This window comes from Convolutriloba macropyga, chromosome 13 (assembly GCF_964194025.1).
Source record: "Convolutriloba macropyga chromosome 13, txConMacr16.3, whole genome shotgun sequence".
Classification (NCBI taxonomy): Eukaryota; Metazoa; Xenacoelomorpha; order Acoela; family Convolutidae; genus Convolutriloba; species Convolutriloba macropyga.
This window is the reverse complement of record NC_134480.1, coordinates 26,890,095-26,962,183: the sequence shown is the minus strand read 5'-3', so window position 1 is coordinate 26,962,183 and position 72,089 is coordinate 26,890,095. Positions and strand designations below refer to the sequence as shown.

The following is a 72,089-nucleotide window of genomic DNA, read 5'->3' as shown; positions in this document are numbered from 1 at the left end:
TGTATGCTACCCATGAATGATCTAAGTTGTTTTAACGTGTGGGGTGGGTCCATTTCTGAGATGGATTTTGTTTTCTTTTCGGTTGGGATTATCCCGTTCGGGCTTATTCTGTAACCGAGCCATGTGATTTCCGTTTGGGCGAATTCGCATTTATGAAGGCTTATGGCTAGATTTTCTTTGTCTAGTCTAGACAGTACTTTCATTATTTCTTTTTCGTGGTTGTCTAGAGATCCTTTAGTGATAATTATAATATCATCTAAAAATGCGTTTGCTGAATTTATATTGTTTAATGTATAGTCTATCGCTTTTTGAAATGTTGCAGGCATGTCAGTGAGTCCGTAAAAGCCATTGATGAATCTGTATGTTCCTGTGGCGTTTCCGCCCAGGATATTAAAGTTGCAGTGTTTTTGTGTGTCTTTGTGTAGTGGGATTTGGCTGTATGCCTATTTTAAGTCAATTTTTGAGAAGTAAAATGTGCCTGGTTTGTTTTTTTGTTCGCTAATTTTTTTGGATATGGTGTCCATTAAGCGGTCAATGCTTTGCATTTGGTATTTGTTTTTGTGTATCGCTTCGGTTAGTTCTTTTGAATCGAGTGCTATTTTGATAGAGTTGTCACTTTTGACAAAGATCACTACCGGGCTTATGAAATACTCGTCTGAGCATTTTTCTAATTTAATTATTTGTTTGTCTTCTATTAGTTTTCTTAGTTCTTTTTCGACTTTGTCAATTAGGTGGATGGGTACCCTTCTTCCTTTTTGTTGTGTTGGTTTGAAATATTGCTTAAATGTTGATTTGGCTATGTGGTTTTTTGATTTTCCCAAACGGGTGCATAGGTGTGGGAAGTTTTTGAAAATTTTCTGTGTTATTTGTTTTTGGTCCGGGTTGATGAAATTAATTGTTTTCTCACCTTGTTTTGTTTGTGTCAGGTGGATCCCCAATTTTTGTAGTATGTCCCTGCCCAGTAGGTTCACGGTGTTGTGTGGCACTACCAGTATTTCACAATCTTTTGCTACTGAGTTTCCTGACGAGAGGTGTAACTTGAGCGTACTGGTTATTTTAATTTTATTGTTGTTGAAGCATCGAAATTCTCCTAGTTTGGGTGTGTTGTTTTGTATTTCCTTTCCAAGTTTGTTTATCAAATTATTTGCTGTTTGTTGTGATATGAAGCTTCTTGGACTTCCTGTTAAGACGTGTGCTGAGGTAGGGTTACCTAGGGAGGTTACTCTAACTCTGTCTTATGGAGTCTCAAGAATATAGTATATCTTAAGGCTTACCTGACTAACTAAAGTTCTATTCCTCTAGTCTGTTACTCTTCTATCTGAGCTTCAGCAGACAGTGCACCGGCCGCAATGCTAAAGTCTAACGTATATCTCAATACAAAACAAGAGCGGAGTAGAGAGAGAGAAATATACTTTATTATTATATCAGGTCTGACTGGTACCGACTAAAGGGTAGAGTTGTCTTGTTGTCTCTGGGAATAACAAATAAACATTTAAGGGAAAGGTATTTCCATAATTTCAACCAATCAGGATTGAGTATTTCAGTATTTATTTATTAAATAAAATAAGTTTATAAATCCTTTTGTTGGAAGTCAACACTGACTCCATCTTTCCGGGTTTTAGAGTTTTTGTTTTTTGAAAGTCTTCTTTACTGTATATCAAAATTAATTTCTCTTCATTCTCTCTGAAAGGTTTTTCTTCTTTTTAGGCTGAAGGTGTTGCCTTGTAGTCGTGGTTTTCAGATAATAGATCCCTGGATACAGGTTGCCCACATAACAAGGATGAACATCAACAACCACAAAAGTATCTATTCCACCACCACACTTCCAGTGGGTGAAGATCCTTCTGTGTCGCTCCAGTGTTGATGGATGTGGTGCTCCTGTTGTCCAGTGACTTACCTGACTTACCTGATTTGTATGTGTTAGCTGTTAAAGTGTTTATTATTTTTCTCTATGTAAATGTTCTTTGTTATTACGTAGTATCCCTTCCGGTGGGAAAAAGATAAAGAATGTATTCTATTCCGTTCATAATTAGAAATCGTTTGATTTCAATGGCGTAGTTTTCCTGGTTAACTCCTGTGTTTTAATGTTTTTTGTTATGGAATTCCATGGAGAAATTGAGGGTAGTAGACTTTTTGTGGCTTTCTTGGCCATGTTGGATTTTGTAATTGAGATGAACATGTATTACTTCTTGAATCTATTCGAGATCAAGAGTCATTCTGATGTCTGTCTGTTTACAATGGTTTTGTTATACTTCTACAACGTCAAATTATATGACTGCGCTTTTCGTATCTGTATATTTTGTTATAATGCCTAAAAGGTGCTTAGTATTTTAAAGATTGTAATGGGTATGACCCAATTTCCCAATTGTTTGATTTCCATTAACGGGTACTTTAAATGATGTAAAATGTTGCCTGTCCGCGCGCTTATATTCAATAACCGAATTTTCCTTTTTGAGGAAAAAGTACTTAGTAATTTGTTACAAATAAGATGTTAGTTGTTACGAATGGCTACATGTGTCTATATGTTCTGGTATACATATGTATTATTTTGTTTAAGGTACATATTTGTTTTGTCCAGAATTGTTACATTGCATATTTCGAGTGTTAAATTTGGATTGTGAAATTTTCGAATTTCAAAATATTTGAGAAATTCTTTCATTCTGTTTGATACAAGTGTAATACTGAGTGCTATGTATTTTGTTATATGTTATTACAAAATCATTTTTGTACAATGAATTAAGGTTTGCATGTATAAATGTACATATTACCCTAAAGTATGTGTTTTGTTTGTAAATTAAATGATCATGTCTGAACTCGTTATGAGTAATATGTATATGTAAAGTGTTGTGAAAATTTTGCATGTCCGGCTTATACATTGTGTTATTTTTGCATGTATTAGTGTTACTCATAAAACTATTGTGTTCCTTTTTATTGTCTTTTCCATTCTATTTACAAAATTGCATACATCTAACTTTGGAAAGGCTTTGCATATTTACATGTATACATATGACTAATTTCGGGGTAAAGTAGAAAAGTATTTTTTGGAATTTATCATATTGTATTTCACTTTCAGTGTTATACCAAAGGGTAGAACTAGTCGTATAAATGGGGGATATTAAAAGTGAAAGGCTATCTAAAAGGGTTAAAGAATAAACAAATATGCACTGAGTCATCCATGGTTGGATGTATTGTTACCAAATACATTCATTACATTTATGTGTTACGACATAGAGGAAAGTTGTTACATATATATCTGTTATAGCTCCTTGTTATAACTTTTCAGTTTGTTTCGGATGATTCGTTCGAGAATTATATTGTTCATATTCTTTGACGAAGTGGTCGTCGTTTGCCAAATAGAATGAGATCAGATTTGATAGTTCGTCCAGCGAGACTTCCGTTATAGAAGCTTTAACCGATTTTCGTATTTGTTTTTCTAAGTCTGTAATTTTACGTTCGTTATTGAATTGGATGCGATTTATGACAGCTCTATTTGTTACGCTGCCTTCAAGATGGTACGTGTGGTACTCTTCGCACGGTTCGAGTGCTTCAATAGGTACTATCAGTGGCCGTTCGGGGGATTCGTTCGGTTGAAATATATAATAGTTCTTTACGGGATCGAAGTTTCGGAGTGTTCCTACAGTGTATTCCCATTTTAATTTATATCCGTAATTCAGGAAGTATGGCGACGTAAGTTGGTCGTTAATATGAATATAACTTTTTGTTGTGTTTTTATTTTTGTCTCGTAAAAATGTGTAGTAAATGAGGTTATGAACAAGTTTAGTCTCGTGAACTCTGTAGTTATTGTTCTGTACATCTTTAGCCGTTGGATGTAAAAAGTTAAAACTAAGCTGAAAAATTTGGTGGTCAAAAACGCTGTAGGCGGAAAGATCTTGGGATGCCTTTGCAACGAGAAGGTCAAATGTGCATACGGTTGGCAATTTGAACTCATAATCATAGTCGTACAGAAATCGTTCTGTAAGACTATAGAATTGTTTAAGTACTGGGTAGCATGTTTGATGTAGTTTATCTCGTCCCATGTTTTTGATACTGCGTTTGACAGTATTCGTATTTTCGGAGGGTAGTGGGGGAAAATATTCCGATATGCGGTCCTTTAAGTTATGTAATGGAGCCATTATAAAACAATAATCGCGGGAGTCAAATGGCATATTGGACCAATTTCTGTAACTAAGTAGGGGGTTATAGTTACTACTGTGAGGGTTTGTTAATAATCTAGGATCGTTATCCTGGAACCAAATGGTTTCCATCACTGTGGCTGTTGGGGATTGTTCGTTCGTTGATTGATGAAAGAATGATTTATGATTGTTACTTCGTGGTGTTATCGCATAAGGAAATCTCAAATTATGTGGTCGTATAAAAGATTTATTAGATGTAAACTGTTGAGTGTTATATATTGTTCGTTCATATACACGATCTGTAGGAGGGGGTGGTCGCACTGGTGGAGGATAGTTAGGAAGTGGTGGCGATTGAAACTCTGTATTCGGTTGGTATACCGTTTGTATGTTTCTATTACCATTGTTACTAGGTCTAGTATGTTGATAACTATGTACGTGTGTACTAGTTCCTTGTTCATTCGGATTGTTCGGTGTTCTATTCGAAAACGCTTCCTGATTGTTATTTTTACTTGTTAATCGCTTATGAGTTACCTTTTCCTTGATCATTTGTGCAATTTCTTTTGGCGTTGGTTGCAGTGAGGTCTGTGTCTGTTGATCGTTGGTGTCTCCATCGATCTCAACTCGCATGGTTGTTATACGATCGTCAGTTTGTGTACTACATGTAGAGGCGTTATCGCGAACTGTTCCTGGTGAGGAACGTCCAGATCCAGAGCTGAGTTCGCCCTCCTCAACGTCGTAGCTGAGGGGCGAATCTGCTCTGTATGCAGATTCGTACTCAAAGTCCATCTTATGTGCCATTATTAATGGTTAGCTAAAATTGCAATTAATATGTTACCCATTTACATTTGTTATTACTAAAGAGTGTTCCATTGTTATTACTGAAGAGTGTTACTATACAATAGTATAAATTGTTACTGATTTACAATGTTATAGGTGTGTTATTGTTACGAATTTGTTTGCTATCTAATATCGTTACTATTGTCAACAATTCAGTGTTACTTTTCTATTTGTCGTTGGACATACTCGGTAAGTGTGAAGTTTCGTATTAAATAGAATAGTATTAAAATGTTTTAGCTAAAAGTGTGTTAGTTGTTCTTAGCAAGATGCACGGTTACACTTCATATGTATTTGCTGAATGAGTGTCGAAATATGTGACCTCATTCGTGTGTGGTTGATCGTCATCGTTCAATATATCTAAACTATGGCTGCGGTTATTCATTTTATTTGCTGCTAGTTTCAATTGGGTGAAATCAATTGGCGGTGGATTTTGTATTTCTATAAGCTTCACTGATGGGATGAGATTATTTTGAGTTTTTATTTGTGATGGTTGTGGTATTTCATACGGTGTTGTCTTATTGATTCCTAATTGTGGTTCATAGGATGTTCCGTGAAATGTTGAAGTTTGTTGTATATTGGGTGCACTTGGGGTTGGTGACACGTGGGGGGGTGAATTGTGTGTTGTACTCACTGATATGTTATTTCCTAAACATTGATATGCTGGTGGAGGGGTAATGAGTTGTGGAGGCAAGGTAGTCATTTTGTTTTCAGTTATTGTTTCAAGGGGCTCGATTTTTAATGGTTCGGGTTGTTTGTATTTCCGTTCTGGTAGTGGTGGTTTTTGTTTCTCAGGTGGGGATTCTAGTGTTCTCAATTCTAGTCCTTGATCTGTTCTACGAATAGTTGTGTTATAATGTTTGTAGTTTGTGTCAATATATGTTTGTTCTGGTGGGTTGTTTTCATTACGCGTTAAATGAGTAGCGTCGGATGAATGACGGCGGAAAGTGTGTTTCCTATTTTTATTGTGTTTATTGTGTTTAGTATAGTGTGAGTAGTTGTTATCACTATCATGGCTATCATAACTAGTGTCATCTTCTTGTATCTGTGCAACTAGCTGTGTTAAAGTTTGTGAGAATATACCAAATATTCCTGTTAGTAGTATTTTAGTAATACTTGCTTGTTTACCAATGGCTTTATGGATTGCAAATGCGTTGTAAAACTTAATTACTAGGTTAGTTGTAAATAATATCATACTGATCATTGCGTATATAATTGCCATCTTTTCAAGAATATACCATGGCCAACCAAATATTGATAATATTTGGTCTTTGAGCCATTCTCCATCAAAAATTTCTTTCCAGTTTACGCTTGGTTGATCTATTTGGAAGTTATATCCATTTATGTTAAGATCTTTTAACCATTTTAAGGATTGTTCATAATTTTTGTATGTTTGTAAAAGTCCAAGTTGTTCGAGTTCTAATAGTTTTTGTGCATTTGCTGATGTAGCTTCTTGTAGTGGTTTTTCACGATCTCTCATATATTCGTGGAGTAGATCTCTTTTGCGTTCTTGTATTAATTGTTCTTTACTATAAATGCCACTTTCTATTAAACTTGCTTTACTAAACATGTTATCTAAAACTATTTCCTCGGGTGATATAGTGTTCAATATCGTTTCTACTTTTACTGGGTAGGGTGTTACTCTATATCGTGCTGTTCCTTCAGTGTCTATTGAGATGAGTTGATCAAAGTTACTGTGTGAACAGGGTACTGTTTTTGCCCATAAGTATGTTTGTCTTGTTAGTTGGTGTACATATTGTACTCTGTTCTTGTATAGAATAGGAATTTTATCGTAACATTCGCGTGTTTGTGGTACATAAAGAGGTGATGATTTCTTCGCACATTTATACATTTTCATGACGTTTACGCCTTCTTGTTTCACAAAAATGGATCTGTCTCCAGTAAGAATGTATCCTAAGAGTGGAGTGTTCTTTTGTACTTGAGTCAATGTTAATTGTCTGAGGTTTCGAGTTTGTTCGCAAATTTGTGAATAGAATTCTATTGCTTGTAAGCTAATTCGAGAGTAAATGTTACTCATATATAGGTCCATTTTCATATTAAGGTGAGTTTCTTCGTTTACAAAACCATAATAGTATTGTTGGTTTTCTTTGTCTTCGTATCGTGTTCGTTCTGATATTATTTGTTCTGGTTTTATTTTAATAAATTTTTCATCGTCAAATTTGTCTTTTTTCTTTGTTACTTTTTGTCCTGTGTGCATGTCAAATCCATATTCATATATTATGTATATATCGTCGTATTCTGTTTTGTGTAGTGGTTGTGGTGAACCGCATTCACGTTCGACTAGTGGGTATACTTCGAATCGTGTTGCTATTGTGTCTGTTTGATTTAATTTTATTTTCTTTGTAATGTCTGGTTGTTGGACTGTGGTCCATTCTGCATTTGTTTCTATCCAATATCTATCTTGATATTTTACCATATATGCGTCAAATCGTATTAGTTCGAATAGTTGACAGTGTGTCTGTGGTTCCCACACAATTGTTGCTTTTGTTAGTGGGGTGGGTAAACATTCTCCCTTGCGGAGATCGCATGGTAATTTTGTTCCCATGTATGATATTTCTTCGGTATCTAAATTTAATATTAATGAGACTTCTCGTATCTCGAGTGTCCAATCTAAGATGTCTATTCTGTTCTGTTTACGTGGTCCTTTTATACAGTTGGACTGTGCGTTTTTAATTGCGCTAGGTATCCAAAGTGGGTTTGTGTAATCGTATACAATTCGTCCGTATGGTGGTACGAGTGGAATGTTCATATCGAATTGTATTCTGCCTTGCAGATCTTCAATCTTTTTCTGTAATGGTGGATTTGCAATAAAGTTGAATGATATATTGTATCTTGTGGGTTTATATTGTGTGTTCTTTAGTAAGTTTATTCTAGCGAGTTCGTTACGAACTTCGTCTGCATCTAGTATTTTTGTTCGTTGTGCGTCGGAAACGTAATAGCTAGGTCTATTTGCTCTTAAGTAGTTGGTGTGTTGTGAACACCATTCTACACGTTCTTTGATTGTTCCTGCAACTGCGTATGCTTTGATTTCTACTGCCTGTGCTTTTGATAAAAGTTGTACTTCTGTCTTTGTCATGTCAAGATCTAGTGGTTTGAATTTACATGTGCCAATTTTATTTAATTCGTAGTATTTTACATTTGTGATTTCTTCTGCATCACAGTCGTAATGCTCTATGAATATATCCTGTGGTCCTGTTGCGGAACCATTAATGTTCTGTCCTGTTAATTCAATAAAGTCTATATTTGTTTGTCGTTTCTGTCGTTTGGTATTCAAGTTAAATTTATTTAGAATGCTATCTGTTAGTCTTTCTGTGTAGAAATTCCAGTTTCTTGTCCATTGGTCTATAGTTGTTTCCCACATCGCTTCATAATCTGTATCGTTTATATTTGTTATATTGTCGATATTAATATAATGTTTATATTTATTAATGTGTTTAAACTTGTTTGTGAAAGTGTTTGTTCCATTTCGTGTTCTGTTTTTCTGTTTAAGTTGTTCAATGTGTATATTCATTCGTTCATTAATTAAGTCTTTTATTCTGTGTTTTGCGTTGGCTTTAAGTCTTTGTTCAAGTTGAAGTTTTGTTTCTATTTTCATACATATATAGAATATTAATAATAATAATATACATATAATTGCTTTTAATTGAAGCGACATGTGTATGTCAAACCTGTATGTGGATTATAGAATGTGGCGAATCCAAGTGTTTGTTTTGTGTATCTGTCAAATTTATATACGAAGTCTATACAAATGAAGGGTGCTGGTATTGTGGTTGTTACAATTGAAGGTGTTGTTGCATGAAATGGGTGGTTAAATATGGTGTTATATTCGATTGTAGTGTTAAATTTCAATTCGAGAGATGGTGTTGCTAGAACTTCGAGTGCTGAATTGCGTTGTCGTGCTGTGAGATTGAGTGTGTTAGTAAGTCTATTTCTTGCCCAATTTGTAAGTGTATCTCCAAGATTTGTAGGTCCGTATAAAGGAGGATGTGGATTCCAAGTTTTATGGTCTAATGGGAATAAATAGGTATGTTCATTGGTTCTGCTCTTGGTTGGGGGGTTAGGATTGAGTATGGGGGTTGATCTAGTTCTTCCGGGATGACTGGATGGTAATCTAATTTCGGGTATGAATGATGCTGGAGATAGCGCTGTGTTTCTAGGTGGTTGTAGGGAGTTCGGGATGTCAACTCTGGGTATACTTATAGATGTGTTGGATGATGTCTGGCTTGTTCGTAATGGTGTTGTACTTGTACTAGCTGATTGGGGGGATGTTGCTGACCAAAGTGAACTGTTGGGTGATTGCAATGGTTGTGCACGGAAATGTTCTTGCACAAAGTTAAAATCTTGTCTTTGTTGAAATGTTGGGGGTAGGAAAGGGTTTGCTCGTAATTCAGAAGGTGTTGGTGTATGATCTGTGTTTACACTTGAGTGTTCGCTTGGTGAGCTTATACTAAAGTTGTGTAGTGTGGGTGTGCCCGTTCTACTTGGTGGTTCTGAATTTATTGTTTCTATTGGTCTAATGATATTAGATTCTATGTCTGTTGAACCGTAAGAAACTAGTGTAGATTCTTGTGTGGGGAAGGATAGAGATGATCTACGTCTTGCTCTAAGAAATTCTCGTCTATCCGGCCGTTCTCGTCGTACTGTGTAGGGATTTTCAGTATCTATACTTACAGTATCTTCATTTTCTGGTGAGGTTGGTATATTTGTTAGACCTGTAACTTCGTTATGGTGTGGTCTTTCGGAGTTATTGTTACTGTTATTATTACTAGACGACGCAATTTTTGCTGTTTTATGCGTTTATGCGCCGGTCTCAGGTCCGTGTTGTGGTATGTGTATATATGGTGGTGCTAATATTAGTACTGGTATAAATTCTTGTTCAGGTGTGTGTGTTTGTGCTCCTAGGTTTGATATCCAAATTTCTCTATTTGCAATATGTAATTGTAGTTGGTAAATAATGACAGTACCGTATAACGGTGAGTTTTCGGGAAATCCTATTTGTAGGTAGAATCTTTGTGAATGTAATGTGTAATAGATAGATTCTTCTATATCTGGAAGTGGATCAATTTTTATGGGTTAAGAAAATATTCTGCTAAACTTAAACACATTCGTATGAAAAAGTATATTATTAGTGCTATTTTGATGAATTTAAATATTTCGAGTTCAATAATATCGATATTTGATTTACAAATGTGAAATATGTCTGAGTGTAATTCCTGCATATGGTGGTGTGAGTTAAGTGGTGTGATGTATTTGTGGAGTTAAGTGTTGTGATGTATTTGTGTGTGATGTTGTGTATGATTTATTGAACTGGTGGGCTAGCGTATATAACTCTACGGTTACGTATAACTTCAGTAATGGTTACTACTGCTAGGTATGTTGAAACAACTATTATACACGGTATTAAGAAGATTGTTAAGAAAAATAGTACTTTAGATAATAATATATATATTGCAACTAGTGCCTCTGTGAAATCAATGGTTGAAACTTATATTAGTTTGTTCACTGTTTGTTCACTGTGTAAATCAGATACAATGCTACACTGAATAGTGACAGTTATTTACTATTGTAACTGACACTAAACGGTGCCGCACTATCAAATTTCTGTTACTTTTATTTGTATAATACTATAACAATGAGAGGTATCATGTTATTTCTTTGTTCTGTCATCAACGAGATGTATAGCTTCTTGCTTGCAAACTGCGATATAAACTGTTTTTAGTTGATTTAAATCAACACACTGTGTTTGGGTTATCTGTTGTTTTAATGTTTCGAATTCTGTTACTGTTTCAGAACAAGGTAACGTATACTTAAGTATATCAAAATGGTGTTCTCCCCAAAAGAGTTTTATTTCGTGTTTTGTTTTTGTTACTCCTTCAAAGATGAAGAGGTAGTTTTTGGGTGAAACTTTGCAGTTTGTTAGTACAACGTAATCGTCATCAAAATGTAAATGACTACCAGTTGGGTATTCAATATCTGTAAACTCGTCTGTTTGTATTGCAATCTTTATTACGAGTTGGTTTTTGTTAAGAGAATTTAGAAATTCTGATACTGACAACATAGGTGGGGTTTCATTACAATGATAATTGTAATGATGTATCAATCTTTCTGATATGAAATTAAGGTAGTTCAGTTTACCTGTGATTGTAGAACTGTGTTGTTGATAAAAATGTGAAAGATGTTGATATTCTTTCACTGGGAATAGTTATTGAAGTTTTGATTTACAGAGAGATGATTGAGGACAAGGTTTATAAATGATCGAGAAAATTTTTGAAGAATTTATAAAAAGGAATCTGTGAGAATATTTTCAGAGATTTTTACTGAAACTGAGATTGGAATTAGAGTTATTCGTCAACTGGGTTAAATTGTATGAGAATTTTTTAGAGTTATCAGCTTGGCTGATTTTTAGAGAAATTTTTCAATTTTCGGAGAGAAGTTGTTTGTGCAAGACAAAATTGGAATTGTGATTCTAACTTTCTTGTTTTTTGTTCTCTACAATGTTTGTGACATTTGCATATCTTCCGTTTTTCGTTTTTGGTTCTTGAGTTGCCAATTACTGGGTCTTGTTAGCTTTTGGATAGGTCTTTTTCGATTTTTGAGTACTTTCTGAGATTCTTTTAGCTTTGTTGTTACCATTCTTTCTTCTTATAATTAGTTGGTGTTTATGATTATGTTGGTTGGTAATTAGTATCTTTGGTTACGATATTGGTAAGTTTAAGGGTCTCTTTAATGATTTGTTGGTGCCATCAAGTTGGTGCCATTTATCTGTCATTTTGTTATTTGTTAAATTGTTACTTCTTTTCTAGCAATTAGCTTTCAAGTTGATGATTAGTGATGGTGCCATTATTGTCGGTGCCATCTAGTTGGTGCCATCTAGTTGGTCTTCTAATTTGCTTTTATGTTAGTGAGATGTCAATTTCGTAAGATAGTCTAATTGGATGGTGCAAGTTGGGGATGGTATGACGTTAGGTTTTGGTAGTGATTAGTACTGAAGTGTCTACTTCAGTATTTTCTTTGATCTGTGTCAGATCTATTTCGTAATTACCATTTTGTAATGGTTGTAAATGTTAATTGGGTTGGCATTTTCTAATTTGTTACTTATTGAGTCTGCATGGGAGTCATTTGTCTGGTCACTATGTTTCAAGTCTCTTATGTCCGTAATGAACATATCACTTTGTGCCTTTTTTCTTCTGTTAATGATCTCTCTACATATCTGAAGTAATCGATGTATTTCTTTAATGGTGATACTAATGAGGTTGGCATTTTACAAATGCTACTAATTAAGTTTGTTATAATAACGTCCGTATTGTTAACGTCCGTTTTTGTTAATGACGTAGTTTAGTTTATGACGTACAGTCTTGTTTAAATGTCATATTCTATTTAGCCGAAGGTCGTCTGACCGAATGATATTCAAAGTTGAACTAAATTGTTTTAATCCAGTTCAAATCCGAACTAAATGTTGTTGTTTAATGTCTGAATCTGTGTTTTAGATGGGGCGTTGTTTCATCGTGGATTGTTACTGTCTGGAACGTTTACATGTGTATTTGTTACTACGGATTTATTGTTACACGGAGATGAATTCAACATAATGGTTATGCTTCCAGATTGTGTTATCATTACTTCACTTTAATTTTTGCTTTGATGAGGAAAGAGGAAGTTATTCCTTTTCTTATATTTTGTTTGTTATTATCAGTAATGAGTGTGGAAGATGTTATCCTTTGTATTTTGTTTTAACTCCTTATTTTAGTATTTTTACTTCTTTGTATTTCGTATTTTACCTGTTTTAATATTAGTGTTTTGTGTTATCCTGTTATGTGCGTTTTATATATTTTCCATTTTTATATTTTGTATTTACTATTCTGATTTATCAATTTCTACAAGATATCTATTCCATTCCGCGAGTTTATCAATCGTGGATTTTTTATAGTTTGTTATTTGAACTTATTTGTTATTTGAACTTTGGATATTTTGATTGATTGTTTATTGTTTTACTTCAATTGAACTACAATAACGTCTATTCCAGTTCTAAACCTGTGAACATCAATACCTTTTTGTTTTTTGTTTTTGTTGTTATTTGCTTGAATTGTTTATATGAAAATTTACCTTTTTGTTAAACTCAATGTGAGGGGTTCAGGGGCTAGTATCAATATCAGTTTGTTTTATACGATTTGTTATTTGGATTATTTGTTTTATGTATTTTGTGTTATTATTGTTGGTGTATTCACGATGGATGAGAAAATGGAATTGCTGTTTGATGGGATTGCTGTGATTGGATTGCTGTGACGGAATTGCTGTTGATGAGATGGAAGAAGATTTGTGACAATTTTGAGAAGAGTTGTGATGAAGATTTGAAGGAAGAAGTGAAGAAAGTTGTTTATGAAGGAGATGTAGTGGAAGTGTGTATGTGAAGAAGATTGAAGGTTGTGAAGAAGAATGAAGGTTTTTAGTCGTCATGTGTCATTTATTTTATATTGATGTTTGTTTTTAATTCCTTTTGATGTTTTTATATATGTATTTGATGTTTTATTATTTTTTGTTTCTAATTTTAATAGAAATGTCCTTTTGTTAGTTAAAAATGTTTGTTTATTAACGTAAATACATTTCGTTTTGTTTATTCGGAGGAACATATACGGGAAAATACACACAGGTTAGGGTTAGAATGTGTGTTACGGAGAAATACTGGATATATTATTTTTAGCAATACTGGAATTCTAGATCTATAGTTGAAATGTTTGCTTCATTAGTGAATTAGTAGGGTTTAGGTGTAATAGAAATACAGGTTTCATTTTGATATTTTCTAATATTCGTTATAACTTTTGCAATGTCTGTCCATTGAATAGAATAACTTATAAGTTGTCATAGTTAGTTATAGGTATATTATTATTAGCGTGTAATTGGATGATATACTTATTAGTATGTGTTAATGTAATATGTGTTAATGTATATGTGTTAATATGTGTTAATATATTTATTCTTATATGTTGAACTGTATACTTAATATTTATATCACGATTTATAATATGTATAATTTTAATATGTATGTATTTATAATATGTATTTATAATATGTATTTATTTTTATGTATGTTCATATTATTTATTTATTATTATTATTATTATTGTTGTTGTTTCTGATTGATTATTATTTTATCATTGTGACCTTTCTTTTGCGAAGGTTGTATTTGTGTGTATGTTTTGATTCTGAATGGCTATTATTTTTATTTATTTTATTTTCATCTGTATGTGAATTTGGTTGCTTTAACGTTGGTATTTCGTTTGTTAATAAGTAATTTTCTAATTCTAATTTGATATGTTTTTCTTTCGGGTAGTATGGTACAATGTGATTTCTATGTATTGTTATTTGTTCTTTATTATTATCTTTTAAGATGTAGGTTGTATCTGTTGGTTTGTCGATAATGATGTATGGTCCTGTTTTCAGTGGTAGTAGTTTTTTCGATACTCCTTCAAGTTGTTGTTGATTTGTAAGTAATACGAATGTATTCTTTTCAAGTGGTTTCGCTGTGCGAAATCGAATGTTCATCTCGTCTGTTAGTTTCTTTCTGTTCTGTAGAATCTTTGTTATTCTTTGATATGTATCATTATAGTGTTTTTCTTTGTCTAAAAACCATTTTGCGAATGTTCCTTTCTGTAATTTTGCAATTTTTGGGTGATTAAATTGTTTTTCTAAATGTGTATGTGTAGGTTGTTTGTTACATGCACTTGTATCTGATGGGTTACAGTTGCCCATTTCATCTGTTGTTGTTCCGAGTTTAATCTTTGTTGGTTGTCTTGGTTTTTGATTAAAAACAACTTCATATGGTGACATTCCAAGTCGTGTTTGATATTGTGTGTTGTAAGCATAAGGGAAAAATTTTGCTTTTCGTGACCAATTGTTATATTTTTCGTTCAGCAGTGTTCTTATAAATTGTCCAATTATTCTATTTGTTCCTTCTACTAAACCGTTAGTCCAAGGTGCATATGTTGTACTTGGTTTAAATTTGATTTCGAAATAATTACATAAGTGTGTTAGCTCTGTATTGATGTATTCTGATCCATTATCAGATCGTATTTCATCGGGTAGTCCGAATTTCATGAACCAATGTTCGAATAATGCGGTAAATGCATAGTGTGCTGTATTTTTCGGTGCACACATTATTGTTACATAGTGAGAAAATGCGTCAACTATAACGAATATATAGTTGTTTCCTTCTGATGTAGGATAGATTGGTCCTTTTGTGTCTATCATTATCATTTCATTAAAATACTTTTTTGTTGGTGCTAATTGTTCTTGTTTACTTTTTATTTTTGTGTTGGCGAATACCTTGTTTGTTTGGCATGGGATACAGTCTGCAATAAGTATTTTTATCCATGTTGTGAGGTTCGGGAAGTAAAATTTTTCCATTATATTTCGTTTTGTTTTTTCGAGTACTGTGTGACCTACGAGGTCTATGCAATGATTTTCGTAAAATACGCATAGCAATAATGTTAATGGTAAGCAAATTCGTTGTAATGACTTTTTGTGAACATTTATTATAATTTTTATTAATTCTGTTGTTTCGTCAATTATTATTGATTTATATTTCCGAAAGTAAGCAAACAATCCTTTGTTGCCACGGATCTCCAATGTTACTGAGTGTGGTTTGTTATTGTGTTTTTTCCACATTTTTACTCTGTGTAGTACAGGATCTAATATTTGTGTTTCTTTAATAAGTTGTTCTGTTACCTTCGTTTTTTCGTCATAGAAGATATCTGATATTTTTGCATTTTCGTATTCTGAATTTTGTTTTATAACATTAATCAGTCTGAGGTAATCATCGTCGTGATGAATTGTGTACCGTCCTTTTTGGTTCTTGTTAATAATAAGATCGCCTTTTTCTATTGTTGGTGATTGCCAATCTCTTATTTTTGGTTTGTATTTTGGTATTAGGTTTGTTTTTGTTTCTGTATTGTATTTCTCGTATGAGATCGGATTATATGTATTTTTATCTATGTTAATCTCAAAATAGTTGTTATGTATGTTTGCTAATACTGGGTAATGTGTTCGGTCTGTATTCTCATCATTCGAATTATTGCAAACGCTGTATTTGCATTCGAGGTTATTTGTAAACGGTGTTTTTGCGAAGAAGAATTTAATGTTTTCTGGTAATTCTACTGTTATATCTCTTGTTTTTGTAAAATGTTCTTCGTCTATTGTTCTACTTAACAGGTCTGGGAGTGCTAGGTTTTTTCCTTCTGTCCAGATTATGTGTAAGTTTGGGAATTTCATCAGTATTAACTGGAATCTGTAAACTCTGTGATTTGGTTTATTTTTTTGTGTAAATAAGTAGATGATCAGTTTATGATCTGTAAATAGTACAATAGGATGCTTCGACCCTGTTAGTAGGAATTCGTATTCTGTTAATGCAAAAATTATTGCAGAGCATTCTCTTATTAGTGTAGAGAGTCGCATTTCGATAATTGTGAACAATCGAGAATTTGCTGATATTAGTTTCATTTTCCTTTCAGTAGGGTGTTGTTGGAGTAATGCTGCTCCAATTCCTGTATTCGATGCGTCTGTTATAATGTAGAATGGCTGTGTAGTATCTGGCATTGTTAATTCTAAGTTATGTGTTATTGTCTTTTTCATTTGTTCAAAAATCTGTTGATGTTCTTTTGTCCATTTGAAATCTGTTTCTTTGTGTAAAAGAGTATAGAATGGTTGAAGTATTGGCTGCATGCCATAAACATATTTGGCAAGGAAGTTTATTGTTCCTAAATATCTCTGTAAGGCTTTCATACTTTTTGGAGGTTCAAGTTTTTGAAAACCGTCTATTCTTGAACTGAGGGGTTTTATTGTTTTATTTTCAATTATGTGTCCAAGAAATTTAACCTTCTTTAACATGAAGTATGTTTTATCGGGTGCTGCTTTTAAGTTTTCTTTTAACAATACTTTGTGGTATTCAATAAGTGTTTCGTACATGAGTTCGTATGAGTTTGTTTGAATGAAAATATCGTCTACGTATGTAATTACTGTTCCTTTTCGTATTAAAGGATAGAGAAAATGTGTTAGTATAGAAGCAAAAGCTGCTGGTCCAATAGATATTCCGTAAAATAAACGTTTGAAACAATATTGTTCATTGCCTATTGTGAAGTGTGTGTATCTCATAGATTCTTCATCAAGAGGTATTTGGTTGTAGGCGCTATTTAGATCTGCTGTTGTAAATATTGTTCCATTTATGCGTGTTAGTGCCACGTCAACTGGTTCGATCGGCCAATTACATTTTGATTCGTCAATCATACTGTTTAAGTATCTCGCGTCTAGTACTATCTTCAGTGATTCCCCTTTTCGTAATATTATTACTGGATTTGTGAATGTATTTCCTGTTGATAATTGTTCTTTGTTGACTGGTGCAATTATATCGTATTTTTTCAAAACATCGAGTAATTTTTGTATTCTTTCTCGTAAATGTATCGGTACTTTACTTATTCGTTGTTTTTTGAAGATTGCACCTTTCTTTATAGGGAGGTTCAGTTTGACTTTTGTTTTTCCCACATCAAATTTTGTTGTTGCGTAGACTTGTTTGTAGTCTAGTATAATTTTTACTACTTTTTCAAATTCATCTTGTGTTAGATATGAGTGTTGAAAATCAAACATTTGAATGAATTCTTTTTCGGATTCTGTATATTTGTGGATATTAAATTTACATTTGAAGTTCGGTTTTCGTTCGAATGTTGCCACTTGTTCAATTGTTTCGTTTTGTTGTATGTTTAATATCTCATTGATATCATTCTCGTTTTCGTAAGTAAGAAAATATAACGCTGTAAAGAAGTCTATTGAATTGGTTTGGTACATCTCTTCGTTTTGTTTTATGAATGTAATGTTTTGATACATGAAACCAATTAGGCCTTCATTTATTGTTATTTTATGTTGTTGTTTGTTTATTAGAAATATGTCTATAAAATGTTCGGTTTCTGATGTAAGATCTTTAATATCGGTGAATGATATGTTTTGATATTTGTTTATCGGTTCAAAATAGTGTTTGGAACTGTAAAGTTTCTTTCCGTTTGAATTTTCCATTTGTTTAAATATTGGTATTGGAAATGTTATGCATTTATTTTGTTCTCTATCTAGATAGATCGTTTCTTTGTTGAAAATTGGGTAAAGTCTAGAATAATATGGGTATCCTTTTGTACTGTTCATAAAAAATGTTATATCATTTTCTAGAATTGTGCTAGTGTTTATTGTTAGTTTGTTTGTGTTCACGTTTATTGTTTCTATGTACTCTTTGAAAAATGGAGTTCCTAGAATATTGTGGTTACATTTTGTTATGTAGAAATGAATATTGAAATTGTGTTGTAGTTTGTTTCTGTTGTTTGATACTCTATCTGTTGTAAGATTTAATGTTATAGTTCCAAGTGTTTCTATAGTTGTATTATTTGCTGCTGTTAATGTTTTGTTTGCTCTTTCCAGATGTATTTCTGGGTTGTTATATTGTATCTCGTTCCAAGTGTCCTCATTTATGAGATTTAATGTTGCTCCAGAATCAAGTAGGAAATCGATTTCTAGTATTGGTTTTTGTTTTGTGAAATCTTGTTCAAATTTATTACATTGATACATTGGTAGAATCCATGTCGGGTTGTTTTCTAATGCATTCACTATGTTGTTACATGTTTCTTCGTTTGCATTGTAGAATTTATCAAGTATTTCCTGGTCTTCATTCGATGAATCTGATGTGTATTCGTATTCATCTATGCCTGGTGGATCTTCGTTTTGTCTCTCAGCTTCTATGCTATTTATTCTATTTTTGTTGTTATTATTGTTATATTTATATCCATTCGATCTGCGGTCTTGTGATCTATTTCTGTTATTGTATTCTCTATGTGATGAATTTCGTCTGTCTTTTCTAGCATTGTTACTATTAGTATTTGTGCGATAATTGTTTGAATTATGCCTACTATCGCTGATTGATCTATTTCTGTAGTTATCTCTTCGACTTGAATCTCTACTATTGTACCTCTGTCTATCATAATTATTATTATAATTGTTACTTCTGTTATTATTGTTATTATATGGTGATTGTGGTCTTGTTTGACTGTTATATCTTGAATTCGACCTACTGTTGTTTCGACTGTTATAATCATTGCTTCTGTTGTAGCTGTTTGTTCTGCTTCTGTTATAGTTATTTCTATTGTAATTTGAATTTCGATTATTATAATTGTTAGAGTTTTTGTTTCGTTGATCATTCGGTGTATTATAGTTATTTCGTGATTGTGGTCTATATGTTGTTCTGCTTCTAGAACTGTTATAGACTGGTGACGTCGATGGTAATTGACGTCCATTAACATTATTCGAGTCAATTCTCCGATTTGGTAAGTTCTGGTTGTTTCTCATATGACCGTAAAAGGATTTTTCTTTTGGTCTTGGTATGCTTTCTCTTCTTGGTCGTTTAAAGCATCTGCCTTTTGTATGACCATGAGAGCTACAGTAGCTACAAAATAATGCAAATTTTGGTCGTCCTTTAAAGTTTTTTCTGTCGTAAGTATTGTTAATTCCATTAAGGACATTACAAATTGTTCCTTCAAACTGTTCTAAATCGTTTTGGTTTAAATCGTTTATATTGTTACATGCTATATTCATTTGTTTAAGATCGTCATGAATACTATTTGTTGTTTGATTAACTTCATATAATCGTTTGTGATTGTTTGTTATTGTTCTTGTCAAATCCATTTGGTCTATTTTGTCTACTAAGTTTTTGAATGTCATTTCTGGTTCTCTCGGTGTTTGTTTGTGGTTTGCGTGTTTTTTCAGTGCTGCTGTTTTTAATTCGTTATCCAAACACCTAATAAATGTTTGGTTCATTACGCTGTTTCGATAATCTTCTGTATATAATGAATAAGCTGTTTTGACAAGTGTTTCTATTCTTAGTGCAAGTGAGCGTAGTGACTCGTTAGTATGTTTTTGTAATTGTTGTAATACTATTTTTGCTTGTTGTTTTGATTTTTCTGAATCGAACATGTCTGAGAATTCTTTACAGAATATTTCCCAATCTAATTTTGTTTCACTCGGTAGGGTTGAATACCATTTTTGGGCTGGGCCTTGTATTGTATGTAATATTAAGGCTGCTCGTTTTACTTTCCATTGATGGTGACCTGGTTTGTTAACTGGTTCTATGCCGCTGCTAAATATCATCGCTGCGACTATACTGTTCAAATATTCTTCGACAGTATATGCTGGATCTGTGCCATCGAATGGTCTTATTGTTGTTGGTACTGACCCGCTACTTATGTTTTGTTCAATTATTGGCTCTTCGTTTATGCTCATTGATGTCAATTGCTTATAAAATGGGAGTGGAGGTTCTGTAACTGTTGTTTCTCTTTCTTCCGTTGTATTAGAATTAGTAATTTGTGAATTTGATACTCTTGTTCTAGTTTCGAGTCTATGATTTGTTAAATAGTTATTCTCTGTGTTTCTATTTTCTAAGGGTCTATTGTTTTGTGTGTTCATGTCATTTATAGTTTTTTCTAGTTTGTCAAACATAAACTGTAATGCCTCATTTTGTTTTCTTTCCATGTTCTCATTTATTTGTTGAAATCTATTTTCTATGTTATCTATTAATTTATTTGTATGGTTTGTTACTTGTTCCGTTATTTCGTTTTTTAAGTTATTATAGTTTTGTGCTTCTTGTTCCCAATTTAGGTCTTTATTATCCGTTAGAGTATTTATATAATTATTATTTCTATAGTTGTTATTTTCTGTCAATTGAGTTTTCTTTCGTACTCTTTGGTTCACTGTATTTGGCATCCAATTGTGAAATCCAATCTCTTTTTCTCTTTCTTCGGAATCCGAAATAAATGTTTCATCTGTAATTGTTTGTTGATGTCCAAATAAATTTGATGTTAGCAGTTTATCTGGTTTAATTGTTGATTTTTGTTTTGTTTGAAGATTTGTATTCATTTGAATATCTTTCGGTGTCGAAGTTGTTGTTACTGTTTTTGATAGGTTAAATGTGGTAGAACCCGTTTGTCCCTGATCCAATATTTGTATATAATTTTCTAAACCTTGTATGTAATTTATGCTATCTGAGCATACTTTTAATGTGCTTTCAAAATACGGTGAATAATACTCACTGTTCCAAATTTGTTGTAGTTCTTCATTGAGTTTTTCAATTTCTGTTCTGAATGCTATTCCAAATTCTTTTCTTTTTTCGTTAATATGTTCTAAATTATCTAACCAGAATAAGAATGTGAACTCAGAAATTATTTGTACTACATCTAAGGTAGCTGATTTCAGTTCTGTTTTTAACTCAATAATCCTTGTTAACCAATTGTTATAATTTGTTATATCGTTTCGAAGTTTATCGTTAACTGAGTGTATCGGTTTTTGATGTTCATTTAGATACTCACATGTATTTCGTAGTAATTCGTATGTTGAAGTCGGTATCGCTGTTGTTTTTGTTCGATCTTGGGATTCTTCATGTCGTTTTAAAAATGTTTTTAACATGTCTGCTAATATTATGTCGTTCTGGAAACTATAGTACATTCGTTTTTGTTTGTTTTCGTTTGTTAATGAAAATATATAGTTTTTATTTAGTTTGTCTCTTCCTAGTAGTATTACTGGAAGATAATGAGCTAAATGATTTCTATGGATACTTATTTGTTGTATATGTTTTGTTTCTTTGAAGAAGTTATTCTTCAAATTTATTAATATTCTGTGTATTGTTTCACGATTTTCGAAAAGACAATCATCAGAGATTGTAAATGGTATTAAGTAATTGTTATAATTGTTATCATCTATTTGTTGGTGGTAATTACTGGCCATTGTCATCTCTGTAGTGTTCTTAATTTATTCTGTTTTAATTGTTAATTTTTCCGTTACGGATAATGAAAAATAAATGTTCGTTATTTCAAAATTAGTCCGGCACTGGTCGCACCAGATAAGACGTGTGCTGAGGTAGGGTTACCTAGGGAGGTTACTCTAACTCTGTCTTATGGAGTCTCAAGAATATAGTATATCTTAAGGCTTACCTGACTAACTAAAGTTCTATTCCTCTAGTCTGTTACTCTTCTATCTGAGCTTCAGCAGACAGTGCACCGGCCGCAATGCTAAAGTCTAACGTATATCTCAATAAAAAACAAGAGCGGAGTAGAGAGAGAGAAATATACTTTATTAATATATCAGGTCTGACTGGTACCGACTAAAGGGTAGAGTTGTCTTGTTGTCTCTGGGAATAACAAATAAACATTTAAGGGAAAGGTATTTCCATAATTTCAACCAATCAGGATTGAGTATTTCAGTATTTATTTATTAAATAAAATAAGTTTATAAATCCTTTTGTTGGAAGTCAACACTGACTCCACTGTATCGACTAACCAATGTATTTTGCATTTTCCCGATTGGGTCTCTAACCAATATTCTCCCATTTGGGTTTTATTTATCTTGTTTACCTTTGTTTGTTTCCAGTCCCATTTGACTAGATTGATTGTGTTCCAGTCTTCCATCATTTCCCTTATATAGCATGCGCTCTCTGGGTCGATGGATTCATCTTCTTCTGATTTGTTGCTTCCTGCATTTGATAAGTCCTCTGTAGAAGTTGTTTTAATGTTTTTTACTCTTCTTGAATTTGGATTGTAATTATTGTTTTGGTTGGTCGATGCTGTGCTTCTGTTTTGTGTGTTGTTTCTGATTGGTGGTTTTTGTGTTGGTCGGGGTGGCATTTCAGCTTCTCACATTTTGGCATAGTGGCCTATTTTCTTACAAATCCTGCATATCTCGTTCTTTGCTGGGCAATTACTGAGATGCCCGGGTATGAATTTGTATCCGCATTTCCAGCAGTCTGGAATTGGTCCTGATTTTGGAGTTTGTAGTATACCTAAACGTTGTTGTATATTTTGTCTGTATTGTGTATTTTTGCGTCTTATGTATTGTACGTCTGAGGATCCTTGTGTGTTTAATTCGAATTGCGATCTACTTGTGTTTGTCATTTTTTGTTGGTTTTCTTGGCCTCTTTCTCTTGCCAGTGCGTATTGTAGTGTTCCGATCGGGTCTCGGTCTTCCGATAATAAGTCCATTTGAATTTGTGGATTTCTCATGCCTTGAAAGAAGATGCTTTTTTTAGACTATCTTCGAGTGCTTCCCAATTGCAGAGTGCTGCCTTTTGTTTAATTCTTGAATGGATTTTTTCCAGTGATTCGTTTTGTTCTTGTTTGCAGTTAAAGAATTGGAAGCGGTCAAATGTTTCGTTTCGCACTTCTTTGAATGTTTCCTTTAATTGTTCGACAAATGCATCTGTTGTGCATTTTGACATTTCCGTGTGGGGATTTCTTTGGTGGAATATATTTGTAGCCTCTTGGCCTAGGGAAAGGTAAATGAGGCTTTTTATTTTTGTGTCGGCCTCGTCCCACGGGGTGTTGTCTATGTAGGGGCCTTTGTCTTCCACTGCTAAACATTTATTTTGCCAGTCAACTTTTCTTTTGATGTTGCGCTGTTCTCGTTGCCTTTTCTCGGCTGTTGTTTCGTCTGATGTGGGCGGTTCATAACAGGGCTCGTGTGGGTAATCGAGTTCTGCGCTTTGTGGTCTGGGTCTAAGTAGTTTTTCTACTTGTATATTATCCTTGGCTGTTATGGCCAGTTTCACTGTTTCAAACCATTTTTCCCACACTATATTTGGTTGTGGTCCGTTGTCCCAATATAGTGTTACCCCTATTGGGGATTTAGCTATTGCTGACTGCGCCATGTCAAGATGAATAAAAGAGCAGTTCTAAAACTTTCGCAATTCAACTATTTTCTTTCACGATTCAGGCAAAAAGCGGTGAATAAGTTCACGGCGTAGAGAGATAAAGGCGAGACCAGAAAAAACCTGTCATCGCTGTGTACAGATGTTAGAATTTACATAGGTGTTAAGACAAGTGATTGAAAGTTTACTGCGTACAACTGAATTGAGTCATCAAGTGATTGAGACCGGATGAAATGAACTAAAGTTTGAACAGATTCCCGAATGGGTTGATAGTATAATAATATATAGGTGTTAGTAGTGTTTATAATAGTAGGTGAGTCTTTGTTTCAGTTCCTGACGGGTACTTCCGTACCACAGTAATAAAAAAATCCAACCTCCTCTACAGATTAAAAAATAGTAAATGCAGAATTCGAAAATTCAAAACATTAAATATTTTGCAAAATAATTGTCAAAGAATTTCTTAGAACCGAAATTATGAAACAGTTCTAACTGATTTTCGAAGACTTAACGCCAACAATAATTCAACTATCAGCAAAATTATATTGAAATCTCTGATTTGAAGTTGATTGATGTTAAAAAAATTTGTTTCAAGTTATTATTAAAACCAAAACAAACAAAAAAACTGAGAAAAATTGGACAAAAGCTGCAGAAATTTTATTAGTGTGTATAACTTTGAAAAACAAAATCACCTCACGTTATACAGAGGAATTGAACGCACAAATTATCAAAAAGAAGTTGTCACCTGCATTGATTGTTGAAAAAGTCCACTTAAAGATCCAAAAATGAAGAAATTAATGAAAAATCCAAATTTAACAAAGGAATAAAGAAATATGTGCCCATTTTGAACATGAAACGAATTATTGGGCTTTTAAAAACACTGTGGTATTATTTTCTGAGGGCTTAATTTCAAAAAAAAAAAACGTTTCACAAAAAAATGCTAGCAACAAAAATGATCCAATTGGACGAAAAACCGGCTAAAAGCGGATATCTATATGTGCCGTTGTCATAAACAATTTGCAAAGTCCTCATTAATTGAACGCAGCGCATTATCAACTTCTCCCGCTCAAAAAAATAGTGCTCACGACAATTTTACTCACTTTCGCTTTTAGATCAAAACGCCGACTGAACGAATAGTACTTCCGGTAAAAAAAACTCAAGAACACCAATGCTCCATTTCGAGTCGTAGAAAACCAAGAGAAGGCCAATAATAGCCTCAGCTACCGCTTTGCGGGTATTAAACCAAAAAATGTTCTGCCTAATTTTCGTAGAAAAAGTAGGTGTATGACCTGAAAATATCCGCTTTTCGGCTTTTATTTTTAAAAATAGAAATTTTTTCGGGTCAAGGATCAAATTGTTAATTGAACTAATCTTCCTCTGATGATAATTTTGTGCAGATCAGACCATCCCGAGACTGAAGTAACCTCTGCGAAGTAACCACAATTTGGTGGGCCCGAACCAATTTCCCTGCCCTTTAATTTTGTTATGGACACACCGTGTGCGTGCGACTTGGGTCTTATCAGATGTCACTTTCGTCTGGGACCTCAATCTGGGGATTAACAGTAGTTTCTCCGGTCACTGGGATAAAGTGAAATTAAAAACACTACAATTGATAAAAGCGGCAGTTGTGTCTCACTTTTACCACTCAATCTATTTTCCAGTTATTTTGAAAAATTAATTTTGGTGCTTCTAATGGCAATTGGAATTTTGATCTACATGCAAATATTGTTTTCAGATTCGAAAGGGTAATCGATATTGGCTTTCATTTTGATCTATTGGATTTAAATGTTGGAAGCTATTTTCCTTCCATTAACCGGAAGTCTTTCGTGATTGTGTCAATTTAACTAAAATTGATTTATTCAAAACCTACTTCCAATCAGTACCCCTTTATGCTTCTACCGTCTTTTTCAATTTACCTGAGCTGAAGTAAGCTGAGTGAATGAACCGAATAAGTTTCAGAGACGAGCTTTGGGGGCTTTATAGAGGTCTCTTTCGTAGTCTTTTCGCCGGATAACATTGGTAATTAATTCAGTCATATTTTATTTAGGCGAGAAACTAAATTTCCGTCCTGTTAAAACTTGAAAATTTGCTTATTTTCTTTTGTGTTAATTAGTAGTCACTGCGTAAAAGGATTTTTTTCAATATCAGGAAATTATATGCTCAATCAATCTATTTGTCTTTAGAGATATAGCTATGACAGGAATTCCAGGTGGACAATTTTCGCAATTGCGTTAATTTTGAAGACATTGACATGTTAATCTATCATCAATTGAAAACTTGTTTCTTGCAATTTTCTACATTGCATCTTTCGGTAACTTTTGGGTTGTTTATGTTTCGCTTTCATAAGTTCCTTCAAGTCACGTGTGATTTTGAAAAAAATTTAGGTTCTACATTTGCTTTTGAAAATGACATCAACATCAAATAGAGATGTTTTAAGCTCTCTCCAGACTGCCGCGAATAAGCGCTCAATCAAGCAATTTGAATAGTGGTAACGTTCACCTTCCAACGATTTAAAGCAACTCTTCAATTGGGAAATTTGGATCGTTTCCTTTTCGCAGGCAACAATTAGATGCAGGCAACTATCAACTCGGTTCCGCCTCAAAATTGATAACAGCTACGTGAATAATCACAGCCCTTTGAGAAATAATAAGGTCCGGAACTTTCTTGCTCAACCAAATCTCGCTATCCTTATGCATTGTCCTCCTCGTGAAAAACATGCCTCCTCAGTAAATTTCACTTGTAATTTACTCAGCGCGGTAACAGAATATTTCAAAGTTTTGATGCCAAAAACAATTAAACAACACCAAAATATAAATGCCAAAAGCAATTATTAAACAACCACACATAGAAACAAAGGAGTTACGAACAAGTACTGTACTCATTATCATTACTTAATTGACAACGACAAATAGTTCTCTTTCTCGTTTTCATCATCGATCGTAATACTACTGGAGGGGTTTTTCGTCGGAGTTTTAGCAGCTGTTTGCAGCTCATTAATGCCTGACAAATTGGGTGATAGAGATACGGGCTCTTCTTCATCTTCTGACGAGGTGTTGTCTGAATTGATATCAGGAGAGAGCAATTTGTCATTAAAAGATTGATCTGTTGTGTCCATTTGATTGTCATCTACCTCAACCTAAAATTGAACATTTTCAACTATGGAACCATAGATTTACACTGTACATTTACACTAGCAAATATCCATCCAACAGTTTTATACATGGATACCGTTATGGTATGACCAGGACTTCTGGTAGGTCTTCAGCCTTCTATAAACTTATGACGACCATTTAAAGAAGCCGCAGTTTTCTGGAAAAACCCAATGGATATTTCCCTATACAGCCCCTCTCCCAGTTTAGAGCTCATATAACGCAAATCCCACATTACCGTAAATATAACTATGTGGGGTTATAATGGGAAAGACCCGACCCGACCCAATTACCTCCCAAATCTTACATATTTGAGAGGTGACATTCAAAAACCCCCCTCATTACCCCCGCCCGAATGTTACTTCTTTTGGATTGCTTTTAAACGAATTCGGTCTGGGGTGGGGTGGCGTATGTACAGGACATGGGACGCGAAGTGAAGATAAGAATGTTTGGAAAATAGTAAAATTGTACCTCTTCGAATATGACTCCAAACTGTTTGGCCGATTCTGCATTTAAGTACTTCTTTGGTGGCATTAGATTGAAGTTGACAAGCTCACAGAACCCAATTGGAAAAATGTCCTCACTGTACATGTACTTCCACTGATCCATATCAGAGGGCCACGAGTCGAAGTTGAGACGAATCAAATGTCCCGCAACTGCAGTGACAGTCGCAGGCAGAATGGTTGAGGGGCTCATAATGTCAACGGTCTCCACCTGAGCAAAAAAATACAATCTAACATCGCTTGCTTTCTCTGCAGATTTTTTACACCGATCATGGACAAGGATCAGTTTTTGATAGTAATAGGTGTTCCAGCTTCACTTTATTTTGACTATTTGTGATGGTGATTTTGGGATCGGGCGTGATAGAACGAAGCTAAGCAACTTCCTTCACTGACGCCAGTGTTGGTGGTTTTTGCAAAAACCTGGTACAATAGTTGCTCTTGTGATGATATGTCTGGGCTCCTCTTTGACCACTGTTGTTATTCAGCAATAGTTATGGGTCTTTCCCATTATAGCCCCCGTTACGGTATAATTACCATGATTGGGAGGCTATACGTTATCTCACCACAGCTGGGGGGGGGGGGGGGGGGGGGGGGGCTATAATGGGAAATACCATAGTTATTTCACATGCCCAGGTAAAAGTGAAAAATTGATTTTCTCCGCCTCCGGCCCCAAGTCAGTGTAACATTGGAAGCGAAAATGATATATTATTGCGGCATCTGATACAAGTGGGCTGCTTCTAGCTTTTTCTCTGTTAGTGTAGGCTAGTCAATGTTTTTATCAAAAGGCTAGCGGCAGCCCACTTGTACTAGGAGATGCCACAATTATTAACATAGCTGGCAGATTGCCAGAAAATAGCCGCAATAGATTCGTAGATCGACAGTCTAAAAAAAACAGTAAAAAAGACAGACCGAAAAAATTTGTCTTTTCATTGAAGGCTGATATGTTATATTTTGATTAAAAATCTGTATAAGTTTTGCTACCTCTATTAGCTGATCTCACATAACCTTCATTTAGAGTGACACACACCCATTTGACCTTATCTCTGTGAATTAAAGTAAATAAAAGTCAATTTTAAAGTGAGGAAGTCATTTTTGAGAGTGAGGTAAGTCAAGTGTGACCAAAAATTTAATCACGCGCATGAACAAAAAAACTCGCTCCACTAAGAGCGAAAAAGGACGTCACACATGCAATTCAGTTGAAATTGCATGAACGAATGAACAAAAAGTGGCTGTGACGTCATATGGTCGTAACAAAAATCATGACGACGAAATAAAAAAACATAGCAGGACAAGTCCTGACGTACAATTCAAAGAATTTTCATTGACTAAATAGAAAACTAGACCTAGAACGGAATATGAATGGATTGGAAAAACCATTTAGAAAAAAATCTGATCCAAAAAATCGAAAAAACAGTAAAAATCAAAGTGAAATTGCCGCATGTGAACAAAAAACCACCACCGATAAAGCGAATTTTTGTTCAAACACCGTATTCTCACTCTACTTTAAAATTAGAGCGATAAAATTTCACGCCGCAAAACCACTCACTTTTTCGCTCCATTTCCTGTTTCGGCGTGACCAAAATCACTGCTCCAATTTGACTTCAAAAATCATGAAAATGTGTGAACAGATCTTAAAAAAAAAAGACAGCGCCCCAATACAATTCAAATTCTTTGAATTGTAAAAAACCAAGAGAAGGCCAATAATAGCCCCAGCTATCGCTGTGCGGCTATTAATAACAGAGTTGGAAGATGGCCGGAATAGTTGCGAAATAGATTTGCGTGCCGAACAATACAGACAAAAAAGGAGTAGAAAAAAGTTTTCGCCACCCCCTAAAAAGTTTACATATTTAAGGAACATCTCTTAAATCTCTCTAATCGAACAGTCAGATCGAACATCTCTCTAAAGGAACAGTCAGATCTCTTAACTACTGTGATACGACCATCGTAAACATCATTTCATATCACAAAAAAAAACAGAAATAAAGCTTGAAAAAGTCACTCAAAACGTCATGCGGAAGATTGTTCTAAATGTAAACATAACCGACTAACGTCGGCGAATTGCTCTCAAATGACCAGCGAGAGGTTGGCTACGTCAGCAGCTAGGCATGGTTTAGTGAGGCTACCTTTAGTTTGATTTGACACTATCTTTTAGTTTTCTATCCTAATAAATAAAAAAAAAACTAATATTTTAAAAAATTGCATATTGCACAATTTAAAAGAAAAGTTTCCAGATTTCGCAGTGAAAAGGTTCAAAACTGCTTTTGTCTCTGGAGTAATGTCAAGTAAACAACCTGCCAGACTTGAAAGGCTTCGTTGGCCAGTAAAAGTCGTTAAACTCAGAAAAGGACAAAATTATTCAAAAATTTTGAAAACAATCGCAAATTTTAACAAATCTTGCTAACATTTGAGATATTTAAATCTTCAAAACCATTTCCTTGTCTCAAAAGACTATCCAGTATCCCTATTTCACGCTTTAAATAAATTCACTGGGTCATAGAGATCCATAAACTTCCACAATGATAATAATTTACCGAAAATTAAAAAAAAATTACCAAAATTGCTAAAGCTGGAGTCATTAAAATATTGATAACCATTCCATTAACTCTACAAACTATGCGACAGCTTATCATCAAATCTTGGAGGAGGTCCATAGGACCCTGATGCCGGAAGAAATGATAATTTCAAAAAATTTAAAAACTAGAATTTTAAAAAACTTGAAAAAATTGCAAAATATATTTTTTTGAAAACTGCCGATATAAAAATTTTGAAAACATTCCATTACATCTAGAAGCTATGCAGTAACCCATAATCAAACCCTAGAGGACGTTAACTGGCTCTTGAGACTGAAGAATCCTAAAAAATGACCAAAAATTTCAAAAAACTTAAACTAAATTTTAATTTTCTTTGTATCACGATTTTAAAAAAAATGAAGAAAACTGTATTTCTGTTGGCGATATCTTTTAAAAAACGCCATGGTAAAAATTAAACTTATCAGGAGCAAAATGCAGAAAAATGCAAATTCAAACCCAAAATAAAAACAATTGCCAAGATCTAGACCGAAAAATTCCGCAGAATTTCTGCTATTTAAGTCAAAATTTTAAGAAAAATTACACAAATTCAAAAAAGTTCTCATAGCTGCAGGATGCGAAATGAAAACAACTGAAAAATTTATAAAATCTGAGGAAAAAGCTAAAATTTTATGTTTTATTTAACCAATAAAAAAAAGCAGAGCAAAGAGCATTGTAGGTTATGACAACTAAACATAGATAGTTGTGAGAAAAGGTACCAAATTCTATAATGTGGAGGTAACTGAGATTTTATTAAAAAAACAGTAAACTGAACACCAATCTAAAAAATTTAAGTGGAAAAAAGAAGAGCATTGCATTATTCATCATTCAAAGTTCAGTAAAATTATATAGCCATCCTCCTGACAATATAAAACAATGAAAACAAAATTCAAAAATGTGAAAAAACAGTTCAAATCTCATTATGAAAAAGATTGTATTCTCAAAAAATAACCACTGACGGTCAATAGAAAGCCTTATGCTATTAAATCAAACCAAAAGACAAACAAGAAACTTAGAAAAGATGAACAAAAACACCAAAATCGAAATAATATGTATACGGTTTCATAAAACATTCAATTTCATAAAAGAGAAACACCTCCAGTCTAAAACAGAGTCATTTGAGGTACGAATTAGTAGAAGGGCGTTACCATATGCACTAAGTGGCAAAAAAGTTATCGAAGAAAACAAAAAAATTGAGGAAAAAAGCCAAAAATTAAATAAGAAGTTGAAAAAATGAGCAAATTATGAACCCGAAACGCGTGACTGGGCTCTCAAAAACACTCTAATATCAATTACATAGGGTTACATTGATGCGGAATCGGTTAAAAAATATTTCTGCAAAGAACCAAAGTACAAGCAAAAAATGAACCAAATAGAAAGGAACGGCTAAAAACGACTATCTATAAGCGCCATTCTCTCAAAAAAATTTTCGAAGTCAAAAAAATCATTTATTGAGCGCAGTGCATGATCAAAAACTTCTCTCGCTCAGAAAAGAATTATTCACATGGCAATTTTACTTACTTTCGCTTTGAGGACGAAACGCCGTTTGAACAAATATACCTTGCGATAAAAAAAACCTGAAGAAAACCAATACTCCTCCTTGAGTCGTAAAAAAACCAAGAACACCGCAAAATAGCTACACTCAGGATTCAGCGTCGCAGCTATAATAAAGATTTGCTATCAAATTTATCAACGATTTTGAAGCCGAAGAATTGATGATTCATTATTCAAAAACACAATTTAAAATTTTCAATCACAAAACACTAGCGGATTAAATTAGGACAGGCGCGGGCGCAGCGTGGAAGAGGGTGAAATCATTGCGTTTTACTGCACCAATTGTATACGTATCTAAAAAGAGTGATCTGTTCTACCTGAAAACGACTTTCTGATAGATCAATAGAAGAATTAATTTGTCAGTGAGAAAAATATTGAAGTATTTCAGAGAAGTGTACTGTGAAATGCATAACATGATAAATTAACACAAAAAATGAAAATTTACTCATGAATCCAAGATTTGTTCTAAGAAAGTTCCATCAGCTTAATTTTAGAGCTTAGATAATTTCTATCATCATAAAACACAGTATTCTTTTTGCGGTCTTAAATTATGGTACACAGGCTGTTCAATAACGAGTTTTGCTGAAACAATTTAACTTTCTGTTTGAAGGAAAATTTATGAATTCACAACTTCACAGTTCTGCTGAAAGCCTTCCACGCTCGTACGGAAAGGGAATACGAACTAATGAGTACCTTATTTCCGACCATTAGTCGGGCCTTCCCTTCATCCAGGGCCTCAAAGTTAACGAAGCAACTGTCAGGTGCTTCAATAGCACCACAAGAATGCAGATAGTCGGGCCAGAGAAAAGGACCTCTGTAGCTTGGGGGTGGCTTCAATTGAGTTCCATATCTGACACAGAAGCCAAGAGGTAAAAGGAGAGGCGAGTTCACAGGAACACAAAAATGCTCATGCGAAGGAGGTATCTGTCCACCTATTCAAACAAAACATTATTTGCTTAAAGAAAATCATTGCTCATATCTGAAATTCTCAAACTGGTTTTAACCCGATATTTACAACAGAATTCACCTAAACTATAATTTCATCAAATGGATATGAAATATTCTACTATAATAATATCAGTCAAAGCAGGATGACATTTGGGCAACCATTCAATGATTCTTTGAAAAATGACCAACTTAGCCTAATTGTTTAGCATAACTCATTAAATAGCAACTAGTTCATTTCAGTTATACACTTTGGGCCACCATTGGGATTTCACAGATCCGATTAGTGTAACTTTTCCCAAGGTCCTCATTATCGGTGAAAGCTGCGTTAACAGAGCAATATCACGAAGTCCAGACGTTATTCTGTGTTCAATGTTCTTGGCCAAACACATTGGATGCCAGGACTGAGCCCCAATCATCATAGCGACGCCCGCTTACTTCTGCAACGGCATCTTGATAAATCACCCTTGAAATATCTAAGCGATTTAGTTATTTGGCACAATATTCTCAACAACTCGGCGACAGCTCACAAAAGCAATAGAAATAAGCCTTTATCGGTCCAGGAATGAAAATTTATTCTGACAAAATACACTGATCTTATAAAAGCTACCGTTTGTCGCAGGGCAGTCTCCCCAGGGCACCGGATCTATCTTAAACTCTCTTTCGCCTGAAAAAAGCTCCTGCTATTAGGCGGTGTTAGGCGGCATCTAAATTCTCCAAAGGAAGGGATGTGTCAATATCACCGAAATCAAGTTATTACAGATTAATCTGCGTCTCAGATTGAAGTGAATCTGATGATAACCGTTATACACCACTAATTACACAAGCTGATTTTGAAGGAGCGGCTGAAAACAAGGATGTGGAAAAAAAGAGCACAGCCAAAAAAGGAAACAAATCATGAAGTGTCTGTACTTTTTGTGACAGAATTATTAGGTTTGATGTTCTCAAATTTTTTTAAATATAATTGTGCAAAATAGTGTTTGCTTCTTTCTGCTGTGATCTCGTGGACAACTTTTGTGATTTCCGTATCTTGGAGATGCCGCTTGAGTTCACTGCTGGAAGCTTTTCTGTCTATTTATAAAGTTTTCCCACCAAAGTGCTGTACTTCACCACTGTTACTTTCATTAGCCTAGAGTTCAACCCTTCACTAGTCTACTTCAAGTTGTTAAGCAACCTTTGAGAACTTTACTAACTGCAGAGGCGAGAGATTAAAAGTGATATTTATTAAACATATAGACTTATATCCTACATCTTTAGTTCTTCTCATAATTTTGAATTTTGTTGCTCCTATTAATTGTCATTTGAAGATAAACTTAGTTGATTAATTTCACTGAGCAAAAAATCTTGTGATCCAAGATGGGAAAGTGAAAGCGTTGTTTGCAATTTCTCTGACCGTAGAGTCTTTGAAAATGAACAAGTCGAAAACAAAACAAAGGCAATGCCCGCCTTCAAATATTACGCGATACTTTAAAGGTAAAGCTTGTACAGGTATTAAGGGAAGGATGATTCTCAAAAAGCTATCGCTTAAGGTAATAAAAGTAATTGCACTGTCCTCATTCCATTAATTGAGGCAAACTTGTGAAATAAATTTAGAAGAGGCGACTGATTCAGGTATTCAAAAATCAATACACGACTTAGTTCATAACTAACTGATTGGAAATTAATTGCCTTCATCTATCATTGAAATTGTTGATTAAACAAATGGCCTTAGAGGCGCACTGATTATCAAAGCCGGTCTAAAAACATTTCCATCGAAGGTTAAAAAACTTTTGGAGACGGAACTTTTGGAAAAATCAACAGGAGAGACAACGTCAAGCTGATAGGGTTATCTATATGCAAAAAAGGCAACCAAACAGCACAACTAATTGATAAAATTGCGGCAGATACGGCCTTGGGTATTGACGAGAAGGGCATCTCAATCGCTCGTCGGTTACTATTGAAGTCTGAAAACACCAATAACTATAAAACCTAGTTGCGGGGTAACAAAAATTGACTTTTTGAGAAAGAATCTAGCACAATTAGGTACTCATGAGAAGGTCAAAGTATTTGTAGATATCACTAAAGCGGGTGTGAATTCTTTTTATTTTTAAAGATGATATACGAATCAACTCTGCGTGGTCTCTAGAAGGCTCATTATTCTACCAATTGGAAAAACGATGGCTTTCCCTATAAACTTCATGGTATGTTTGAAGGTGCAAATTATCTAAACTACAGTATGGAAAAATTACTAAATTGTTTTAACTCCTGTATCCCTCAACTTTAGTTCTAGTCAACGACATTATCGCCATAAATCAATAAGTTCAAACTTCACACTCAGATCGCAACACCGATTGACAATGCCCTCAAAAAGAATCCTTCCATTACAGTCATCAAAGCCATTTCTAAACCAGAGTCTCCATCCAAGAACTTTTTCCCCTCCCCGATTTAGAACCTTCAAGCCCGACAGCAAAACTCAAAAATTGACTATTCTAAACGTTAACCTTAGATCTATAAAAGTCATATAGATGATCTGGAAGCGGTTGTGTAAAGCCTAAGTGACTCATCTGGTACCGTCTGTTGAAGTGAAACCTAGCTCAGAAAAAGTTGAAGTTTCCAATTTTTGCGTTTAAATTCTTTTTCAATTTTAAATTCCTATTCTGCTTAGATCATTCCATTTATTGCAACTTGACCAGAAAAAAATCGGTTGAGGTTTTATAGCATTCAACTTTACGGACTTTAACACCATAATACTGACCGTTCAAAAAACAAAGTAAAAACATAGCTGGCAGATTGCCAGCAAAAATAGCCGCAACAGCTTTGTAGATCTGCAGTCTCAAAAAAACAGTAAAAAAGACAGACCGAAAAAATTTGTCTTTTCATTGAAGGCTGATATGTTATATTTTGATTTAAAATCTGTATAAGTTTTGCTGCCTCTATTAGCTGCTCTCAAATAACCTTCATTTAGAGTGACACACACTCATTTTACCTTATCTCTTTGAATTGAAGTAAATAAAAGTCAATTTAAAGAGAGGAAGTCATTTTTGAGAGTGAGGTAAGTCACATGTGACCAAAAATTTAATCACGCGAATGAACAAAAGAATTCGCTCCACTAAGAGTGAAAAATGACGTCACGCACGTATTTCAGTTGGAATTGCATGAACGAAAGAACAAAAAGAAGATTTGAAGTGGTTGTGACGTCATATGGTCGTAACAAAAATCGCGAAAAAAACATAGCAGGACAAGTCCTGAAACACAATTCAAAGAATTGAATCAAAAACTTAGAAATACTCTGCCTGACCAGCAGATCAATTGAACATTGCCAGCCAAAACACAAACGAAATCATCTATAAAATTGAGAAACTAAAATAATCAAACAAACTAAACAAAAATATACTCATTGCTAAGACCCTTGAGGCTTTTACCACTAAGGCAAAATTTGATCCTTTTTACCTATTTCAAAATGTTTCAAAAAATCAATTTTTGTTTCTGAAATCAGTCCAGTATCATCTCTGCAAGACCTGAAAATTCATTGGCCCTTGAAGAAGATCAATTAATTCGAAAATGACAGAAAAAAATTTTTTAAAAAATTTATAGAAGAATTTAATGAAATGTTGCTCAAAATTGCAATATTAATATCTTCAGAATCACTTCTGTGTCTCTAGAGGCTATCCAGTAACCCAAGTCTAAGCCTTAAGAAATTAATTGGCTCAAAGATCGATAGGCAATAAATTATAGAAAAAATTTCAGATTTCAAAAAATAGAAATTCGTGGTATTAAAATGTTGAAACTATTCACTTGCCCCAAGCAACTATTTAATATCATACTACCAAACTTTGCATGAGGTTATCTGGCTAGTGGGGCAAGAAAAACTGATTGAAGACAAATGCTTTGAAAAAACTTGAAAAAAATTGCACATTTTATCAAAAAAATGCTTAAATTCGAGACATTGAAATGTTGAAAACCAATTCATTGCTACTAGAAACTATGTAGTGCACTACTATTAAACCTTAAAGGAGATTATCTGGTCCCTGAAGCTGGAAAAAAATCAAAAAATGACAAAAATTGTCAAAAAACTTGAAAAAAATTGCAAAAATTAGAATCATTTTGCGAGTTGTGTTTGTAGTACCAAAACATATAGCTCATTAAATGGTCATAACAAGTAATTTTGTCTCGCAAAATGCCTTCATCAACTTTTAAAAACTTAAACCTACGACTAATCAAACAAACTGAAAGAAATCACAAAAAATTGCACCATTTTGAACCCAAAAACTCCTAAAAATGTCCTTTTAACCTTAAACTAAGGCCATCCGAGCAGCTGCACCACTCTAAGCATTTGAAGGACTAGTGAAGGCCACTTTGGGTCTCTAATGAAGCCCGTTGAGCTTTACCTGTTTATCCCGTTTTGAAAGATCAAAGTCATTGAAAAATGTGGGAACACATCTTAAAAAAACACAGCGCCCCAATAGAATTAAAATTCTTTGAATTGTAAAAACCAAGAGAAGGCCAATAATAGCTCCAGCTATTGCTGTGCGGCTATTAAAGACAACATCAAAATTTGGTGCACTAGCCATATAAGAGTTGAAAATCTAGTAAACCGCTACAAAATACCTTAAAACTCATCTAGAAAACAAAACTGATCTCATTAACAAAAGTTACAATGCTTGTTCAGCTTCCTCATTTAGCAAAACAATTTTTCTTGAAGTAACAGCAGAAATTGCACAGCACTTGTTTAACGGTTTGCAACTTAAATTTCGTAATCAGGAAAATTATGTTCTCGATAATTTTCCTGATTACGAAATCAGGAAAATACGAAATATCATGCAAAAGAATTGGAAAGAAGTGTTGGCAGTTTTGACAAGACATTATTTGATTTTGATGACATTTGTACTAAACTGACCTCAGAAATCCCTGTTCCGTATATAGTTCTCCTGAAAATCCTTTCCTTTTTAAAGGTGCTTTCACAGAAGAGTTAACTAAAGCAGAAGTTTTGCTGCTACATAAGGAGGGCTCTAAATCCGTTGAAAAAACTATATGCCGATATCGCTTCAGTTGTTTACAGCAAAATTTTTGAGAGAGTTATGTTTAACAGATTGCATTCTGACTTCGAAAGTATTCTATAAAGCAATTCACATTCAAGCACAAGCATATTAAAATCGATGTTCTTGGTGAACTAACGGAAACAGTCCGAATCGGACAAAGAGCGAAGTCATGCTTTTGCCGATGATGAACGTAGAAGCCGCCGTTGGATGCTCAAATTAAAACAAACTTACATAACCGACTAGACGTCGGAAGAATTGCTCTCGAACGACTAGTGGGAGCTCTAATCAGTTACAGCCTGCGCTTCAGTCGGGGGGGGGGGGGGGGGGGGGGAGGAGGAGGAGGAGGAGGAGGAGGAGGAGGAGGAGGAGGAGGAAGCGAGGGGGAGCTTAAATGTGACTAAGAAGTTCGATAGTGGACTTCAAATAACTTATTAGAGGTTAACATATGCCACTATTAAGATTTAAAGTAAAAAATGGCACCAGTTTCGGCGCACTTTTCATTTGACTTTTAGTATTAAATTGCCGCCAATTGAGTTCAGCTGCTTGAAATTGTGATTAAGAGCGAACTTTAGATCACGCGAAACTCAAAAAGTCAAGGGCGTAAAAGTCACTCGAAAGTCAAAATTGTCAAGCAAAAATTTTGCATAAAAAAGACACACACGTTTACAATGATTGCTATGAACTTCGTTCAAGAACAATTAAACATAAACTTACTTGACAGCTCGAGAAAACCAGCTGTCGCTCAATCTCAACAAAACTGTGCAGTTTAATCGGTTAAGAAGTAACGTAAGCAATGTGGCATCCTTTCCAAATTAGGATATCATGTCCCAGGACTCAGTTAATCAGTTACTCCAACACCAACATAACGCCAATTATTCAATACGGTGCTTTACTTTTTAAACACATCTTTTTAGACATTCCTTATCAACCGATTACGAGTTGCACCTTTAGTAATTAATCAAACTGTTTGTCAAGCCTTTAAATGGTCTTCAAAAGAGTGATTGTAGCAAAAAAGTCTTTCAAACTCAATTAAAAGTTGGAATCGCCTTAAGAAGTCACACCTTACATTGGTTAATTGAACCACTCTGCAGGAAAAAAATGGAACGGAATTCAGTACGTTATAGATATGCTAAATTTAAATATGAGTTGAAAAGTATTAAGTTGAAATCTTTCCCGTCTTGACTGCGATAAAGCTTATATAAATTTGCCCCCTAAAATAAAAAATTCTTATCTCCTTGCCAACAATGAACTAACGCACTTAATGTCTTCCTCAGTTAACGCTAAAAGATAATCCTCAGTTGACGCTAACAATGCTTCTCAGCCTCAAGAAAAATGTCGATCGAAGATACGTAGTTCCTGTAATTATAAACCTGAATGAAATAAATTTCTGGTTTTATTTTTGGGCACAATGTAATAGATCTCCATCATCTCGTTATTTGTTCACGTTGTTTGTATGCAAACCTTTGTACAGCAAAGATTTTAAATCTTTCTTCTTTCTGGGGAAATGATGCAAAAGGGGTGTTACAAATTAGAGAAGACAGACCCTCAGTTCCAACAAAAAGTATTGATCTCACCTTTTCCATCAACTGCGATCATCAGGTTTCCAAACTTGAGGACCTTGACAATAGTGCCCACTCGTATATTGTTCAAGGTTAAGGGATCGACCATTTCCAATTTCATGCCCTTCTTAAATTTAGAGGTTTTGTCTTGGGGTTTTTCGAATGGCGGTATGTTGAATGAAGCTCCCAGTTCCTGTTTGTGTGTCGGTATACACTGGCAAGCGCTGAAAGAACGTTTCTCTGCCTTAATGATTCGCTCAATTTGCATGCGATACTTCCTACAACCAATCGGGGGTTACCTATTAAAAAAGATGAGAGCGGAAATGAAATAAACACAGGTCTAGGAAAAAACCCACAGAAAATAAATCCCACTCTTATTCTAAAAGGAAATGAGCCCCAACGACAATATACACCATGTATTGAAATTCGGTCGTGATAGTTTAAAAGTCTCACGGGCCGCTAAGGCATGGTCACAGACCGCGATGCATGGCCATAGGCGCTAAATACGTAGCTCTTTAAGAGTCAAGTGGGTGCTCATATTTGTTGGGTATTTATACATGGATTTTTTCCTACCTAAATTTGGGTTAGTATTCCCTCGAAGTGGCGTTAAGACACGCTCTTAATTGGACCGCTCAATAGCAACATTTAAGAGATATACAATCCATAAGCAATTATGGATTTTCACTTTTTACTATCGGAAAGATTCTGAGCTCTTAATTGTATTGACAAATGTTTGCAGTATTTTTGACAGCTGTTTCATCACCTTAGTAGAATATTACAATCTATAGTAATCGTTATGATAAAAACACTAACGTCGGAAGAATTGCTCTCGAACGACTAGTGGGAGCTCCAATCAATTGCAGCCTGCTTCAGTCGAGGAAAAGGGAGACTGAATGGGACTCAGAAATTTACTAGGGGCTTCAGAAACGTCATTAGAGGTACCCCTATTAAACACCACTATAAGGATTCGAAGTGAAAAAATGGCACCAGTTTCGGCGCACCCATCACTTAGACTTTTAGTATTAATTTGCCACCAATTGAGGTCAACTGCTTGAAAATGTGAACGAGAGAACGGATCTACTCTGTTTTGGCACCCCCAGCTTAGTGGGCTTATATTTTTACGCCCCCCCCCCCCAAGCGCACGCGCTATACAACAACAAAGTTTTGTAGCTGGGGGGCATAAAAAAACACTGTGGGGGGGAACAGAACAGATCCGAGAGAACTTTAGATCACGCAAAATGCAAATAGTCAAGGGCGTAAAAGTTACTCGAAAAGTCAAATGTCAAGCGAAAATGGGTCGTGCAATATAAATACTAACCTAACCTTACCTAAAATAATAAATATCAAAAAGAAAACGAAGAAATTAATAGCCTAAAGAAACGGTACACATGATTTTATAAAACGAGGACACATCTTTTAGTTTAGCGGTCTGGGTAGGCCCGGGGGGGGGGGGTGGTAGTTTTTGTGGGACGGAAGGGGTGGGTTGGGGGTAGGTGGTGAATTAGGTGGTTGGGTACTTGTGGGTGGGGTCGGCAGGTAGATAGGGTAGGTGGGGGCAAGTTGTGCGGGGTCGTGGGGGGGGGTGCTAGTTGGGGACCGGTTAGTAGGGGTGGGGGTAGGTGGGGTGGTATCTCTACTTTGAATAGGGAGAAGAGACTGTTATGGGAAGAAAACTTCTCATAATGACCTTTTCACCTTGAGTATTTCCAATAGTTCTCAATTTCTATCCGTGCAGTATAATTACTGATCCATAAACTTGGAACATAATAAATTTCCAAAAATTTGAAAAAAAAAATTAAATTTTATCAAAAAATTGCTAAAGCTGGAGTCATCAAAATACTGATAACCAATCCATTAATTCTAGAAACTATGCTAGAGCTTATCAAATCTTGGAGGAGGTCCCTAGGAACCTGGTTCCGGAAAAAATGATAAAAATTAAAAACTTGAAAAAATTGCAAATATTTTTAAAAAATAGCTGCTATTAAAATCTTGAAAAAATACCATTAATTTAGAAGCTATGCAGTAACCTATAATCAAACCCTATAGGAGGTTACGTGGCTCTTTAACATTAGCATAAAATTGCTTGTTTTTAGCGATCTGTTTTTCGAACGTAGCCACGGGGGGGTGCACCAGTGACTGATGGGGAGGGAGTGCACCAGTGACAGTGAAGTGGGGGTAACAACGCGGTGTGTGGGGGGGGGGGGGGGTAGGATAATAGCGGGGGGGGGGGGGTCAACAGTGGGGGGTGTCTTCAACCACTAAGAACCGACCTTCACACCAAAAGTATAAGTCTTCAAAACAGTTTGAGCTGAAACAGAGCTGAAAGGCTCTAAGAGCACTTAATGCGTGCTGGGCACTACCTGTTTATCCCGTTTTTGAGGACAAAAAGTCAAAAGCGTCAGACAAAAAACTGGTCAAGCGAAAAATCGCATTAAAAAAGACCAACAGGGCTAATATAATTGCTCTAGAAACTTCGTTTGAGATCAATTAAATACAAAAGAAAACATAGCTGGCAAATTGCCAGAAAAAAGCCGCAATATCTTCATAGATCTATAGTCTCAAAATGAAGGTAAAAAAGACAGACCAAAAAAACTTCTTTTCATTAAGGGTAGAGATGTTAAACTTTGATTAAGAATCTGTATAACTTATTGCTGTTTCTATTTGCTGCTCTTAAACAAATTTCAATTAGAGTGACAAGCACTCATTTGACCTTATCTCTTTGAATGAAGGCAAAGTCAATTTCGGAGTGAGGAAGTCTTTTTTAAGAATGAGGTAAGTCACGTATGACTAAAAATTTAATCACGCGAATGAACAAAAAAACTAGGTCCACTAAGAGTGAAAATGACGTCACGCACGCAATTCAGTTGAAATAGCATGAACGAATGAACAAAAAGCAGATGTGAAGTGGTTGTGACGTCATATGGTCGTAACAAAAATCATGACGACGAAATGAATAAAAAAACCAAGAGAAGGCCAATAATAGCCTCAGCTATCGCTTCGAGGTTATTAATAACGAAGAATTTAATAGCCTGATGAAACTGTAGATATGGTTTTTGAAAATGAGGATACAACTTACAGTTTATCGCTCTGGGTACGCCGCTGGGGAGTGGGGTAGGATTAGGAGGCAGTTTTCTGGGGGTTCGGGACGGCAGGGTTAGTTGGGGGGGGGGAGGAGGGGAGGGTAGGTGGGGGAATAGGTGGGGGGGGGGGGTAGTTGGGAGGGGGTGGTGTCTAGTTTGAAAAGGAAGAAGAGACTGTTTTGGGAAGGAAACTTCTCATAATTACCTTTTCACCTTGAGGGGGTGGTGTCTAGTTTGAAAAGGAAGAAGAGACTGTTTTGGGAAGGAAACTTCTCATAATTACCTTTTCACCTTGAGTCAGCTTTTTAGAACGGAAGCCAATGTTCAAAAACAAATGTTTAGAACGGAAGCCAATGTTCAAAAACAAAAGCCAATGTTCAAAAACAATGTTCAAAAACTTAGAAGTTCAAATCATGAACAAACTTGCGTCTGCTAAACAAAACCTGTAGAATCTCAGTACTCCTCTTCGAGTCGTAATCCTCTTCGAGTCGTAAAAAGACACACACGTTTACAATAATTGCTTCTCTTCTCGGCAGCAAATAAAAACCATCAAGTCGAAAGTTGCTAAAACTCATAAAATGGCAGCGAGAACAGTTCTGAAATGGGAGCGGAAACAATTCATTACTACATCTGTTTCACTCACTATGGAGTGTCATTCGTGTGGTTGACCTCTTTGGCCCATCCAACGGGGTGGATTAAGGTGGAAGACGGAGTCACCCAGAAATGATTATCCACAGAGTCATCATCTTCCATCATCTCTTCACAAGTTTTTCCAGGAATCATTTGTTTCTTCTTCAGAGGCCGATAGTACAACTCAACGATGTGACCATTTGCAGTGATGTTCTTTATGAATGCTTGTCTTACTGACCCAAAGTAGGTTTTGTCAAGAGCTTCTACAGTTTTGCCAACTGACAGTTTGCAAATCGATTCTCTATGCTTGCGTAGAAGATAATGTAACTCCGCGACAAATTTATCCCCAATTTCTTGAGCTCCTAAACATCAATGGAGGACAAAAAATTGCCACTTTTTACCACCATTTTTCTATTCAGTAGGTTTTTCAGAATATCAGAGCCACGCTATGAAATACTGTGTCAGAAGCTATACTCGGCGGTGAACAACTTTTATACCACTCCATATAAAAAGTTTTTGAAGCAAAAAATTCTGACTAGGGAGAGGCTAGTTCTAGAAAGACTGCTTTAGAAAAAAACGGTCAAGCAAAAAAGACACACGATTAAAATAATTGCTTCGAACTTCATTCGATAGCAATTAATAATTTCGATAGAAACAATAAAGGAGTTTCATAAAAATTTAGGAGCAGAAGTAACTTTTCTGAGCGTATGCTTACCATGCATCTGTTTCAGCAATTTCATTCTCATCTTCTCATTACTGTCAAATGGAGTATTCATTATGTTACTGGCTAGCATCTTTTTGTCCAAATGCGAGAACCCTCTGTAATGCGGACATGCCAAACTAATCCAGACCTGTTCGCTCTCATTGCCCAGGGTCTCCAGAAGAATATAGTATCCTTTAGTATCTACAACTTTGTAGTACCAGAACCTTTGGTTGCTCCTCACGGAGAATTCTATGTACAGACCGATTAATTTTCTGGTCCAGCAAATTGGAAGTGGAATTCGATCGCTAAAGGCTTCTAAGGGTGGGCAGGTGGCAGTCCCTGCTGATTTCTGGAGATATCGTTTCCATGAGAAAATGTCTGGTGGTATACCTACAAAAATAGAGCATGTCTCAAAAACATTTGATAGCTTGCCAAAAAAGTAGCTACGGGTTTCATCAAAAAAGTAGCAAGATACGGGTTTCATTGAATTTTTTAAAAACATAACTTCAGCTCAACACTCGACTAAATTTTATCACTACACTTGCTGTAAACAAGAAGCAATAAAAAAGTATCTTGGAGAGAAATAAAACAGGAAAAAATACATTACAAACGAGTTCCAATAGACAAAATATTCGTAGGCTTCAGATATTTTAAAATCCAAATTTTAAAAAAATGAGAAACTAAATGATGTCAACACGTAACGTTTAATCACGCGCGTACTTTAACTTAGATGTCTGAAATTTAAAAAAAAATAGAATTCCAATAACGATCTTTGACAGAAATCCTCGCGGAAGCAGTAAAAAACATCAACAATTTTAATCGTATCCATTTATCATTTGATTTAATTCATAAGCAAGTAAAATTTTGCGATTATACTACTCATTCACCTTTTGAAAGAAATAGACGCTTTATTAGAAAAAACAACAATGAGTCAAAGAAATATCATCGGGTGTTGAATGCCTCAAAACAGTGGTCAAACACTTGATTGAGCTGCACTTGTACCGATGTTTTAAACAAAATTAGAAAAACAGCTGATTCGAGTGAGACTCACTTTGATCAATTACAATACTGACTATCAATGATGACACGGAAGGATTACGTTAACACTTGCTGCGCTTTTTTACAATTCAAAGAATTTGAATTGTATTAGGGCGCTGTCTTTTTTTTTAAGATCTGTTCACACATTTTCATGATTTTTGAAGTCAAATTGGAGTAGTGGTTTTGGTCACGCCGAAACAGGAAGTGGAGCGAAAAAGCGAGTGGTTTTGCGGCGTGAATGTTTTTCGCTCTAATTTTAAAGTAGAGTGAGAAAACGGTGTTTGAACAAAAATTCGGTTTCTCGGTAGTGGTTTTTTGTTCACATGCGGCAATTTCACTCTGATTTTTACTGTTTTTTCGATTTTTTGGATCGGATTTTTTTCTAAATGGTTTTCCCAATCCATTCACAGCTCATTCTAGGCCTAGTTTTTTGTTTGAATTAAAATTTCATTTCTCGCTAGGGTTTTTTTTGCTCACATGCGGCATTTTGATATTGATTTTCTGTTTTTTTCTTATTTTTTTGTTCTGATTTTTTAAAAATGGTTTTCTGAATTCACTCATAGCCCATTCTAGGTCTAGATTTTCTGTTTAGTCAATGAAAATTCTTTGAATTGTACGTCAGGACTTGTCCTGCTATGTTTTGTTCTTCATTTGCTTCGCGTGAAAATTTTTTTCCAAAACAGCATCAGCTTAAAAAAATCTTAACACCTTATAACTGTTTTTCTGGTTATTTCCTTTTCCAGATCATATCTGAGAATCAAATCAATAGTTTCCCCTACATCATTAGTCATCTAATTATATAAACCTTGAAGCATTACAGATTAAAAAAATTAATCTTGTTATAAAAACCTTGCGATTTTTCTTTTTCTGGAAATTCATTTGTTATAGTTACTATTACTTTTATTTAACGAGTTAGTGGATCAACTGACTAACTGGAAGGATAATTTAGTGATTCGTGAGTAGCCGCAGCATAAAAGCTAAGTAAAATTGAAAGCCTATAAGAAGATCAAATACATGGATAAAAAACAGAAAGATGAACAGAAAAAAGCCATAGCAAATACAATTCTTCAAAAGTTGCTTTGCAAAATCAAATTAACGATTTACAAGAACAATGGGACGAGCAAAAAGACAAAAATACATGTCAAAATATGGGAATTGAAAAATTAGAAAGGAGGCAAAAGAACTTGCAAGAACGGATACGCGTGTAAGAGCAGTATAAATCAAAAGATACTCGCGTTGTAGTCCACCATTTACCGCTGAGAAAAGTACGTGTGCTCCCCGACACTTTGGTTTTTCGATGTTTACTTAGAAAAACTGTTACAAGAATCAGGAATTGAAGCCTGATATATCCTCTTTGGTACGGGTCATGATTTCTTGTTACCATTGCTAATTGTTAAGTCCATCAACTTCGATGACAAAAAAGAAGTTTATAAGGCGAGAAAAATTCATACAAAAAACAAAACGAGATCAACAACCGCAACATATACATAAACGAGAACTTACACAAAGTCGATGAAATCTTGAAGAGCGAGGCAATAAAAACAGGATTTATTGCACAGCTAAAACTGCAAAAAAGGTTGGCTACCATCGGATAAACTCGTGAGCGATTTGAATGATATTCTTAATGCAATTAAGAGGAACGAGTCAAGAAACAAACGGAAACATGAAGAAAGACGTAGCTGTTCAAAGTACCGGCTCACCTGATATGAAAAAAGATTAACCAATCAATGATTGGAAATTGTTTCTGACGTGAACACTAAAAAGGTAAAAAAAGAGTTTTAAAAAACAAATATTTGATTAATTAATTTCTGTAAAGCATAAAACTCTTTACCTTTCGTGTATAGGGCGACGGTATGCGGCGTAGTCAGCTTAGTAAATACTTTTCATGTGATTGTCAAAAAACCTACTGTTTCATATATTTTCCCCAGAATGATACTCAGTGAAATTCACTGTGTGGTTGCAATCAAAAAGAAGAAAAACGGAAAGAGCAGAGAGAGAGAGAGAGAGTAAAAACAAAGTAGGAATCTCTCCTCAAAAATGATTAAGTGACGTTTGCTATTTCATCTTAAGAAAATGAGAAAATTAAACCGAATCTTCTACTGTGGCAAACACAGTTGTTTTCGAGGGGCTTCTTCCATTCAAAAAAACCATTTTTTCCAGAAGTAGGCTGGAGTGAAACCCGCTCTGGTCTAGTGTGGAAAATCCATAAAAATCTGCGCACATTACAGGATACTGAACAAGGAATAACTGAAAAAAACCGACAAATGTCGGAAGAATTGCTCTTGAACGACATGCGAGGCACTTTAATTCAGGGGCTGTAGCCTAAGATCAATTTTTCTTTATGGGTACAAGAAGCTTTCCAACGTCCGGATTCGAACCGCTGACCACCCTCTCCACAGCCACCCGCACTAACCACAGTGCTACGAATCACTTACCTCTGCTATGCTGCAACCGATTTTATATCAGCAACAAGCTTTACTTCGGAGCAATAGAGATCACTCAAAAATGAAGAACGAAAGCGTGAAATAGTCACTTGAGAAGTCAAAGAATGTTCTAAAAGAAAAGCGCAAAATTGTCAAGCGAAAAATTTGCATAGAAAAAAAGACACACACATTTACAATAATTGCTATGAACTTCGTTCAAGGGCAATTAATAACTATTTACGTAGTGCCAAATTTAAAAGTATGTTGAAATTGTAAATATTTATCAAAATAATATCATTAATCATAGGAAAACAAACACTAAAAACCTTAAAAAAAGATCTTTAAGAAGATCTTTAGGTCTTTAAGAAAAACACTCTGATGAATTAGATCTCTTAAGGAACTTGAATTTTGAGCAACCTATTTTATGCTTGACTGAAACCTGGCTGTCTGATCAGCAAAAGTTAAATCTATTCAAAAATGGTGGCTATAAAAGGCTCCTGCAATCGTACACAAAAAAGAGGCGTAGTCGTTGCTTTTGACCGAACGGTTTCAAGATGCGAGGTGGAAAAAGACAATGAAATACAACTTTTAACACTTTAAACTTACGGCAAAGATTCAATTTTTGTAAGAGTAATTTACATTCAACCCAACAATTCTTCGAGCAAAGCCTTGATACTAATTGAAAACCATCTTCGTGAATTCTATTTCAATCTTCACGATACTAACTATTTTGTGGAGATTGTAATATTGACCAAATGAAGAACAAAAAGAATAAACTAAGTTTTCAGAACTGTTTAAACGGCTTTGGGTTGAATTGCTTAACAACCGGCTACCAAAAATGGTCAAAAACAACAGCAGTTATTTAATAGATGAAATTTACAGTATCTACAACTACCATTTGGAAGTAAAAACACCAATCACCAATCATTATTCAATTTACCAATGATAGAGCAATTACCAAGAAAAAGAATTTCAAAATTCGAAAATTTTAACAAATCAGCTAGCTTCAGCTAAGCAACACCTTAGTTTCAGAAGATCAGCCGCATTTAGATGGCTTTCAGGGCAATAAGAGCCTTTCAGGGCCACTTGGCTAAACGCCGATTGAACTGCGCCATACGAGGGAATGGCCACTGAAAGCACATAGTCACTAGTGGTGCCTGATTTTCTACCCACCATTACCAATGGAAGTTCATGGAAGATTTGCTGAGTTGTCGTATCTATTTCGTTTGCGCCCCCTGGCCAATAACATATGCGGCCCAGAGTTATATTGCACGCGCTAATACGTACTTAATGATTGTTTTAATATGACATGGCACTTGTGTCCGGGGGGGGGGGGGGGGGGGCAAATAATACGCACCCACTAAGCTGAAGGGAGAGGGTGCAAACGGGAAAAGATCTAATTTGTATTTCATACATTCAAAAATGAGTTAATTTGTCATTTTAATCGTAACTGTAGCGTTACAATGACGGGTTGCTGCAAAAGCTCGACAATATTTCCCGTTGTGGAAGATGCCTAAATGGTCTCTGTTTGCAGCTTGTGGCGGTATCCAACTGCAACCCCCAAAGAAGTGCAGAAAAGGCAGTGAAGGCAGGCTTGGATGTACTTGGCTTGTCTTTAATTGCGGACGAAGCAAACATCGGTCGACCACCTCAAGTCTTCGCTGGTTGTATTCAAACACTTTTTCAACGACTACGGATGAACGAGCCGAGTGTGTCTTTGGCAGCCGATTCATCACCTCTTTCATCTGATGATAAAACACATGCGGACGAAGTTATGATAATGGATGACCCCGACTTGAACGTTGCTACTAACTATTATATTGTGGGCCAATCTTCAAATAACGGGAACCTGGAAACATTGATGGAGAATAGGAGGCCTCAGAGCTTAGATCAGAAGCAGCTCTTCTGTTTCCGTTTAGTTCACGGTATGAAAAAATATTTTAGCTCTATCATGGTTTTAATCTGGTTTTAGGTGCATCGTGGTTTTAATCTAATTGAAGATTCAAAATTGAAACAGATTGTAGAGTATTTGCTTGATCTCAAAAGAATTTTGTAGCGATTATGTTAGTCCTGCTGGTTTTCTTTTAATACAATTTTCTGTACTATCGATATTTCATGATTTTTTGTCTGACCAATTTCCGTCCCCAAAAATGGGATAAACAGGCGAAGTCTGAAGCTTGACCCTCGTCCTCAGTCACCAATTCCCCCACCCACTCATCCCCGTGCGCGCTCTACGACCTGGAGATTTGAGGCAACTTCCGACCATAAAGAGACCTTAAGAAAATTTGAACTGGTGGTAAATTTGATACAGGAGATTAATCTCCCTTGGGTGCAATCCAAGAATGTTAATGGCTCTCAAATGAAGTTTATAGAAATTACATTGCTCCTATGGTCTGTATACGTTCCCAATTTTTTTGGTCTTGAACAAGACATTTTTTTGGTCTCGAACTCAAAACGTTTCCAAAATTTTTTGGTCTTAAACAAGGCATTTCCATTTTTTTATGTTTTCTATTGTCAAACTCTAGACGCATCCATTTTTTAATCTTTTTAAACAATGGAATGCCCAATTTTTCGTAAGTGGACCAGCTCAAAAGCGACATACTAATTCCGCTGTCTATTAGTCCAATGCATCTGTAACCATGGAACCAAAATTCTGCGTTTTAACATTTAAGTTTATCTGTAGAACAACCTGTAATGACAGTTGTTCTCAGCGGGTTTCTTTCCTGAAAGGGCAAATAAACGAGCTGCCGTTGAAGTGTTGGGAACTTCCGCAAAGGAAACAACTTTGACGACTTCTTGATACGCGTCCTGCTTCTCCACAGGCTCGGCATTTGAAAACCTGCCCGTCATTCCCTTGACGGTTCATCTCATCCGAAAGATCTGTCTCTGTGGCTAGGCATTGGCGTCGGAAGACGCCGCCAATCACTGAAACCGCGATTGGCAGTGTTCAACCCTTTGACGTTTTAAAACTAGTTACTGTAGAGGATGACTGCTTCTATGTCGTTTAAGAGCGAGTCGCTCCGAATTAGTCAGGTAATTTATTCTTTGATTCAATCAAACCCTTCATGCTTCTAGTGCATTCAATTTTCTACGTAAATTTCCCTATAATTTGCAATTGATACTATTTCCATGTTGACTGTAGTCAGAGTTTATAATGATATATAGGATTTGACTTGCCGCCTCCGAGTCGACCGACTGCCCCATAAGGGGAGGGGCAATCTTTTAAGTAACTTTTTTCATCCTACATAACATCTCAAAAGTCACAATTTGAGTTAAGGAGGAAGATATATGTAGTAAGTGAAATTCTTCCAGAAGATGGTTCAAGAATCAAATACTCTTAGTGCTGTTGATGCTAATAGTGGCTCTTCAACTGAGTATACAAAAGACTTGGGAAATAAATCTGCTTTAAAATAGGTTTCAGCATTAATTTGTCACCACTCGCCTATTGATTTAGTAGAAAAAGATTTCTACATTTCGACCACTACGATTACCAGTAGTTTAAATTTCCAAATATTCGCTTGTATTGAAGCTTTGGTATTTGGCTCAACGATGAAATGAGGCTTTAATTTGTTGTGATGGGCAACATAGCTCTAATAGGATTCGGCGATATGTTGAAAGACACGATGAAACTCCGATTAAGGAATGGTAAGTTCAGAAATTGGTTGACATTAGTTTCCTGTTAAAGTACGGGGACTAAATATTTCATCAACAATTCAAAACGGTAATTGTGAAAATTTCAAAATTCTAAGCATAGACGGTACAGCGACTGAAGGAATAGAATCCATCGCAAATCTCAAACAGCAAGTTGGTTGTTAAAACTTATCGTGTTTGGTCGAGCGCTTGCAACCGACCCATTGACGGCGAAACCTGAGGATGTTACTTGTTGAAGACTACAAATCACTAAGCACATTTGAGTCAATAAGTTAACCATGGACGTCAAGAGTGTGAATTATTGGAGTATTGTCAGTCGTTTACTTTCAAAAAATCAACTGCAAGTAGATGATAAAGATCTTCTCGGGGCGATTCGCTTTAAACCCTAATTAGCCGGGACATTTGATTAAAGTGACTAAGCTGCTTGACTGTCTACCTGACTTAAAACGTAGCGTATTGTTTCAGCTGGTAAAAAAAGTTCAGCACGAACATCCAAAAAAACGTTGATTTCCCCGACTGATTGATTTGCCCGGTTAATTCGATCGTACAAGTCTTCTGCGTTTCAACTGAAGATAAAAAGACTTGGCTCAAGAATAACGCCCTTTTTCATTATTTTCATTATGCCCTCTCGGCAGCGTTCAGCGTTTTAATTGACGATTTTTTAAACCTAGTTACTGTACAGAACAACTGCTCGTATGTCCTCTGAGAGCAAGTAGCTCGGGATTAATCAGTTATATTACTCGCTGATTCAATCAACCGCTTGATATATCTCTAGTGTTCTATATAATTTGCATTTGATGCTAATTCTATATTGATGTTGTCAGAAGAGATGTTTCAGAATCAAATAATCGTAGTGATGTTGATACTAGTAGCAGCTCTCCAACAGAGTATAAAGAGTTTTGGAAAATAAATCTGCTAGAAGGTTCCATTAGAAGGTTCTATTAGTCCATATTTTAGTCTATTTTCGCCTATTGACTTAATAGAGCAAGCACTCCGGATATAGACCCCTACATTTAACAGTAATTAAAATTCCCAAACCTCTGCTTGTATTGCAGCTCAGGGACTTGACTCAACTGTAAATAGAGTTAGAACATCTTAAATCTTACAGTTAGCAGAATTACTTCCCATTTTCAAATACTGGGATAGCGCTTGATGTATTATTAAAGTAAGAACATCAATCTTAGCCCCCGCGTGACTTGCACCCAGCACTCAGACATCAGCTCCCTTGTGTCAGGGACTGCAACGATTTATGCTATAAAATATATTTAGTGCCCTCGCTCTCGAATCTAACTGCTTTATGAGATTGCGCTTATTTGGTTGATCCAATTTTAGCCCTCAGTTCTCAAAGAAATAGATATCATTGTCAATAAGTCAACAAAAAATTGACTCCTGAAAATATTAGAAACCCTGTTTTTCCACTATAAAGTATACAATTTTTCCATAATTGTCTACCAAATGAGCAAGAGATAAAAAAATTAACATATAAACATATCGTTTAACAATCTACTACAAGAAAAAAGAGGGTCTAGAGACGTCTAGAGGGCTATGAGACCTGTGCCTACCATAATATGACTACCAGAAAAGACGGCAATAAAAATCAAACAGTTACAAATATTAATTAAGACCAAAACTCCTTGTCCATTTTTTGAAAACCACTAACAACCAAACCAAAATGATATCAGATAAAAAATATACTATGAAGATTAACTGGTACTTTTTGGAACAAAATATAGAACTTTTCCTCAATGCGACTTGGCAACAAATCGGCTAGAAATAAGCAAAAGCGGCAAAAGTTTATTAAAATATTGCTTTTTTTTAAAAGAATTGAATTCGAACTGATTAGAAACATTACGCATCAAATGAAATCATTGAGAGAGTCTTTTATACCTCAATATAGAGCGACTGAGGCCTTTCATCATCCAGGATATGTCATACGACTACAAAAAGAATAACAAAAACAGGCAAAAACGAAAAAATTGCACAAAAAATTATACACGAAAACGATGTCCCCCCAATCAATTAAATATTAAGCTGATCATTAAAAACAATAAAAATCTTCGTTTGCAATTTTTGCAGGTGACAACATTTGCAAGTCAAATGAAGCCCATTAGTGTGATACTGAAAAGAAAACAAAAACCTACGAAAAAGGGGGTAAACTTGCAAAAATCACGAAAGTTGGTTTTGAAAACTGGTTCCAAGAAGAAAAATCATTTGAGGAAAATAAAACCGTTATGAAGAGCAAATTGTACATCAAAAGATAATTGACGTGAAAATTCATAGCCATTAAAAGCTTTCGACAAAAAGAGTAGACAGTTTGTCTTGCAACTGCTTCGAGAACTAACTGCGACTGTTATTAATGAGACCATATCATAAGAATATAAAATAATATTAAATACAAGCTGAGCTAATAAGTTTCACAAACAACTTCACGATACCACAGTTTTGAAGGCATTAAATTTAACCGCGATTAACAATAAGATATTAACCGCCAGAAAAAAAAACATCTTCATTTGCGCCTCCTTTGACCATCATAACGTCTTTTTGTAAAACGACTATCACAAAATGACAACAAAAAGAACCACAAAAAATGAAAAGTATCTAAACTTCACAAAATTCTTCTGAAACAAATTGTCTAAGCCCTGAAGACATCATTTAAAACGTCTAAACAACAGAAAAATTATTGTTTGATTCAACAAAACATTAAAAAGAGCTCTAAATAAAAAGGCTTATTTACGAAAATGATAAGTCATTGTGAACTACGGAAAAAAAACACAAACCAGAACAAAAAGGGATAAGTTGAGGAATACTATTACTCTTTTTTTTGAAATTCAATTCGAAGGCCAAACCAGCCATTAGTTATTTACCGATATCAGTTCTTTTAGTTGACTTGTTCATCTAGAGTCGGTCACTGAGACCTTTAATTAAACAACATTTGGCATCAGACATCAAAAATTAACAACAAATAAAGGGCAAAAATAAAAAAACTACCAATTTCTGCAAGAGAACGGTGTCGCAGCCCTTCAAACTATATGTCAAGAAAACAAAAATTATATTCAGTTTCAAATGTAAAGCTTTTTTCAATTAGATTGTTAAATAATGCGACAATTTACAAAAGAAATAAAAACAACAGCAAAAATGGGCAATTATGCACAAAAATCAGAAAATTTTTTTATAAAAACTTGTAGTAATAAAAGCAAGAAAACCTTCTGTTAAAACAATCGGCCACAAAATGAGTTTTTACTCTATAAGAAGGAACGGTTGACCTGTGCTTACAGATAATATGCAAAATGTTGACTAAAATAAAATAAAATTGACAAGTTCAAAAAATCACAGAAATTTCCTTAAAACAAATAAATTCAATAACATAAGAGACATTAGGTAACAACCGAATGAATAGAAAAGGTTCACTTGCACCTCTTGAGGAGGAAATTTAGATCTTTGAGTGGTTAGACTTAAAAATCAGACTGCCAAAAGAATAACAATTGAAGGCAAAAGACGAGAATTCAGTTAAATTTTACTAAAACTCTTCCTCAAAGCCATAAAAACCCTTTGGTTCTCTAAAATCAAACTTTATCTACATTTGGCCTCACATTTACGTAAATCGGAGCTGTCATTAACGGAGCCGTGAATAAAAATATTGTCAGTGATTAACATAAAAAAAACAAAAGCAAAATATTTTGAAAAAGGCAGCATCAAAACAAAACCCAAAAAGTCTGATTCTAAGAGTCCATGAAATTATCAAACCTCTCCCTGTTTTGGTCGCGCGCCCAGCAAACCGACCAGGTGTTCCAATTATTTGCGAATAAGACCAATTGTTGAGTGCAATTCTTCAAATATGGAAAAATGCATTTTGTATAATTATCGAGTTAAATCTGCAAAAAACGGCGAAGTTTTAATTCCAGAAGACTTTCATGCCGCGCCTAAATGCACATAGCGCACTTTTTCGGGTTAGGGAGTCTGTGTTAAGGTTTCTAGGTCACTAAGTCAGACAAACTTTAACAAAGAGGACCAAAAAGCATATTTTGTGTCATTTTTGATGAAAAAAGTTTTGAATTTTGAAAATTTTATCAAAATTTTAGCCGAAAAACTTCAATCAAACAATTCAGCAACGCTCTTCTATCTCTAACGGTAACAACAACACTCTGCCGTTAAAATTTTAACTTATTTTGAATTATATTAGCGAAATTTTGCCAAATTTTAGCAAAAATTACTGAAAATGTGAACAAAAACAGTCGAATGTTCAAATTTTAAACCGCGTTAATTCCCTGTAAAACACGAAAATCGAACAAATCGTTTGAATTCCGTATTCTTCACTGAAAGGGCTTTTTAATGATACTACAAACAATTCTCTACGATGAATATATCGGTCGGCCAAAATTGACTGAACCAAAAAAAAAATACTCCCTCCCCACTAAAGTGAAGGTCGAAACGAAAAATAGCGAAATTATTTCTTAACTTGGAAGTTACCTTGCTTGGTGAAGTGAGAGAAATTAAAACTGTGAGGACTGTCAGCCATCTAACTAGGTCAGTCAACAATAACCAAATTACTAAATTTCTCAAATCACAACATCTGTTCACTATCCCAAGAATTCATTATAATCTGAAAAAGCAGTGAATGCAGAAATAACAAAGACCCGGGATTGCTACTGTTCCAAAATTTAACGCACTGTTGCTTAGCAATTGAACTTCAGGACGCGTTTCAACAGTCGGGTCAAATGGACAAAAAATCCATTGGACAAAATGCACAACGATTGGTTCTGCGCTACAATTGAGAAAGACATTTTGCTTTTCGGTATTTTTATATGAATATATTCAAAATATAAACTTTATTTCAAATTCCTGCTTAAAAATTAAACACGACAGAAAAGTGCAAAAAGCAAAAATTAGTAATGCAAGACCAGGGCTTCTTCAAAACTCCGAGTTTTACTGATAGGAATATCTTCTCTACATAAAACGTTTTATGAGAAAATCTAGCTTCCAATTCCACGTTTCTGATTTATTTACGCAGAGGTGGATGTCAAATTTTCATTTCAGTGAAATTAGTTCGATTTATTGGAAAGTACACAGACCATTAACAAATATTGCATCTTCAGCTTTCAAGACTGTTATAAAAAGAGTTAATTAAATTATTCATCATTTTATCGAATGCTAGGATTCCCGATCAATCAAAAATTGGAGCTGGCGTAAAAAAGTCTGTTCACCCACATAATTACAAATCTGTTACAATGTCGCTTATCTCTAATTGTTCCGTATTTCTTTTCGCAGATTTATGACCTATTTCTTGCGATGAAGCATTAAAAGATGAAAACTTATAAAAATTTCTGACGCAACGCTAAAGAACTTTCAAATTCTGATCAATAAATGCAGAAGAAATTCTTTTCTGATGTATTCTTGATACTTGGGATTAAAAGCACACTTTCCAGGAAATTTGCATGATTCTTCACATTAAACAAGTTGCAGACTGACCGAGTTCTACAAGCTCACTCAACTTATAGTCCAATACATGAGAACCTGAATTTGACCTTAACTACACCAACTGAACTACGGAAAAATCTTTCAGGTAGTGAAGACGTGTAAGACCAACAAAGTTTTCACACTGACGGTCAAAAAGTTTCAACAAAAAACTAGTTGGCTACCTTTTCCTCTTAATCTAACTCGAGTACTGAAGAAATATGTGAATAAAAGGATGATATGAAGTAAGCATAACCTCTCAGATTGTTACCAATGTGAAGTTTTGGTCAGTCGCTTACTTTCAGCAAATCGGCTGCAAGTAGATGATAAAGATATTCTCAGGGCTATCCGCTTTAACCACGAATTAGCCGGGAAATTTGACAAAAGGTCTTAAATCGTAGAATATTGTTTCAGCTGGTAAAAAAAAGTTCAGCACGAACATCCAACAAAACGATGATTTCACCGACTGATTACTTTGCCCGGTTAATTCAATCGTACAGTCTTCTGCATTTCAACTGAAGATAAGAGACTTGGCTCAAGAATAACGCCCTTTTTCATGCTGCCCTCTCGGCAGCGTTCAGCGTTTTAATTGACGATTTTTTAAACCTAGTTACTGCAGAGAACATTTGCTCGTATGTCCTCTGAGAGCAAGTCGCTCGGTATTAATCAGTTATATTACTCTTTGATTCAATCAACCGCTTTATATATCTCTAGTGTTCTATATAATTTGCATTTGATGCTAATTCTATATTGACTGCTGTCGGAATTTACAAATGTATATAAGAGTTCACTTGCCGCCCCCGATATGACCGACTGCCCTATAAGGGGAGGGACATTCAGGGCATTCTTTTAAGACATTTTATACTACCTAACGTAACATAAAAAGTCCGTTTTGTTATGAAACTATGTAGTTTTAACACAATTTGAAAGGAGGAAGACATACTTGGAATGTGAGCTTTTCCCAGAAGAGATGTTTCAGAATCAAATAATCGTAGTGATGCTGATGCTAGTAGCAGCTCTCCAACAGAGTTTAAAGAGATTTGGGAAGAATCGGCTTTAGAATAGAAGGTTCCATTAGTCCATTTTTTAGTCTATTTTCGCCTATTGACTTAATAGAGCAAGCCTTCCGGATTTAGACCACTACATTTAAAAGTAATTAAAATTTCCAAACCTCTGTATTGCAGCTTAGTGGCTTGACTCAACCGTAAATAGAGTTAGAACATCTTACATCTTAAAGTTAGCAGAATTACTTCCCATTTTCAAATACTGGGATAGCGCTTGATGTATTATTAAAGTAAGAACATCAATCTTAGCCCCCGCGTGAGGTGAGATGGCGGTTATTTGACTGACCCAATTTTATCCCTCAGTTCTCAAAGAAATAGATATCATTGTCAAGAAGTCAACAAAAAAATTGACTCCTGAAAATATTAGAAACCCTGCTTTTCCCCTATAAAGTACACAATTTTTCCACTTCAGCTATTCTTCGGTAGCTCAAACACAACTAAGTTAATAACGGAAAATTCTCTCAAAGATATGAATTGAAATTACATTTGAAATAAGGAGCCCACACCTTTAAATGGAAAAAAACATTTAATCCATAATATCCATAAGAACACTAAATATGTACCCTTGTAGATTCAGCTAAATGGTTTCGATTAATTGTAGTACCCGTTTAACAACAAACTGCTCAAGGACATAAATCATCACCAACTATCGGAAACTGATCGTAACCGTTTGAATAAAAAAATAGTGAAAGTATTTCTAAACTTGGAAGTTACCTTGCTTGGTGAAGTGAGAGAAATTGCAACTGGGAGGACTGTCAGCCATCTAACTAGGTCAGTCAACAATAACCAAATTACTAAATTTCTCAAATCACAACATCTGTTCACTATCCCAAGAATTCATTATAATCTGAAAAAGCAGTGAATGCAGAAATAACAAACACCCGGGATTGCTACTGTTCCAATAATTAACGCACTGTTGCTTAGCAACTGAACTTCAGGACGCGTTTCAGCAGTCGAGTCAAATGGACAAAAATGCCATTGGACAAAATGCACAACGATTGGTTCTGCGCTACAATTGAGAAAGACATTTTCCTTTTTGGTATTTTTATGTGAATATATTCACAATATAAACTTTATTTCAAATTCCTGCTTTAAACTTAAACGCGACAGAAAAGTGCAAAAAGCAAAAATTAGTAATGCAAGAACAGGGCTTCTTCAAAACTCCGAGTTTTATTGATACGAATATCTTCTCTACATGAAACGTTTTATGAGAAAATATAGCTTCCAATTCCAAGTTTCTGATTTATTTACGCACAGGTGGATTTCAGATTTTCATTTCAGTGAAACTAGTTTGATTTATTGGAAAGTACACAGACCATTCACAAACATTGCATTTTCAGCTTTTAAGACTGTTATAAAATGATTTAATTTAATTATTCATCACCTTATCGAATGCTAGGATTCCCGATCAATCAAAAATTGAAGCTGGTGTTAAAAAAGTCTGTTCACCCGAATAATTACAATTCTGTTACAATATAGCTTACTTACAATTGTTCCGTATTTCTTTTCGCAGATTTATGACCTATTTCTTAAGATGAAGCATTAAAAGATGAAAAATTATAAAATTTCTGACGCAACGCTAAAGAACTTTCAAAAATTCTGATCAATAAATGCAGAAGAAACTCTTTTCTGATTTATTCTTGATACTTGGGATTAAAAGCCCAGTTAGTTAGTTTTTAGATCTTGATACTTGGGATTCAAAATAAAGGGGGAGGTAGTAGCCATACCATTAGTCATTAAATCTCTCATAAGATCAGTACTGAGATTTACAAGGGAAAAGTTCTGCAAATTAAGTTATCAGCCTATAATCTGAAGACCGAAAAAAGTCAAGCGAAGAAAAGTCACTCAAAGCCAGAGAGAAGATTTCAGTCTCGAAAATTTTCTATGGGTACAAGAACTCCGACCAAGGAGGAGTTTGTACCCGCGATCGTGAGTTAGAGACAGAAGCATTAACCACTCGTCTATCAAGCTCTGGTGGTTTCTGTTCTTACTAAGTTTTCGTTTTAGGAACAGACACAATTTCTGGATAAGACAACTTACGGTCACGAAAAATTCAGAAGTCACGCTAGTAGTATGCTCATCTGCTATATGACTGGAGGGGGGGGGGGGGGGGGGGTCCGGACCCCCCCCCCCCCCCTGCAAAGAAATTTACCACCGAAAAACTGATTTCTTGTTCCGAAAAGATATTTTACAGGAAATATAGCAAGTTTCGATACCTATTATAGACTTTAGGATTTTGTAAGTTCATGTTATTTGGAATATGGGAATACAATTTTGGGAAACTGGATTTATTCTTGTCGCGGGCATATTTTGGGATAAATTGAACTTTTATTAGATTTTGAAAGTGGGGAATTGTTTAAACTTGTCAAGTTTTGTTTACGGCGGGGAATTTCACGAGGAATTAAATCAAAGAGTGGTTGCCTTTTCGAAACTGTATTTCAAAACAAAAATAATTGGGCATGCGGTGTTTTTATGGATTTTGAAATTAATTTGCATTGGTTTGGAAAAGCGGTCCAATTAAGATAAAAGTAAATGTATGCCGGCAAATGCTGTCTGGAGCTCTAAATTTGGTTATGAAAATGAATCAGGACCCTCTGTGTAGGAATTCAGTGGTTTGTTGATAAATGTTTGGAATACAGCCCTTTCTGTCTGGGACTGCTAGTTAAGCGTGAAAACTCAAATTTGGGGCCCAATAAAAACACAATTCTCCTTCTACACTGAACCAACTGTTGGCTGCAATGTAATTTTACCAAACCCTAAAGTTTCTGATTGAAATGAACAAGTATAAATGTAAAAGTTGTGATCTCAATTTCGGAACCGACGAAGAAAAGTATAACTTTGTAAAACATCATATTAATCGCTATATAAAATACTGTCATAGATGTCAAAAACCCCTTTTTTCGTTTCCCAGTTCTCAAAGCATACCTATCACAAAAAACACGTCAACCCTTTATATAGTTATCCGACCCTAGTTTCTGGTAAAATATTTGATCAAATTTGTCCATTTTGCAAACAAGCTTTTTTTACAAGAAAGAGTTCGAAGATCATTTGAAATACAATTGTGCTTGTAAGGCCAGAGGGATATTCCATCGGAAGACTGGGCAACTTTTCTAAAGTAAGTTTTCTTTCAGCGTTTTGAACAAAAGACTATTGGTAATATTTTTCTTTGCGTATCTTTTCACTTTCCGTTCTATAAAAGAAGTACTTATTAATAAAACAAAGGAAGTATATTACAATTAATCAGTGTCAGAATCATCAATATAGGCACGGGTGCGTTTAACTGAAATAACTGGAGATTCTTCGGTCTCAGACAGAGTTTCTAGTACCTGTTCAGAGTTTCTACAAACGAGACTTTCGCTTTCATTGAATAGGTTTCTGTTTACATTAGCTGTTTTCTTTCTTCGTTTGCTTATATTTGCTAAAGTAGCACTGTCACTGCTGCTGGTAGATTTATCGGGGCTTTCCTCAGCTTCGTTGAGAATGAAGGGGTTACTGATTTCATGATTAGAGTCATCGCTTCGATCAGATAGGTTCGAAAGGTCGGCAACATCATTTAACTCCTCATACGAATACGACAGTTGATGAAAGCCGGGATCAGGTGTTTCCCAGCCCGATGCTTCACCCCCTTCAGGAAGTTCGAACACATTATAGGGTTCATTCAATTCCGTATCCCAGTCAGTTTCGACGCACATTTTTTTCGTAATGTACTCGTCCCTCAACGAAAAGTGTCCAAATGGTAGTGTAGTTTTTCGGTCCGAGCTGATATATCTCTTGTCATCATATGCGCTTAGCGCAATTTTGTTGACACAAACAGTTTGTAATTGATGTTTTTCGGTGTTGAATTTAATGTTTTCCACTCTCACTAGATCACCGGTTTCTAATGTTTTTTTGAACATCTCATGGTTCAATTCGGCTTGAGCGAATTTTTTGGTTCCTTTCGCAGACATTTTTGTTTGCCCGTTAGCGACGAGAATAGAATACAGTTTTGGTTTAAGAGCTCAAAACTCCTGTATTGGCGTTCCCGCAAGTTCATCTTTGAACTTTAAAACAACTTTTTCATTCGATCTATCATAGAGTGTGTGATCTGTTGGAAAATTTGAGAGGTCAAAATGGTTTTTGAGCGCCAACTTTTTTTCCAGGTCTTTATAGAAATTGGGGGTTTTCACCTTGTAAATGCAGGAGTCTGTATCTGAATACAGCAGCACACACTCGGTTTGTTTTTTCATTACATTGTAGTGGAACTCCAGCATGAAGAGCTTCGAAAGGTCCAAAATGCTAGCACCCACAATTGTTGGCTTGTTCCAGAGGATAGACTGCTTTTTCTTAGTTATCAGAGTCAAGTTTTCGTCTATGATTTTAATTAATGAAATATTACCTTCGGACGTTGCTTTCAGAAGTTCCTCTTCCGTTCTGATGAATGAAACTGACACTCGATTTCGCAAACTTTCACAAAATTTTCCAAAGGTCGAATTCGAGACTAGCTTATAGAAATCCTGATCAAACTTGGTGGATGCTTCCTGTCGTTTTTGCGTGTTGAGTGCAATGTAACTTGAAAGCCACTTCGATTGTCGGAATTTTACAGCTTGATGGACCTTGGTAATTTTGATGCCGTTGTTAACGTAGAATTTCAGGTTACGATAGTGAACCACATAGTTTCTCTTGGGGTGGAAGGTCTGTCTCAGCTTATTGGTTTTTGATGCAGTCAATTTAAGGGCGTTTTTTAAAGAAGTTTGAAAGTCACTCAATTCTAGGGGATCGATTGGTTCCTTGTCTGGTACAAGTGGATAGTCTGCATGTTTATCATGTAGTTCGTCGGGGTACTCCAAATCCACTTCAACCAGGAAACCAATATCCCCCTCATCTTCTGTTTGTAATATTTCGTCCAATGAAATGTCGTCGACGAGCTCAAAGTCCTTGAGTGGCAATGGGTAGTGGAGCATGATGCCACCGTAAAGGTTGTTTGCATCAATGTAGATTATTGATGAAACATCTTTCGACTCGTCAAATTCTGGCAACATGGTGTTATTGGCAACTTCCTGTCGTGAGCTAATTACAGAGGACAACCCTCCACGCATCATCCTCTCTGTCATGTCAAGTATCCGTCGATCAGTCAGTAGCTAAGTTCTGGTTCACAAACTTTTAGGCAGGCACTTCCTGAAAGGTTTGAGGCTGTATAGAATTGGGAACAGTCCAATCCGTATGTGTTATAACATACGGATCGTAGCTCCTCAAACCAGCATGCTAACTGTAGAACATCTCCTGTAAGGTAAAGTTCAAGGAACTGTTTGAGGCTTTCACAGTTGAAAACTTTGAACACATTATTCAACTGAATGAGTTCTTCATTGGTAACGTCGATTTGGTTGTCTTTTAGACTGTTCTTCCAGTTCTTTAGACTTGGAAGAGACAGATCACTTAGCTTTGTGACTGAGTCCACATATGAGTATGGAAAGTTTCCTTTTTTCTTCAACAGTTTTCGCTGCTCGTCTGTATAGCCCCGATAGAAGTGGTCTAGGAGAGAAAACTTTGTGTCGGGTAAACTTTGTACCAGTTTATCTAAGCTACAAGGCATGAACTTGAAGCAATCGATAAAACGAAGGTACTCGTACACTGCAACTTCGTCACGCTTCCGTTTTCGCGTTTCGATGAAAACGCCAAAATTGAGTGCAATAAACTTCTCATCATTGGTTGGTATGACTTCAATTTTTGTCGACTGTGAAGCTGAGTGTAAGGACTTCACAATATGATGTAAATCATAATTCATCAAATTGTGAGCAATCACTGGTGTGTAATTTAACGTTCTTCGCTTTAGGTTACACTCACTATGCGCATACCCGATGAGTTGTCCGTTGAAGTGGCAGTGGTCTAATACCTTTTCGGCATTATCGTTGAAATCAACATTACAAATCCAACACTTTGACCACGTGTCTCTTGGAGGTGCTGTCCCAAGAAAACATGGGAATTTCCGCTTTTGACGATAGAAATGTTTTGCAAGTTTCTCTATTTTTGTAACAAAGCGTTCCATACAATCGGGAGCAGTGTATATATCAAAATGCAGGGGCTCAGGGTTATTGCGCTCAACAACAATCATGCAGTAACTGCAAGGGAGATGTTGTTCTAATGCAGAAGTGCTTGAAATAGTTGGGTTGTTTCTTACCGTTGCAACTGGCACAACCAAAGATTCCAGATCCAGGTACACTACAAAAGGTGAAAACCACCTTGCCGCATAGTTCTCAAACTTGACATTTTTATCGCCTGTGGGCATGGTTATTTGTACTGAGTTGTTTTCCAGACAAAATTTTTGATGAGAAGTGAGTAGCTCTGCTGATGAACATACATGAAAACAATTCCGACACAGCTCGTTTCTGTCACGATACTCCCTTCCTTTGATTTTCGCGACAAGTTTCATCAAGTTGATAATGAGTACGTAGTGGTAGGTCTGTTCATTTTGAAGGAGCAACAAGTCCAGAACAAACGGAAATGGTTTTCCTTTTGACAACCTCAGGGGTAGTAGATGGTTCTTGTCGTACCTTAAGCAGAGGTTTTTTTACTTTTTTTAAACTTTTTACAGGGAAGAGGATTATCAAAAAAATTTTTTTTTTTGTTATTAGATAACTGAAATTCATAATTTTTTTTTCTTTGAAAGGTTATTTTATTATTATGCAAAATTGATGTAATTTAAAAATCTTATTACCTGAACACATTAACTTGCACTTCATTGAGATCCTCGAACTTTGATATGTCATGGAGACTCATTGGCATTTCAAAGTTCCCTTTCGGCATCTTAGCTGACGGGTTCTCTCTGCTGTATGTAAGAACATTTGTCCTGGGCCTGAAGCACGGTGCTGGCGGCTCCAGTTTTTCTTTTTTATAAACAATGTGGTATCCAGCTGTGTAGCAATATAGAAAGCAGTTGTCATCGCTTCCATTGTGTATGTTCAGCAAATTCGAATCCCTTCTCAACGGATGGCCTTCATGAAACGGTATGTAACTGCTACCCCGCTCTGCAACGCATTTAACCAGTTTCAGGGTTACCTTGTCTATAGAGAGCAGCTGCCATCCATTTCCGTAGCTTGAGAAGATTACGAGCTTGGACACAATGTTGTCAATGAGAGATTCGTAGCTTTCATCTGAAATCCCTGAATGATACACCGTTACTGTTTCTGTGTTGAAGTACACGCTCACTTTTTCAACTTCTTCATCTAAGGGCTTCTGAAGCGTCATTTCAACGTTAATTTGAAGTTTTTGGGGAAATTTGTGTGTGTGTGTTTTTGGATAATTCTTGTCACTTCATCACGCTTTCTGAACATGTATTCCATTATGTCCAAATCTTTCTCCCCCGGTTGAAACTCGTAGTAGTTTACACCACCGCTGATTGAACTGACAGTGGGCATTGACGAGTCAACGTCATCTTCTTCCATGTCCAATATTGGCATGCCATGTTCCTTGTTAACGTGTTCCACATAGTCCAGTTTTGTTTGAAAACCTACACGACAAGTGTAACACACTTTCAAAATAGGCTGCTGGTGAGAAATATGGGAATGCTTGCGCAGCGTAGGCAAGCTTCGTACTTTCTCAGAGCAATGAAAACAGCTAAACGTTGGTACATCCGGAAATATGTTATGAATGTTCTTCAGGTGTTTATTAAGAGAACGTCGATCGCAGAGTTGTGTTGAACAGTGGGGGCATTTTATCGCCATGTTGACGCAATTTTATCTTGAAAGCGTTTTTAAGCTTGCAAAAGTTTCAACAAATTAATTTAAGGAAAATTTAAAAAATTGGTAAAGCTTGGAAAAGATTCAAGGAAGGAATGGTTGAAAGAAATCCGAAAATGTTTGCAGTGTCTACTAGTCAAAAATTTTTCAAATAAATATCAGAGGAGGTTTGAGAAAAAGCAATGTAATTGTTTTGCGTGTTGAAGCTTGAAAGAATGAAACTAAGTGAGAAAATAAAATAAATGAGCGCAGGGTTTGACAAACTTTCTATGGAATTTCATAAACGCCTACCTCAAAAATTCAGGATAAGGTAATTGAAGTTCAGAATATAGAGAATTAACATTTGCCTCGTGCAAATTTTATCGTGTACAACTTTGAACCTGTACTTGCTGCATTTTAAATATACACTTACCAAAGTTCACAGGTGAAATTCTTATCAGTCTTACTTTGTATAGATATTTAGGTATTCAACAAATCCACATTTACCCAGTTTTGTGAATTTCTTATCAAACTCTGATTTTATGGCTGAAACATTTGTAAAGTAAAATTCTTTTCTAGATAGTATTACTTGCATTTGGCGCTATAATTCAAAGATAGGTCGGGGAAAGTCTAAAGGAATTCATTCAAGATCTAACCTTGCACGCCCAAGTTAACAATGTTTGTTTAATTTCAATGTATTCAGGGGCCCATATTTAGACCTGAGTGTTAACCTACCTCAAAACTTGTTAAAACAGAACAAGTTACTGATATGTGTCTACAGACTAGGGGCGTGAATTGAATGAACTTTTGTTTCCCCAGACCAATCTCAGCTGAGTAAAAGAAGAAACATGGAAGAAACTCTTTATAAAAACTGTCGTGATACGGTTCTAAATCTGAGAACAAAAAGAATATTGGTTCAAGATTAGATCTCTTTGTTCGTTATGGAAAAATTTTTGCTTTGCTTTTCAAAAACTGTCCAATGATCCTCTATGAACAGTTACCTGTTAGCTCAGAATGAAAAATCCAAAATCGTATATCCAGGTTTCGAGATATGTTGAAAAAAAGTCTAAAATTATAGAATTCTTATAAAATTTTGTTAAAAATTTGAAGATAACTTTGAAAAAAACTAAAGAGTGTAATAAATTTTTTCAGAAACTAGCAGCCTGGATAATTACAACCCTAATATGCACAAGAAAAATCAGAGTAACTATGAGAAAAAAATTGAAAAAAAAACAAATTTGGTAAGTTATTAGTTATTCAGTTTTCAGCTTTGATCTCTTAGTACATTATGAACAAAATTTTGCTTTGGTTCTCAAAAACTGGTCAAGCATCATCCATAAAGAGTTACCTGACAGCCGTGAATGAAAAATCCAAAATCGTATATCCAGATTTTGAGATAAGTTGGAAAAAAATCAAAAATTTTGCAATTTTTGAAAAATTTTGTGTTGAAATGTGAAGATAACTTATAATATGATGATTACAATTCTTTTTCGTCAGAAACTAACAGCATGGTCAATTTTGTGCATTCTCTGTCAACAATTTTATCACTTCTGGTTGAAAAATTTGAAAGAAAAATCAAATTTTCAAGGTTTTGCACCATATACCGTTATCAGACTAAAATAACTTTCTTCGGAAATTTACATTTTTTTTGTTCAAAAGCTGACTTGGCAAACTAGCCACCTCACTGCCAGAAAAGTAACCGTAAGGAACTGAGAAATTCTGAAGCTGCATTTAATTTAATTTGCAACATTTTGAAAATTAAATTGGGAGGGTAAACAGAAAATTTTATACAAATTTTTGATTTTCTTTGCGGTTGAATTAAGATCATTTTTTCCTGATCTGTTCTGGAACTCTTATATATTCCGGTTCTCAGCTGCATAAAATTAACTCGACGTTTTTTCTCTAATGAAGAAAATGTTTTAAAAAACTGGTTTTTTAAAGAATGGAAGCTCAATCAATTTAGTTTCACAACAGAAAAAAAAAACGGCTTGAAAAGATTGAACGAGAATTTGTTTACAAGCTTTTTAATTATTGTTGTATTATTCGATTGGAGCAATATTAAAGTTAATCAGAGTTTATGAAAAGCTCTCTCGCACTGGTTAAGTGTCTTCTCTTTCTTGGAGCTTTCAGTACACGTTGTGTTTCTCTGTTTAGTGGAGTTGTAGTGGAGTCAGGTTCTGGTGTTGATTCTCCCCCTTCTGATTGCTTGTTTTCCACTGGTGTCTCAAAGTTTGTCCCGGAGAGGTTGTCCAGAAGAGCACTTGCACTTCGCTGATTTGTTTTTCCCACAATTTCGAGAAAAGTGACGGACTGCTCTCAAATGACGATACACTGGGACTAGGATCTATCACCGGCTTTGTACATGGTGTTGGCTGAGAAGGTGATTCGGGTGATCGTGCTAGTCCCCAGAGATCAGCCAAACTGTCACAAGCTTCTACTACACCGAGTTGATTTTCGAAGAATGGTACCATATCGCAATCATATTTATAGAATACTTTTTTCAGGTTCTCCGGTAGATCAACAATATTATATGAGGAGAGATTGTCTGGGACTTTAGATGGAATAATGCCTCCAGAAGTGAAAATTGCGCCGCCATGTGTCTGTTGGTTGTTTGTCAGGTAACTTGGCCATGAAGTTGACGAATATTTTCGGGAGCAGGCAATGGTTGAGGGTGTTCCATTCATCTTTCTCGTTGTATCGCTTCTGCTGGACAACCACTAAGAAGTTCTCGTGGTGTGTTTGATACACCAAAGTTCGTTCCCAAGAATTTTCTTCTTTTGTGAGGATATAATAAGACATTATTTTCTTGTTTTTGGTAGAGTACTTTTTAAAGTTGAAAAGTAAAACAGCAAGTACGATTTTATGTAATTTCTTGGCGTTACAAAAATTGAGAAACGAAAGAAATAATTAAGTGTACAAAATTCAAACCAAATGACAAATTTTCTCTGTGCATGTATGTGCAATTGTTGATTTTAAGTTGTTTCTATACTGTTGAAGAGCTTCAAGAAAATATAGGTTTCATTTATTAGCTCCACTCCCAAATATAATCTGCTGACACCCCCCCCCCCCCAGGTTACTCTACCTTATAATAAAGTTTTATTTATTGAACAAACGTAAAACTAGTTGTTTGTTGAAAATACAGAGATACATGTGTCTGACCCATGGCAGTTTGCAGCTACTGTGCTTGTTAGCTAACCCTTTATCATGTAGGTTAACGTTATATTTTACACGCTATTCTTATCAGCTGAAGAATATTGTTTTAAGTTTATGCATTTGTGTGTGTGTGTGTGTGTTTGTGTTCAAATCAATCTCGCTGTTTGTTGTAGATACTGTAGAGATACATATGTTTGACACATGGCAGTTTGCAATTAATATTTCTGTTAGCTAACCGTGTAGCTAAACATACAACTACCATGTAGGTAAACGTTGTATTTTACACGTTTTTCTTATCAGTTGAAGAATTCTAATTTTAGCTCACACATTTCTGTAAGTGTGTTTAAATTTGATTTCCGTAGAAGTTCATTGCTATTTCATTTTCAATTGAAAACAGTTTGACACAAAAATTTGGGCAGAATTGTAAAATGCCATTTACAGCTGAGAAAGACGCCGAGTTTGGTGACGCTCATTTTGACGTTTCCAAAAGTGAAAAATGTTTGATCAGAGCAACGATTAAGTCTTATGAAAAAACTGGAAGTTACGTTTTTTTAAAATTATTCAAAAAAGCTGAACATGACTATGAATTTCAACAAAGAATAACACTAACACTTGAAGAGTTTGAAAAGCTGATGAAAAAATCTCCAAAGATTCGAGCCATTGCTAACAATTCTAATGATACTGATATAACAGCCAAGGCACCAACAGCAAAGAAACCAAAGTTGAAGCAAAAAGACGACGAGCACGAAATATCTGAATAAAAGAATCGTTTGACAATATGGTGGAAGCTATGTATGAGCGCTCACCTGCTTACTTTAAACAATTTCAAAAGAATTTCAGGTTTTTCGTCTCTGAAGAGAAACCATCTTCAATGTTTGCTAGGAATTACGCTGTATGCATGCATTTTGAAAACGACTATTGTGAAGTGTTACCCTCTAACCATTATCATGTGTTGTTTGATGTGTCTGACGTTTCTCCGGAAATAATGAAACGAAATAAACTTTATGCAGTTCTTTGTTTGTACACAACACTCAAAACTTTTTTTCAAACGGGACCACAGTGGAAACAAATGCAGAGATTTTAGAAAAACTAAAACTAGCTGTGGAATACAACGGTTCAGCACCGCCGACAAAAGGAGAAGCAACCGCAAATCAGAAGCGTTTACCAAATTTGAGCAATGTCCCGAGCAAAAATCACCGCCAAAATGGAATTGCTGCTCACAAATCTCTGGGTATTGTTGAGAAAACATCAAATCAGCAAATACAAACTGACTGGTTATCAACTGAAACTCTAAAGATATTTGAAAACATTTTGTATGGACCTCATGCAGGTGCTTTTTGTCAAATAATGGATATTTTTATGAGTGGCTATGGAAAATTAAATATTGACAATGATGTTTTGTGTGTACGCTTAGTTTTTGAAGAAAAAATAAAGTTTTGAAAAAAAAATATTTCATCAAATCATGTTAGTAATGTTAGAGCATCATATGAAGCGCAAAACGTATCAAATCAACATCACTCATCTTTACAATTTCTTTTTTACCAAAAAGATAATGAGCAATATAAATGCAAAATAAACCACACATTTTTGAGTTTGGTTTTTGAATAGGCTGGTTTCTTAGCAATTCATACACAGTTCGAATATCAACAGCAGAGGAAATAAATCTATTGTGTATATGTTTATATGATGTTAGATTTTGTCCCAACGGATCCGCAAAAACATATTCTCCATTTTTTCGACAAATAAGTGTCCAATGTGTTCCAATTGACTGAGAAGTTGATACATTCACTATAATGAATTTGTTGTGAGATAGATTAACAGGGAAATTGTCAGCTGCGAAGACACCCACGAACTTGTACTTTAAAAGCTTACATCCTTGAACGAAGTTGTTTATTTGGTTTTCATCCATCAATTTGTAAGAATATGATTTTTTGAAACTCTTCGGGCAGAATCGATAAAAATTGTGCTTGCTTTTTCACCAATTATAAAAATTTCAATATTACTGGGCAAGGCGGCTGAAAACTTAAGTTCAATTGATATTGAACAATTGGTAAGTTCAGGGTGAATAAAGTCATGAGACGCCTGCTGGGTGCTGGTGAGATCAAACACCATAATAAAATGGTTGGGGTATTCAGACAAACTTATTCCATGTCCATTGTCAATATAGGCTAAATCTGACATTGTGTTGAAGTACAAACGTTTTACGTCAGCTGTATTAATTGGGCTGTCAGCAACGGGGAGTCCATTTCGGTAAATACAAATTTGCTCCAGATTAAATTTACGAAAGTGAAAGGGATTGAGTTGTTTGCTTCCTAAGAAAGCTTCAATTGTGTTAAGACAAATGGCAAGACGTCGAATAGGCTCCCAGCTAAATACATCTTCCTGTTTCCAACTTTGTAAACCAGTGGAAGCCAGAAATGTTTTTGTTATAGTTTCCAAGTAAGGATAGGACGCTGGGCTTGATAGTAAAGTTTTTTCAATTGCAGAGACCACGTCATCGTTCAGCGTCATTTTTCTCACATACAAATTAGCTTCAATAATTTTCACTTTGTATGATTTTCCAGCATCGTCAGAAATTATAACAAAATCATCTATTGATCGTCGAAACGAAATTCGCAGAGTGACTCCACTCAAAAGATGACGATCGCATGTAAAAAATTCTACTGCCACTTTTCCATAAAAAGTACATTCAGCAGATTGTCTAACCAAAGCTTTTCGTCTGTTAACTTCAGCTGTTGCTATCGCTCCAGGATTATCCTCGTACGAATAACATTCGCAAGCCAACCAAGTAGCTTTTGCGTCTTTGTTGTGAGAAAATTCGGTTTCAATGAAACTTTTGTGAGCATAATTTCCATTCGCATTTGAAATTTTTAATCCGTTGGCTGATACTGTACAGTCAGAAAAGAGTGAATGTAAAACATTATTACAAAAGTAAGGAGCGTCTGTTTTAGTTACATCTGCCGCAGCTCCAGCATCATATTTTAAATCAGCTTCAGATGCCTGAACTATCTTGCATTTGATTTCAAGGAAAATTTTTTGCAGATCAATAAAATTATTTCTGTCTCCGGCAACCTCAAACTCAAGCATGGGTCCGTTAGGACTGTAAACTGGTCCTACTTTTTGACAAAAGCTGCCATCAAAAGTTACAAGAAGCGCTGGTTTTTCAAATAAATCCAAGGAACTATGTGTTGCCTCTGTTGGTAACATTACCGATCATCTTTAACTTTGGCAAAGAAATCCGACCGACTTCTCTTTGGCTGTTTGTGTTTTGAAATGACTACCTTTCTTTTTTTGCTACCTTTTCTCGCTTTTGAACCTGAGCGTTTAGATCGTCTACGATTCATTCGTCTTTGTCTCATTTGCAGTGCCAATGAACCTCCTGTTTGCTTTTTGACTGTATTTGATATCGTGTTTTTCAGCGCTTGTTTTGGAGATTTTTTTACTGACGACGTCCATTAACTCTGGTACACTCTGTAACAGAAGTTCTTTTCCAACACGTTTTGCTGCTGGTATAATAAATTTTCTTGCAAGAGGTAGAGCGATTCTTCCAATACCACTTGCCAAAGCTCCAAAGCCGCTACCTCTTTGCCTATAATGCCCCGAACAATAAGGCAATGCAGATGCTTGATTGGTGTAGTAAGATTCCATTGCTTTTACCCACCAAATTTTTTGAACTGTAACGTCAGAATGACTTTACCGGTCCCTGAAAAGGGGACTAATTGACCTATTTCGGTGCGTAGTTCTATAGATATTGACTGAAATGTATTTGAAAGAAGTTTTTTGTAGTCCAAATTCGAAAAAACTATTCTGTGTGTTGGTTCAAGCTCGCAGATGCTACCGTTTTTCAACCGTTGTTTTAAATCAATGACTCGTAATAAAGGTGCTTTCGCATCGCCAACGTATTGATACTCAATAATGTTCGTATAAATGAATATCAAATGTTTCCCGGCGCACAGATCAGCTGGAAAGTCACCCATAAAAGCCTTGCTATCATCTTTTTTCATCAGTTTATTTGCAGTTGTGTCCATTTCGTACCCAATGTGTGTTCCTCGTCCATCAGGGACACCCTTGAAACCAATAAGTCTAGGAATTTCATCGCTTGGAAACGTAATTCCCTCGTATTTACCAAAGACAATTTCAAATTTACCGGAACTTTTAATTTCTGAAAGAAAAATTTGGTAAACCAACAGTTCTTTTAATGGTAGCTAACAACTGT

The 72,089-nt window shown here is 35.3% G+C and overlaps 1 protein-coding gene across 2 annotated transcripts; it reads right to left on the bottom strand.

The window, feature by feature from the left end:
* Positions 1–26,414: 26,414 nt before the first annotated feature.
* LOC142351548 (MBT domain-containing protein 1-like) lies at positions 26,415–57,872 on the bottom strand. 2 transcript variants are annotated; one of them, XM_075403631.1, is made up of 7 exons: positions 57,744–57,872; positions 43,415–43,792; positions 42,713–43,061; positions 39,005–39,213; positions 32,161–32,399; positions 27,315–27,557; positions 26,415–26,830 (listed from the first exon to the last, which is right to left on the bottom strand). In XM_075403631.1, exons 1-7 carry the CDS (start codon positions 57,790–57,792, stop codon positions 26,582–26,584), a joined length of 1,716 nt encoding a protein of 571 aa, XP_075259746.1. In that variant the 5' UTR covers positions 57,793–57,872; the 3' UTR covers positions 26,415–26,581. The 2 variants fall into 2 exon arrangements, with proteins under 2 accessions (XP_075259746.1, XP_075259745.1); XM_075403630.1 differs by lacking the exon at positions 57,744–57,872 and adding an exon at positions 54,982–55,116.
* Between the last annotated feature and the right edge of the window lie 14,217 nt (positions 57,873–72,089).

What these genes read in the sequence shown, in the direction of transcription:
- LOC142351548 (XM_075403631.1), bottom strand. Translation starts at nt 57,792, where the DNA reads ATGGCTGACAGTCCTCCCAGTTGCAATTTCTCTCACTTCACCAAGCAA. An exon ending in CTCTCACTTCACCAAGCAAG is followed by an intron (nt 43,793 to 57,743) that starts GTAACTTCCAAG and finishes CTATTTTTGTAG; the next exon opens with GTATACCACCAGACATTTTC. An exon ending in ATTGCTGAAACAGATGCATG is followed by an intron (nt 43,062 to 43,414) that starts GTAAGCATACGC and finishes ATTGATGTTTAG; the next exon opens with GAGCTCAAGAAATTGGGGAT.